Source organism: Mustela erminea, chromosome 19 (genome assembly GCF_009829155.1).
Source record: "Mustela erminea isolate mMusErm1 chromosome 19, mMusErm1.Pri, whole genome shotgun sequence".
NCBI classification, from domain to species: domain Eukaryota; kingdom Metazoa; phylum Chordata; class Mammalia; order Carnivora; family Mustelidae; genus Mustela; species Mustela erminea.
Window position 1 is genome coordinate 9,807,568 of NC_045632.1, and position 62,033 is coordinate 9,869,600.

The 62,033-nt window shown below is 42.6% G+C and overlaps 1 protein-coding gene across 1 annotated transcript; it reads left to right on the plus strand.

Moving 5' to 3' along the window:
* The first annotated feature begins 33,524 nt into the window (after window positions 1-33,524).
* Window positions 33,525-38,329, plus strand: LOC116579170 (putative protein ZNF720). The gene is made up of 4 exons (XM_032324167.1): window positions 33,525-33,882; window positions 34,039-34,131; window positions 37,343-37,469; window positions 38,164-38,329. The coding sequence occupies exons 2-4, from the start codon at window positions 34,117-34,119 to the stop codon at window positions 38,271-38,273; spliced, it is 252 nt and encodes an 83-aa protein (XP_032180058.1). The 5' UTR covers window positions 33,525-33,882; window positions 34,039-34,116; the 3' UTR covers window positions 38,274-38,329.
* The last annotated feature ends 23,704 nt before the right edge of the window (window positions 38,330-62,033 follow it).

Genomic DNA, 62,033 nt, shown 5'->3' on the forward strand with positions numbered 1-62,033 from the left:
CTCAGTAGAGAATTTAGAAAAGGTGTCCTTAAGAGTTCTGATTCATTCTTATCCTTCAAGTCTGTTGCTGATCCCTTAGTGTATTTTTCAATTCAGTAATTGTTCTCATTGGCTTCCAATTTCTGGTTCATGGATGTTACACTTTCTGTCTCTCTGGGTTTATATTTTGGTCATGCTTCATTTTCCCAATAACGTTTCATCACCTGTGTGTGTTCTCTTCTTCCTCCATGAGGATCTTTATGATGGTAATTTGAATTCCTCCCAGTGGAATTTTTTTTGGGGGGGGCGCTATATATGAGTCTTTATTAGCTTAGGGCTAGTTTTGGCGATTTATTTTGTTCCTCTAATTGGAGAATATTTTTCTGTTTCTTTTTATGCCTTGTGATCTTTGAATGGTATTTTGGAATTTAAGAAAATAGCCTGTGGGCCCAGAATGATGGACTTGTTTTCCCCAGGAGAATACTAATAACAGCAGTTCTGGGTTCTGTCACACATATCCTGGACATTTGTCAAGTCTGTGTTACAGTAATTTCCCAGTTTCAGGAAGGGGAGTTACTACTTTAGAATGAGTGATCCCCTCCTCTCCCTTTGCCTTCAGCTCTGTCATCTCTTCCTTATTTGAGCAAAAGCTCACCTTCTGTCTGAGTAGCCACCACACTGCCTCCAGAGGTGCTCTCATTCTCTGTGTCTTCCATGTCAGGCAGGTCAAAAGAAGGCAGATTATTGAACCTGCAGGTCACTCATTTCTTTCTGTGCTGAGGAAAGGAAGGCATTTTCTCATAGTGTTGCCATGGAGTGTTAGGGTGAACAACCTTGTGGGCAACTGTCCCAATCTTTCCTTGTCTCTTCAATATCTCTTCTTCATTTGTACTTGTGTGGGGGTGCTGTGTTCTCCTAACTCTTTTCTGGAGCATTCTATAAGGTAATTTGGTCCATTTTTTTCTCCACTGGGGTGCAGAATCCTGGTAGTTCTTAATTCTGTTTCTGTCCTAGGATGGGTATTATTTGGAAGAGAAGAGAGACTTGGAAGTGGAGGAAGCCCAGACAGACTCTGTTAGAGTCAGATTTAGTCATGAATAAAGGAAACGTGTGTTGTGTATGTTGTGTCCATGTGTATGTGTGTCTCAACACTAACATGACCACAAGCACAGAGGGTTTATGAGAGTGACTTCTTTGGGGATAACTCAGGATTGACCTGTGACTTAGTTCCTGCAGATGTTGTGCAAATTGTTCTGGGTCAGAATCACCAGGAGCACTTATAAATCTTGGATCGCTGTGCCCAGCCTTACATTACCATGTCAGTAGTTGTGGGGTGCAACCCCCCATCTTTCCTTTCTTACCCAGTCTCAGGTGGCTGTCTAGGGACTAGACCTTGAGAACCTATATCAGGGGACACATTCATAGTTGTGTTCTTCAGGGAAGGTAGTAGCCCGTGGGTAATGTAGTGAGATACTCAGGTGTGTCGTCTTGGTTCTCCAGGAGTGAATGTGGGCTCCCGTGTGTTGGGCCTATCCTGTATTGTACCTTGAATGCCTGATCTTTTGTGTCTAGTTCTGAGGATTCAACCAGAAAACCACTCAGCCTGTATATGTGTCACATGGGCTAGAACATTGACTTTGAAGTGTCCGTTCATGGAACCTGTTTTGTGTGAGGACAGCTGGGTGAACCATTGAGTATCAAAGAAGAAAGAGAATCCAAACACGGGCACCTTCTGTATTTCAAGCTGAATCCTCTGCTTGAATATGAATAGTGCACCTTGTTAAAAATAATAGCCCATGTGCATTTGAAACGTGGAAGTATCTGTGTGATCCCAATTTCCATTGGAATCCTGCATAATTGCTAACTCTTGTATCTGTGCCTTCTCCTTCAGTGAAGTGGCAGGAAGGCGAATTTGAGTGGTTTTATTCACCATAATCTGAATGTAGCCAACTGTTTGGCATTCCTTCTAGAGGTATCCCATGGACCTCAGCAGCTTCTGATGTAAAACAAGTGTGATCATTTTGGATATAAACTTATTCTGTTTGAGCACAGAGGGCTAGACATCTGTCCATGGACACGTGTGGACTCCTGCGTGCCTTCCAAACCTATGCTGGCAATTCTGTGATCAGCTGGGGCCAGAGGTGATACTGAGCATGTGGCAGGACCGAAGGCCATTCTCTGTTGCTGGGCAGGACCATAGGCTGGGCTCTGTGGCTGCCCAGATTCACTGAGGAGGCTCCCTGCTCATGCAGAGAAAGAGGTTATGCTCAATGCTTGTTCAGTGCTGCCGGCTTGGTTTTCTCCCCAGAAGCTTGTAAGAGATGCTCTGAGGTTGTCTAGGTCTCTGTTTAGGCTTCTAGTGGGGCAGGATTGGAGGCTAAGATCAGCCATGGGAAGTGACTTAGAACGTGCATAGCTACCCAGACAGAGAACAGAGAATGTTCTAATTCAAAGCATTGGCTGGACACCCAAGCCAGTCACAGCAGTTGACAAATCTTAGGCAGGTAATTTCATCTCCTCTCTGCACGTGGGCAGATTCCCGTGGATCTCTGATTCGTTGCCACTACAAGTTGGAACACTGTCTGGTCTGGCAGCTCTTTGATCTGAGCCCTGGTTGCTATAAGCCCTGCCCACCTTCTCCGTGTCTATAGGGTCCACAATGGTCCAGCACCACAGATGCCCCCAGGGATCCCCGTGAGGTGAGCTCTCACTGGACCACCCAGGGAGTGGTTTGCCTTTAGGGGGATGCTGGATGTCCACTCTGGGCTTTTTCTTCCTGGAGCCATCGTAGTTCCCTTCTGGTCCCTGCTAGTGGCGCACTGTGCTGGCCCGGGGAAGGCGCACTGGGATCCACGTGAAATTGCTCATGTTACCCTTCTATGGGTGTCCTTCTTGGTCTCTGGGGTCCCGGGGTGCATCAGCCTCACCCTTTTGTATTGAGAATCACGCACTGGTGTCTCATGTGAACTGTTGCTTGTTGAGCGAAGGTGGAACTACTTTGTCACTATCTGGATGAGGTCCTCCCTCTGTGAGGAACGGTTTTCTCTTTCCTGGGTTAAGAAGAGATGTTTCCCTGTATACATGTATTTGTGGGTATGTATTTTTTTATATGTGCGTATGAATTTGCACTTACAGATGTTTGGTATCCAAGAGGTAGAATGTTTAAATCATGAATTTTTTGATATTGAACCATAACGCTAACAGAGACAAATGCCTTTCATGTTAATGATTATTTTGTGAGATGTTTATGTTGCCTTGCTGCTTATTTGATTGCTTATCAGTATATGAGCTGTTTCTTTCTTTCTTTCTTCTTTATTTGATAGTCCATTTTTTTTTTTTTTTTAGTTATCGATAAGGGAAAAATGCCCTGAAATATATTGAAGCATCATTTAGTGTTACCTGGAATGTTTGCTTCATTCATGTTTAATATTACAATGGAGATGTTGGGATTTGGATTTACCATGTATTTTATTTTATTTAATTAATTTTTCAAAAAGATTATTTACTTATTTATTTGACAGAGCGATCACAAGTAGGCAGAGAGGTAGGCAGAGAGAGAGGTGTTGGGGAAGCAGGCCCCCTGCTGAGCAAAGAGCCCAATGTGGGGCTTGATCCTAGGGCCCCGGGATCATGCCTGAGCTGAAGGCAGAGCCTTCAACCCACTGACCCACCCAGGCGCCCCTGGATTTACAATGTATTTTAATGTTTTACTTTATACCTTACCTATTTTTTTTGTTTTACTATTACTATTTTGTGTTTTCCTGTGTTCGTATTAGGAAAATATGAACTTTCTTTCATTCCTTCTCTGTGACCATTATGCATTCAGTAACGTTGCTTTAGGTAGAAATGAAGGCATGCCTTGTTTTTTTTCTTAAGCATGCTTTTCGAATCTGGTCATGGTAGACATTATGTCATACCTGTGATTTCAGTCCGTCCGTATATGTGCACAATGTATTATCTATCACAATACATAATGACCTTATGTATTTAGGTACATTTGTTTTTTTATGAGTAAGTTTTTGTTTTTAAAGTAAAGTCACATGTGAATAAGAGAAGTAAACCACTCAGTGGAATTTCACAAACTGTTCACATCTCTCCAAGCCAGTAAGATCAGAACACAGAGTACTGTCCTCTAACATTTCCTTTGAGCTCCTCAGTAACCCTCCCTCAAACTCGGCACTCTTTTCACCTGTAAGGCAAGAGGTTGCTGTGCTCATTTTGTACTTTATATAAATGGAGTCAGGCAGTGGGGACTCTTGTATTTGGCTTTGTTTCTGTCTATTTGCGAGTTGATGTGTATTCCCTCATGTTACTGTGCATCATTCATTAGAATGGACGGGTCCCCAGAAGGCAGGTTGTCGAAATCAGTGAAGCATCTGCCTTCAGCTCAGATCATAATCCTAGGGTGCTGAGATCGAGTCCCGAATGGGTCTCCTTGCTCTTCGGGGAGACTGCTTCTCCCTCTGCCTGCTCTGCCTGCACACCCCTCACTTTGTGCTCTCTCTCTGACAAATAAACAAATAAAATATTTATATATAGATATATAGATAGATTTTGTTATTTAAATGTGTTAATTTAAAAATTAGATATATACATATATAAACAAATAAAATCTTTATATATATATTTATGTGTAAATATTTTATTGTATATATTTATATATAAAGATTTTATTTGTTTTCATGTATATGTGTGTATATATATATATGTATAATTTTAAAATTAATATATAATGTATTATTTGTCCAGGTACACAGGTCTGTAAATCATCAGGCTTACACATTTCACAGCACTCACCATGGCACATACCCTTCCCAGTGTCCATCATGTAGCCACCCTTCCATACCCTCCCTCCCCCCAGCAACCCTCTGTTTTGTGATATTATGAGTCTCTTATGGTTTGTCTCCCTCTTCATCCCATCTTGTTTCAGTTTTTTCTTCCCAACCCCCATGACCCCCCACCCAGCCTCTCATATTCCTTGTATCAGAGAGATCGTATGATAATTGTCCCTCTCTGGTTGACTGACTTAGCTCAGCATAATACCCTCTACTTCCATCCACATTGTTGCAAATGGCAAGATTTCATTGCTTTTGATGGCTGCATAGTATTCCATCATATACATATACCATATCTTGTTTATGCATTCATCTGATGATGGACATCTAGGTTCTTCCCATAGTTTGGCCATTGTGGACATTGCTGCTATAAACATTCAGGCACATGTACCCCTTCGGATCACTACATTTATATCATAAGGGGAAATACCCACTAGTGCAATTGTTGTGTCATAGGGTAGCTCTGTTTTCAACTTTTTGAGGAACCTCCATGCTGTTTTCCAGAGTGGCTGCACCGGCTTTCATTCCCAGCAACAATGTAGGAAGGTTTCCCTTTCTCGGCATCCTCACCAACACCTGTCATTTCCTGACTTGTTAATTTTAGCCATTCTGACTGGTGTGAGGTGGTGTCTTATTGTGGTTTTGATTTGTATTTCCCTAATGTTGAGTGATGTGGACCGCTTTTTCATGTAACAAATAAAATCTTAAGAAGGAGAAGGAGAAGAAGAATGCATTGCTCCAATTCCATTGTATGAATACCAAGTGATTGCATCATTCTACTATTAATGGAAGGAGGGAATGGTTCTCACTGAAGACTGTCGAGAATAGTACTGGTATGTAAAATCTATAATTTGTCTTTTACTAGAATGTGCTTGCATATCTGCTGGCTGTTCATGTGGGACCGGATTGTTGGTAATTAGGTTAGATATGTTCGGCTTTAATAGATGCTACCATGTTCTTCCTCAAACACTTGTGCCCATTTTAACATCCATCAGCAATGCATGGGGTTTCTGGCTTATCCACATTTTGATAGCTTATGTGATTTTGATTTTGGGTTCCTGGTTCATACATGATGATACTAAGTACAGGTTTTATTTGCTTGTTTGCTGGTGTTGTCTTTCTCTGTTATTATAGAGTTGGACATGAGCCATGGGATAATCTCTCCACAAGGAGTCTAGTGAGTTCTTGTGCTCATTTTTTTCTGTTACATTTTTTTATTCAATCATTGTCATGTTGTATGTTGTGAGAATGAGTCTTTTGTCCCCATGTCTCAGTCTACCTCTATTTCTATCTCTTGAGCTTGTGATGCAGAAACGTTTTGAGTTTTATTGTAATCTCATTCTTCATTTCACCCTTCATGGTTAGTGTATTTCTTTTTCCTCATCTTAGAAATTTTTTCTTATACCCTACCACAGAGACTGAATCTTTTGTGTTTCTCTGTAAACACATCATTTTGTGTAAAATTTAAGTCACAAATATATTATAAATTACTGTGCTCTGTGGTTTCCTTAGTGTCTGAGGTTTTATTTTTTTTCCCCCAACATGTTTAACAGATTGAAACGTATTCTGAAAAAGTTGAACTATGTTTTCTTTCCATTTCCTTACACAAATAATTTTTTTCTAAAGATTTTATTCTTTATTTGAGAGAGAGAATGAACACAAGTTCAGGGGAGGACCAGAGACAGAGAGACAAGCAGACACCCCACTGAGCAGGGAATCCCAGGCAAGGCTCTATCCCAGGACCCTGCATCAGGATCCAGTTTTTAGGCAGAAGCTTAACTGACTGAGCCACCCAGGCTTCCCTACACAAGTTGTGTCTTAATATGGATTCACACAGCCAAGACCTTAGAGCAGACTTCTCTGTTGACTTATCTCTATGTATTCTTCCTCTAGTAGTGTTAGCAGCCTCCCAGGACCATACACCCAATGTCAGTTGTGGTGTCATAGATCATGCATGGGCCTCTGTGCTCAGATGAATGATTATTCCTGTTTTCCCACAGCAGACATGCCTCCAGGAGTTGGGCAGTTGCCATAAGCTTTGTGGTGCAGGCTGTCCCTGCAATCGTGGCAACCTGATAGATGTTGTACCACTGTCACTCTTTACTTCACTGGAGGTGGGTTGAGTTCTACAGCTTTTATTGCCAAACAGGAGAGCATAGGCAACTCATTGGACATTGTCTGTAATGGAGTCTGACCCACACTGACAGCTGTTGGGTGAAAGATTTCTGTCATGACATTGGATGTACACTTCTTTGTTAGATAGACAGAGTGTCCAGGGATGTGTACCTGGTGGCACAGTGTGCATCTTGGGTGTCTTCCAGACCTTCACAAGTGGCCCTATGGCCGATGGTTGAAAGCATCTTAAAGTCAAACATTCCAGGTACATTGACTTTGTGATCTACACTGCATGTGACTGTATATTACTGCCAGGTGAGCAGCAAAAGATAATGAAGGAAAATGTATTGCTTGCTGTTGTGGATATCTGTCCCAAATCATACATTCATTTATGGGCCTTCTACAGTCTTGTCACTATTCCTTGAAGTCATGTGGTGATATCGTGATCTGAACAAACATTTCCTTGATTGATGTTTTAGTTATACTTGTCATTCCACTCATGTTTGTGTATTAAAGAGCTTGGGAATATAGTGAACGCATCTGGCTCTTGGGTAGAGGACAAATAAATTCATTGTACAGGAAAACAGATGTCTCCTTCCATGGCCAAGGATCAGGCAGATATGCTAGATGTTCCTTGAAGATACAGGAGTTTCCTATGTTCAGAGTGTCCAACACAAACCCAAAGCATGTGCAGCATCTCCCTGTATCAGTGGGGGGTGGGCAGTTGACAAGTGGAATTAGTGTGATGAATAAGTATATGGTGTTTGCTGTGTCATGAACCCTAAGACACTTGGACGTTGACCTGGGAACCTCTTGACTTCTGCTAGTATTGGAAAATTGTTACAGACCAACAGAGTGTAAAATGTGTGTCATCTTGGAATTTCTATATTTCTTAGAATTATCTATGAACTTTATTCAAAATAAAATAGACATTCATAGGTCTGTTTCTTGTTTGTTTGTTTTTTTTTAAGAATTTATTTATTTATTTGACAGAGAGAGATCACAAGTAGGCAGAGAGGCAGGCAGAGAGAGAGGAGGAAACAGGATCCTTGCTGAGCAGAGAGCCCGATGCTATGTGGGGCTCAATCCCAGGACCCTGAGGCCATGACCTGAGCTGAAGGCAGAACCTTTAACCCATTAAGCCACCCAGGCACCCTGTTTCTTGTTTGTTCACTTATGTTCTTGTTTTGATTGTACACATAAGTGAATATATATGGTATTTATCTTTGAGTTACTTGACATTGCATAATACTTCGTGGTTCAAACCACGTTGTCACACATGACAAGACACAATGAAAGAAGCAGAAACAGACCCATAAATACAATGAATAGCCTGATTGTTATCAGTGTGGAATGGAGAAGGATCATAGGCAACATGCGGAAATGGGAATGTGAAGTACAGTCTTCCAGTTATGGGATAATTAGTCATGGGGTGAAAAGAATACAGGGAACTCCTCCAATGGTATGTTGATAGCATTTTATGGTGCAAGATGGCAGCTGCTTGCAGTGAGCATAGTAGAACCCACAGAGTTGTCAAATCTCCATGTTGCACACCTGAACTAGTGGAACATGGTCAGGTATACGTTAGTAGAAAAGAAATCAAGATGGATACCAAGAAGCATATACCTATGTAGATTAAACTAGTGTCTTAAGAAGTTGCAGGTCAAGAAAACTAACCCTACTCTTCCAAAGAAGCTAATCCTAAGTATTCATGTACTATCCTATCCCTAGGATAAAGTCCTAGGAAAGCAAACTGATCTGTATCACAGTGGAGATAAAGGTTCCTTAATGTAGAAGGGAGGGGACAGGGAAAGCGAAAATTCTGTCCCGCAGTGTAAAGAAGTGAACTGGAAGACCAAGAAGAGCCTGTGGTCTTCATAGACTGAGCAGCCCAGGGGGTACATGGAAGAACAGTCATTTCTGTGAGAGCTTCTTAACTCCATTTCCTTGAGTGTGGTCGTTGTCATCTCTCACCATTGAGGAGTGTGTGATAATGGCCACAGATTTCAGGAAGGCTTTTCTGTGTAAGTGGATTCTTCAGGGAAGACCAGAAAGTGTTGTTGTGCTCATTTTAGGGAAGGTCCGTTTTCAAAAGGAAGCATAGGTTCAAAGAAGTGATCCTGTAGCCTGAAGCCATGGGTATTAGCAAAAATGCAGGGGAAACTTGAAATTGATAAAGGCCGTGGATGCAGTGGGGTCCAAGCTACGAAATCCAGGGTTGCAGCCCGAAGCAGATTGCACCTGCGTTTCTCGTTAAAGAGGGAGCTATTTCCATGGGAAGGGAAGGTCTCCATGCTCACCTCTATGTTCTTCCCGCCTTTTAGGAACTTTTGAAACTCTTCATCGTGATTCAGTCCTGGAATTCTGTGGGAAGCATGCATTGTTGATGTAAGACATCAGTGGCACATTTGTGAAAGTAGAAACTCAGACCTCACCCAAACACCCAAATCAGAATATGAATTTTAACAGGAACTTCAGTTCATTGTCATACACATTAACATTGGAGACGTGCACAACTAGCTCAGCCAGACTCTTCCATTATTCTGCTCCTGACATCATGTCTATAAAACATTAGTTTGACATCTGTGCCTTGTTGTATGCCATAAATCAGGATATATGCTCCTCATTTCCCAGATTATTTTGGGTATGGATTATCCCATGACATCCATGTAAATTTAGGATGGGTTTTGATCTTTGTGCAAAAATTACAATGGATTATTGGTAGAGAATGCATTTTCTGTAGATCCCTTAAAGATTTATTGTGTTTCAATTATTCCAGTGAAAGAACATAGTTAGGTTTCCTACTTTCATTCTTTGATTCCTGCACAGTATATTACACTTTTCATCATTTCTGGTTTGACCTCTACCATTATGTTAAATTGGAAGCATTTCTTGTGGGGAGGCGGTTTGCTGTAAATGTATGATGTGTCTGTTTTGGGAATTGTTCTTTGTTGTGTAGAAACAAAACTAATTATTATGTGTTGGTTTGTGTACCAGTTTTATAAAATGCATATGAGTTTTAACAGGATTAAAACAATAAGGATTGCCAGGAGAAGCAAGAGCAGTGGAGCAGGAGGATTCTAGACTCATGCATCTTGTCATGAGCACCACTAGGCAACTATCAGGTCATCCTAAATGCCCCAGACATTGGGCTGAAGAGTGACTGGACAAACTTCCTAAGTAAAAGGAGAGAAGAGGCCACATGGAAGATGGCAGATAGTGTGGAGACATGGTTTAGGGAGGAGAGGAGTATAGCATTGTGGAGGGCAGGGAGCCCCAGCTGTGCAGTAGGTGTCATGACAGAGGAACACTCAGGGGATGCCTAAGGAGGTTTCCCCAAAGCCATTGGCTTGGAAAGGGAGAAGGGATTAATTTCATGAGTCTTGGAACTAGCATATCTTAAATCCTAGAGTTTAATGGTCAGCAAGTTTGGATGGGATAGAACCAGGAGGGCACTGGGGTGCTCCTGAAGAGAAGGCTGGCAAATAACCAAGGACACAGAGTGGTGAAACAGCCATCTGTAGAACACCTGGGGCACAAGGTGGGGAGAGTATTCAGTAGTCTAGGAGCACATTCCTGAGAGGAAACATTCAGTGACATGTGGCTCCAAGAACATGGGAGTTGGATGGTACCATTTCCCCCTTCCGTCCTGTAGCATAAAGCAGAGCCCCACTCAGTGAGGACACTGGCTGTGTGCCTTGCGTACACCAGGCCCAACCCCCTGTGATCTGAGGGGACTTCCCTTCTCAGTGAGGCTTGCCTCAGGCTCAGCAAGTTCAGCCCTGCCCCTGTCTCCTCTCCTGAGCAGTGAGTTCTGCAGGGCCTCAGCTCTGGTGGAGATGACGTCAGGTCTCCTTTCATGACCAGACCAGAGCTCACCTAGTTCAAACTGGCCACATTCAGACCAGGGACCAAGCACTGCCCATAGAAGGCAAGGAGAGCCCCTGCAGACTCCTGGCCTGGCGGATACAGCAGGACCCTTCTTTCACTTCTCTAGTGTAGAGAGGATGGTACAGACTCTGACAGAATGCCACGATGAAAGAATTTATCCCCAACAAAACATACAGATAAGGCCAAGGCCAGAGATAAATGGGAAACAGAGAGTAGTAACATGCTTGCTGGCTCTGCCCTCAGTGTGATGCCTTCTTGTGATTCCCTCTCTGCCTCTATAGCTCCCTCCTCTATTCTTGTGATCACCCCCCCTCTCAAAATTTAAAAAAAAATCAAACATAGGTGAACAATTCAATAAGCAAGATTAGAAGCAGGCTTGATGTAAAGAGGAGGTTGGAAGATGCAGAAGAGTGACTTCATCATATAGGAGGCAAAATAAAGGAAAACACTGAATCTGAGCAAAGGGAGGGAGAAGAATCATGCAACATGGGATTTATTTAGGGAGCTCATTGCTTCCATCAAATGTAGTAAGATTCCCAGGTCTTGGGCTTTTCTGTGCTGGGAGAGTATTGATTCCAAATTCAACTTTCCTGATTCTTACTGGTTTAAGGAGATTTCCAATTTCTTTGGTTCAGGGTTAGTACATCAGTCTTAATAACTTGTCTGTTTTTAGGAATTCTCTCATTATTTTTCCTAAAATTACCCTATTTGTTGCAAAGTAATGGTTTACAGAGTTAAAGCACTGCCAGTTTTATTAATTTTGTTGATTGAAATGGGCATTACTTTCAGTGTTGAGTTAGTGTTAATCTGCTATTTTCTTTCTTTCAGATTTTTTAAATTTCTTCCTTTGCTCTACTAAGTTTCATCTAAATTTCTTCCTTTTTTAGTTCCTGTGGTGAAAATTAACTTGTTTATTCCAACATTTTTTCTTAACTCTGTGTTGTATGACATGAAAGAATTGGGAAATAGATAATCTAGTAGGGAAAAAACTGGTAGAAATAAACAATAAACAATGACCAAAACCAGTAAAAAAGCTAAAACGATGATTTTTGGGGATTTCTGTAATCATGTCATGTGGGAACAGAGATAGTTTTACTATTTCTTTTTCAGTTTAGATTCCCTTACTCTATTTTTGGTTGCATAATTGTTCTGACTAGAGTATCCAGGACTAGTATCCAGGACCACTCAAAGGCAGTGGTGGGGTCACTTCATTACCTGCTGATCACAGAGAAGCTTGCAGACTGTCCCTGTTGAATAGGTTTCAGCTTTTAACACATCTATGGCATTCATTGAGTTGAGGGGTTTCCTTCTCTCTCTATGTTGAGTGTTTTTAGCGTGACATGTTATCTGGTGTGCCCATATTTGAATTCTGTCTCCCTTAATATGATCATGTCATTTTTGATCTTCGTTCTGTTAATGTGGAGTCTTAAATGTATGGTTTTCTGTATGTTGGAGTGCCCTTAAATCCAGGACCATTTCGCACTTGATCAACTTGTAAAAAGGGAAAATGTGCTTTTGATTCAGTTTCCTCTATTTTATTGTGGACTTTGAGTGAATATTTGTCACAGGTAGAGTTTTGTAAACTTTATTGAATATTCCTCACAGGTAGAGTTTTGTAAACTTTGTTGATTGTAGTGTCTTTGTCTGGCTTGGATGAGCTGGTAATGCTGGTGCACAGACAGGGTGTTCCACTAGTTTCTGTGATCTTCACACCTTGGAAACCTTTGAGGAGACTTGAGGTATAGTTCCTTCAATAACTGTTTGAATATCCAGTGAATTCATCTGGCACACAATTTTTGTTTGTTGGAGTTTTTTCTTTTATTCCTTTTTTATTCTGCTTCATGGATGTAGATCAGTTGAGATTTATTCTACTTTTCTGAATGATGGAGTCTAAATTGGTTATACTTTTTTGAAATTTATACTTGTCTTTTAGTATCAGTTTGTGGACACTGATCATCCATTGTTCCTCTTATAATTACTTATATTCCTATGGTCAGTTTAACTGTGTCTGTTTTCACTTCTTTACCTCTCATTTTAGTTAGTCTTTTGCTATAATTTTTAATTTAGTTCATGGGTTCTCAATGTTGTTGATCTTTTCTACCAAAAAACTCTAACTGTGCTTGATATGTTCCTATTTTTACTGTACTCTGTTTGGTTAATTTCAGTTTTCTGTCTCAATATCCATTGTTCTCCTTATTTTCAGCTCATGTGATCCTTTTTCTGATTGATAGAGATACAGGAAAGTGATTTGTGCTACTCCCTGACCATAAGGCAGAATTATCTATTAGACCATGTGCTCAGTACATTGTGTGCCATGTTGTGTGTCCATGGACAAATGAAGTCCTGATGACTCCTTCTCAGCCCTCTTTCTGACATTGTCTGAGTGACTTGGTGCTTCTGCATTTGAAGTCATCAGTATATTCTTCTGAATGTAGTAAGTGCAATGGTTTTACTTTTATTTGGTATCTTTCAGCCCTACCTTCACATGAGACCCAGAGTTTCCTGCTAAAGCAGAGCATAGAATGTTATTTCCAGAATGGATCAATGCACAGATACAAACATAGTGCTGTTGAGATTTTAAACTTACACACAGACTGGGACATGATGGGAAGAGTGGAGGGCATCAAAGAAGTCCTAGACGATACACCCAAGCCAAGGCAATTGCCCATAATGGGAATCTCATTGCCCCAAATGGTGAAGGATATAAACCGCTGTGGAAAACCTTCCTTTTTAAGTCATTTCTGCAGAGAGTGTGTTTCTGTCAGCACAAGCTCCAATCAAATACTCAACCATAGCTATTTGTTGACAGACCATTTAGAACATCTGGAAAGTAACCTAGTCCAAGCTGAAAATAATGATTTGAGCCATTTGGAAGATAGGATTGGCCAGACCTTAAATCAGAGATATAGAAATGAAAAACAGGGGCGCCTGGGTGGCTCAGTGAGTAAAACCTCTGCCTTCGGCTCGGGTCATGGTCTTAGGGTCCTGGGATCGAGCCCCGCATTGGGCTCTCTGCTCAGTGGGGAGCCTGCTTCCCCGTCTCTCTCGGCCTGCCTCTCTGCCTACTTGTGATCTCTCTCTGTCTCTCTCTCTCTGTTAAATAAATAAAATATTAAAAAAAAAAAGAAATGAAAAACAAAGTGCTCAGTGGGATCCATTTGAGAGGGGCTTCACTGAGGAGTCAAACCTACAGAAAGACCGGTGGCTTTTCACTGGAGACAGAATTTCTCAGTGCACTGAATCTGAGAAAACATTGAACCAGGGCTCCAGTGTTCACCGATGTGTTAGGGCTAGGTTTGCAGAGAACCATTATGAATGTGATAAATGTGGGGAAGTCTTTCATCAGCTCTAACGTCAGTATACTCCTTTCAGGAGACAGTCTTCATAAATATAATGAATGTTGGAAAGTTCGTAACCAGTCCTCCAGTGTTGGTGATCATCAGAGAATTCATAAGGGAAAAAGCCCATTCACATCTAATAAACTGAGGACCATGTTTAGTCAGTCATCAAGCCTAAACATCAATGAGATAATCCCTGGGGAAAAGAAACCTACATTTTTAAGGAATTTGGTAAATCCTTTGACTGCCATTCAACACTATCTCAACATCAGCGAATGCATACTAGAGAAAAATTATACAAATGTGAATAAGGTGGTCAAATTTTTAAGGACTGTTCATCAAAAAATGGGCAATCGCAATTCTATTCCAGAGAGAAACAATGTCAAGAATGTGGCAAGGCTTTTAACAATCACTCAAGTCTTAAGAGACATTACAGAATTCATAATGGAGAGAACATTACCAATGTCATGAATGTGGCAAGAGCTTTAATCCTCATTCAACATCGCAGATCCATAGTGGAGAGAAACCTTACCGATGTCAAGAATGTGGTAAAGCCTATGCCTTCCCCTTCACAACTTACTCAACATCACAGAATTCATACTGGAGTGAAACCTTACCAATGTCAAGAATGTGGCAAGGCCTTTTGTGACAGGTCAACACTTACTCAACATCACAGAATTCATACTGGAGAGAAAACTTTCCAATGTCAGGAATGTGGCAAGGCCTTTAACTGGAGGTCAAGTCCTCCTGAGCATTACAGAATTCATTGTGTAGAAAAGTCTTACCAATAGAAGAATGTGACAAGCCCTTTAAGGACAGCTCAACTCTTTTTGGACATTATAGAACTCATACTGGAGAGGAACCTTACCAATGTCAAAAATGTGACAAGGCCTTTAACTGCCTTTCAGACCTTACTCGACATCATAGATTTCATACTGGAGAGAAACCTTACCAATGTCAGGAATGTGGCAGGGCCTTCAAGGTGAACTCACACCTCAGTCGACATAGTAGAACTCATACTAGAGCATAACCCTATAAATTCCAAAAATGTGGCAAGGCCTCTAACTTGTGCTCAAGGCGTAGTCAGCATCAGAGAATTCATAATGGAAAGACATGGTACCGATGTCAAGTCTGTGGAAAGTCCTTTAACCACAACTCAGGCCTTACTCAACACTACAGAATTCATACTGGAAAGAAACCTTATGAGTGTCAAGAATGTAGCAAGGCCTTCATACACACCTCAACCCTTGACATCACAGAATTCATACTGGAAAGAAACCTTACCAACATCAAGAATGTTGCTGGGCCTTTATAGGCACTTGGTCCTCACTAAAAATAATGATACCAGATAGTAGGCTTACCAGTGTATAGAATGTAAGAGCAGGGGCACCTGGGTGGCTCAGGCGGTTATGCGGCTCCCTTCAGCTGAGGTCATGATCCCAGGGTCCCGGGATTCAGCTCTGCATCGGGCTCCCAGCTCAGCAGGCAGCATGCTTCTCCCTCTCCCCCTGCCTGACCCTCCTCTCTACATGTGCTCTCTCTTCATCTCTCTGTCAAATAAATAAATAAAATTGTGAAGAACGAAAGAAAAGGAGAATGTGAGCAAAATTGGTTAAAGAGTGCTCACCGATTCATGCCTACAAGAGAATTCATATTAGACAATAACCTCACAAATATAACCAGTGTGGCAAGGCCTTTTTCCAGCATGCACGCCTTTCCAAACAGAGAATTCAAACTGGAAAGACACAAGACGAATAATGTGGCCAAACCTCTAGTAGGCACACAACCCTTCCTGCACATCACAGAATTCACCCTGCAGAGAAAACTACGGATGTAATGAATGTGAGAGAGTGCCTAAGGACTGCTCCCTCCTCACTCCATATGAGAGATTTTAAATAGGAGAGTAAGTGTACAAATACTAAGAATGTGTCTGACCTCTCAGTGGGACTCCCAACTGTCTTCACATCGTTGTTTTCATACAGGAGTGAAAGTGTGAAATGTAAAGAACATGGCCAAGCCTGTAACTGGAATTCAGTGCTTACTCAATATGTCAAAATGCATACTAGATTCAAACCCTTGGAACATCGTGAATGTGGAGAGGCCTTCATTTTAGTATACATTGGAGCACACACCAGAGAGCGCATTAAGGAAAGTCAGTTTAAAGTTAGCAATGTTTAGAAAACTATTGAATTGAACATCAGATGCCAATGAGTGTTACAGAAATCAAGCCAATGGAATACATTATTGACCCTACTCAGACATTATTACCCTGTATGAAAACAGTGATTATAAGGAGAAATCAGACTTGAACACTTAGAAAATGTATATGGTAGTCTGTTGAACAGATTTAGTGGATAGACTTTTTCATATATATATTTATGGATTTCAGTATTTTTTTAATTTTTACAATAACCCTATTTGAGATTTGTGACTAACAATATTAATGTATTTCCTCTGAAATCACTCTGGAAAATTTCTCTGTTCCTCGTGGGTGTGTAAGAACACCCATGTTGCTACATCAAAGATATTAGATGTCCTGCTCCATTAAGTTGGACTCATGCGCACCTAATTTTCCATGGAAGAGGACCGTATGATATACAACATAGGAAGTACATCTCGGTGGAGATGGTGCTTATGGTTATAACACTAATGTAAGATTCCATGAGACAGGTGTTCAGAGCACAAACTTCTGCATGTATTGAAACTAAAGAACTTCCTGAATATCAGAAATAGGAAGTTTTCCTAATTGTTCCTAAAGGAAAAATAGGTAGCCATGTAAACTACAAATGTATCTTCCTAAGTGAAATCGTTAGAGAGTATGACTTGATGTGGTTAAATGAGATTCTGACAGATGACTGAAAGAAGGTAGCTAACTCTCCCCTAAAATGCCATACCATTGAACATACACATTTCTGCAGAATGTACCTCAGTCCTGAAATTTTTGGAAATAGGTACTCCCACATCCTTCTGACAGCACTTGAATGCACATGTGTGTTCTGTATTTTGAATGTCAACAATAGAGTGGATTTGATATGCATTACTCAGTATATGTGTGAACTTAATATATTTTAATTAATAAAACCGTGTGTGTGTGTGTGTGTGTTAAAAATTTTGTTTATTTGACAGAGATCACAAGTAGAAAGAGGGACAGGCAAAGAGAGAGAAGAGGAAGCAGTCTCCGGGGGAGCAGAGAACTCAATGTGGGGCTGGATGCCAAGACCCTGGGATCATAACCAGAGCTGAAGGCAGAGTCACCCAGGTGCCCCAATAAAACACTGTTTTCTAACATATGGATATGGGTATGTCATGAATGATTTGTTATTCTTCGTCTAGTGTTCATCTATTTCATTGTGGGCTGTATGGAGCTGTTTGAATCCATCACCTGTTTGGTACTGGAGTAAAACAATATACCTAGGACACCATTTTCCCAGTGCTCTGAAGGTCTAAGGGATATGTGATTATTTTTCCCCAGTCTATGCTATTATTTTCTCCCCTTTGTGAATAGGATGATCTTACTGTATGTGTATTACCAAGCTTTGTGACATAGAGGTATTGTTGGTGTTTTAGCTCATGTACACCATGACACTGCTACTTGACATTGATTTTGTTGTAGCCAGTAGTGTTGTCAGGGCCTTGTACTGACAGGAGCCCTTCTCACTAATGCATTCCCCAGTCAGTACACTGTAGGGTGACAAGTTAGTGGAACGTCTCATATAACATCTGTACTCTATCCTAGTGAGCCACCATCACTCCTTTCTTCCAATGCCTTCCTTCCCATGTCCCATAGAGAAGACTCCCCCCCCACCCCAGAGCTTCCCTAAATCTGTTTTAGTCGGAATGGCATATTCTAGACATAGACTTGGGACTCTATAGCACTGTCCGATGGCCCCACATGAAAGTATGTGTCCCACATCCTGCATTGAGGGTTGTTTTCATGTGTCTGTGAGGTACACATGCACATATGGCCGTCCTATGTATGTCATAGATATCCCATAAGAAAGAGAAATCTATCCCTATTAGAGTGATGTGGTAGTCCAGGAAAGAGACAAAAGATATTTAAGATGAGGAATTAGCATGTAGAGGAGGACAACTGTGCTGAGTTTCCCAAGTGACTCCCTAGATGTGGGATGTGAACTTCTACTTCTGACCAACTTATCTCCAGATCTCCAGTTGTATTCGCCCTCATTTTTCTTCCTCGCTATGTCCTCTTTTGCCTGTGATGTGGAGAGTGTATTCAAAGATGTTTAATTGAGGAGTGCCTGGGTGGCTCAGGGGGTTAAAGCCTCTACTTTGGCTCAGGTCATGATCCCAGGGTCCTGGGATCGAGCCCCACATCGGGCTCTCTGCTCGGCGGGGAACCTGCTTCCTCCTCTCTCTCTCTGTCTGCCTCTCCGCCTACTTGTGATCTCTGTCTGTTAAATAAAATCTTAAAAAAAAAGATATTTAATTGAGATTAGACAGATGGAAAGCCGATGAGTATTAAGACATTTAGCACAGGGTGGTGGGATGTGAATCTAAGTAAAATTTGGGGGAAGGCACCATCCTTTGAGAGAAAGACAAGACCTATTAAAAGGAAATGTGAGGGGATGCCTGGATGGCTCAGTTGGTTGGACGACTGTCTACGGCTCAGGTCATGATCCCGGAGTTCCGGGATTGAGTCTCGAATCGGGCTCCCAACTCCACAGGGAGTCTGCTTCTCTCTCTGACCTTCTCCTCGCTCATGTTCTCTCTCACTGTCTCTCTCTCAAATAAATAAATAAAATCTTTAAAAAAAGAAAAAAAAAGGAAATGTGAGGAACTCTTTCCCGTCTGGGGAGGGACCTGGAGGTGGCTCCCTTTAGTCACTGCAAAGGCACAGGCAGCTCTTGCTGGTATCACCTGATGAACACATGTCATGGGGAGAAGAGATGGCTAATGTGGGTTTCACAGGAGTAGGGAAGTTTTGCTTTATCCTGATGATTTGATCGACCTCCTTTGTCTTCCTGAGGACTAATGCTGTTGGATGTCAGTGATTACTGTATTATCCTTGCCTAGATCCAAGACAAGGGATGGAGGAGGGTTTTGGATCATACAATCATGTGGGCAGCTTTAAGATGTCACATGGTAGAATAGATGTTTGAGATGAAGAAGGCTTCTGGACAGTGGAATACACCCAGTCAGCTGGGCATGTGCTATGGTTGCTCCCTCGATTTCCAGGTAGATAACCCCAGTCAAGGTCAGATCCAGTGTGGTTGGGAGATCCTTCAGAGAAGCTGCTTCAGTGCTGTGCCAGACCTTCCTCCCTTTCTTCAGTGCCATCATGAGAGTAGTACTAGGGGTGTCTGGGTGGCTCAGTTATTAAGTGTCTGCCTTAGGCTCAGGTCATGAGCCCTGCATCGGGCTCCCTGCTCAGTGGTGAGTTGATTTCTCTTCCTTCTCTGCCCATCACCACCCAGCAAAACAAGTACCTCTGTCATTCTCTCAAATAAAATATATTTCTTAGAGATTTTATTTATATATTTAGCAGAGAGAGAGAGATCACTAGTAGGCAGAGTGAGAAGGGAAAGGAGGCTCCCTGTTGAGCAGAGAGCCTGACGTGGGGCTCGATCCCTGAACCCTGAAATCATGAGCCAAAAGCAGAAGCCCAACCCTCTTAGACTCCCGGACACCCTAGCAGTTGATATCAGAAAGACTTGCCTAGGGGCACCTGAGTGGCTCAGTGGGTTAAAGCCTCTGCCTTTGGCTTAAGTCATGATCCCAGGGTCCTGAAATCAAGCCCAGCATGGGGCTTTCTGCTCAACAGAGAGCCTGCTTCCCCCTTTCTCTCTGCCTGCTGTGCCTGCTACTCTGCATACTTTTGCTCTCTTTCTCTGTGTGTCAAATAAATAAACAACATCTTAAAAATAAACAAAAAGACAAAAAGATTTGCCTACTTGGAACAGACACATGAAAAATATGTTCATCATCATTAACCGTCAGGGAGATTCAAATCAAAACCACATTGGGATACAACCTTACACCAGTTAGAATGGCCAAAATTAACAAGACAGGAAACACCAAGTGTTAGAGAGGATGTGGAGAAAGGGGAGCCCTCTTACACTGTTGGTGGGAATGCATGTTGGTGCAGCCATGTTGGAAAACAGTGTGGAGATTCCCTGAGAAATTAAAAATAGAGCTACCCTATGACCCTGCCTGCAATTGCACTCTTGTGTATCTACTCTAAAGATACAGATGTAGTGAAAAGAAGAGACATCTGGACCCCAGTGTTCATAGCAGCCATGGCCACAGTCACCAAAGTGCACAAAGAGCCATGATACCCTTCAACACACAAATGGATAAAAAGGATGTGGTCCACATATACAATGGAGTATTATGCCTCCATCAGAAAGGATGAATACTCAACTTTTGTATGAACATGGTCAGGACTGGAGGAGATTATGCTGAGTGAACTAAGTCAACCAGAGAGAGTCAATGATCTTACGATTTCACTTATTTGTGGAGGATAAGGAATAAGATGGAGGCCATTCAGTGATGTAGAGAAGAAGTGAGTTGGGGGAAATCAGAAAGGGAGATGAAGCATGAGAGACTGTGGTTTGTGAGAAACGAATTGAGGGTTATGGGGGAATGGGGGGTTGGGTGAGCCTGGTGTTGGGTATTAAGGAGGGCACTCATTGCATGGAGCACAGGGTATGGTGCATAAACAATGAATCTTGGAACACTGAAAAGATAAATTATGAAAAGAACATAAAAAAAAGAGTTGACTACCTGGAGGGACAAACCATTCTTTGTTAAATATTTAGTCTTTCCTTTCTCCTCTGAATATAAACCCCTCTTGGAAATTCTAAATCCTACCTCCTCCTCCTTAAGTCACCATGACACAGAAGCCTCACCTTCTCTTTGAGCCTCATGTCTTTCTTGTTCCCATAAATAAGAACTTCCTTGTTGGGGCACCTGGGTGGCTCAGTGGGTTAATGCCTCTGCCTTCGGCTCAGGTCATAGTCCCAGGGTCCTGGGATCGAGTTCCGCATCAGGCTCTCTGTTCCGCGGGGAGCCTGCTTCCTCCTCTCTCTCTGCCTGCCTCTCTGCCTACTTGTGATCTCTGTCAAATAAATAAATAAATAATCTTAAAAACAAAAAAAAGAACTTCCTTTTTTTCTCTTGTGAAACTGACTGATGACATTGAGAACAGCGCAGGAAAAACAAACTTTCCTCTCCTCACATTCATTCTGTTGTGTGAACTGACCTCCACGCTTCAGACCCAGAACAGAACCTGCAGACAGAGCTGGGGATCAAGGGCAGCGGTAGCTTCATTGCTTTGCCAGCCAGGAGGCCTCAACAGGTTGGGGCCTTCAAACCTGCAGCCCACCCAGAGGAAGGGGCCAAGGGTTTGTGGGGAGATGCTGCACAATGGCCGATTTCCAGAGGAATTTGTGCGGCCAGCCCTGTTCATCATGCCAACAAGGTGGAACCAGGTTCCTGAAACAAAGGGCTGAGGAAGTGAGTTGAGGAGGTCTGTGGGGAAGAGAAAGGTTACTTATTGGAAATGGGAGTCTCACTGAAGCATTAATTACTTTTTTCTTTGTTCAACCTGATGCTTTCCAAGTGATTTTCATTTCAGTCACCAAGACAACTGCTGTAAGAACACTGCCTACTTTACACTGAGAAAGCACTCAATGTTTTCTGGAATGACTAAAAGAAAGAAAAAGGATAACATCCAATTTTCCTGAGAATGCTGAGAATTAGAATTCTCATATCGCTGATAGGAGGGTAAAAAGAAGATGCAGTGTGGAAAACTGTGTGGCAGTGATGAGGGAGCAGGAGGCTGGCTGAGGACAAAGCAAAAGCTGGCACCTTGCACCCCCTCTCCGTCCGCTCCCCTCGGTAGTGTGTGTAACATTCCTCAGGCACACCTGGCTGCCTTAAAGGGAAAACAAAGAGTTAACTTGCAGAGATCACAATCCTGCAAGACAGGAGTCTCCCTTGCTCTACTGAGATGCCTAAATTATAACCATTACCGCTATTTCTGCTTCTGTACCTTCACTTGCTAACCCACGAGGAGATGGAAAAATACCAGCAGACTTTCTATAGGCACTCTGTAACCACACAACCCCCGCCCAGAATCGAACCTAGCAGAATGGCCGCTCCCAGACCCCCACCCAGCTCTGGGCCGAGAGATAACAGCCATCTGGTGCCAGAGAAACCCCCACCCAGAATTGGATGTGACAAAGTGACTGCTCCGGACCCCCCACCCAGCTTTGGGTACGGGAGATAATAACCATCGGGTACCCCGCGGCTTGACAGGGAGACCCCGGCCAATCCTGAGGTGACACATACCCTAGCGGTGCCAACCAAGCAGTTTGAAGAATGACAGCCCTTTGACCTAACCAATATTCTGTTCCCAGCCTTTTCCCGCTCTGTAGCATGCCAGTCATATTATAGAGTTCCTTTTTGATTTTCCTGTAGTATGTGGCGATTTGTTACAAGATACTATGATGTATGCTAAATCCCTGCCTCCCCAAAAATAGTGTATAAAAAGTGTTGTGATCCTGAGCTCGGGACCTCTTAGCGTCACCGGCAACGAGTGCGCGGAGGTCCGGGTTTGAACTCGTAATAAACCACCCTTGCTGTTTGGCTTTGACTCTGGACTCTGGTGGTCGTCTTTGAGGGGTCTCAGAACTTGGGAATAATACTACAAATGTCCTAGAGATTTACAACAAAGAAGCTATTGTATCAATAGCCCAATTTCCAGAGACAAAAAACTCAGTTCCTAGAGCCCTAATGTCGCCCTCCCCTCCATAAAAACTGAAGGAGGCTGAGGTAGAAGGAAATGTAAATAAAGTTAAATTTCTGCTAAACCTGAATCTCACTAACAAGGACACTTGATAGGAGAAATGTGAAACGTTATCTCTAAACCTCCAAGATAGTGTCAGCAATCATTCCCAAGCATATGACCCACGGATATACATTTAAAGGGTCTCATGAGAAGATTTTTTACTAGTAATAAATAACCTTTCTCCCTACAATAGCTAGCCCCCCAAGGTCCTGGAGACCTTGCTTCCAAAATTCCTTAGAGGCTAACATCATCCCCTTTGTCCTCACCTACCCAACTCCTGTGTATATAATCAGCCCCTCCTCAGGATAGTGGGGCAGCATTTCTGTGTGCTCATGGGTCCTGTCCCCATGCTTTAATAAACCACCTTTTTGCACCAGAGACGTCTTAAGAATTCTTTCTTAGCCGTCGGCTCTGGACCTCACCCCACCCAACCTCACCTAGGTTCTAGAACTTCATCTGCAAGTCTTTATGAACAGAAACACCTACTGAAGGGGAATATTTTGACATCAAAATATGTCTCCTTGGCCTAAGCATTATTTTCAGCTGGTTATTTTGAATCAAAGGCAGATAAAGGAAGAGTTCTGAAATCCTGCATTTACTTTCAAACAGACATTTGCATTTAAATGGGAAAGTTTGGTCTGTCTGGTGTCTCCCTATGTGTAGCAGAAACAGAGAGAAGGTGTCAGTCTCCTGAAATTCTGATGGTGGAGAAGGCAGGGCTTGAACTCTGCTCCCAGCCCCAGACTTGGTTCCCCTACTTGGCCTGGTCACTACCCCAGTTCCTTCCCAGCAGGGTCACCTGTGGAGTTTGTCATGGCAGGTGGGACAAATTGACCAGGAACGTGAGGATAAGAGGATGAAGAAAAGAACTCGAGAAGCAGAGAGATGGAGGCAGGAGGAGCACTGAGGAGGATGTCCCACAGTGCTAAGTTTATTCAAAGCATTAAGGCCATATATATAGTGATATTACAATAGGAGAAGCAATACATCTGTGTCTAGTTAAACAACCATGAGTTCCCATAATAAGTTTCACACTTAACTATAAGCAGACCTCATGATGCCAAATGGCTGATGCCAGTGCAATTGTTCTGTATTGATACAGCAAAACTGAAAGTAATTTATGGGCTGTACTAGGGCAGCAAGGACCAGCCATAAACTTATGACCCCAACTGAATTGTTCTCATTTGTTTAGCAAGCATGTGGGAAGTCACGTAGGCGAGTGCACAACACACAGCACAGGTTCTTTCTCAGTGCTACTCGACTTTTCCCGTCCTAAACCTTTTGTTAGGTTTTTCAGACTTTAAAGGAGGCACAAGTCAGGGCCTGGTTTGGTCCTTGTTTCAAGCCTTATTGTGGCCTCCCACACCTCCCCCTTCCTTTTTTAAATAAGTCAAGCATATGAATTTGTGCTTGCACATGTAATCGTTGCTATCCAGTATGAAACAGGGAAACACCCCAACCCACAAGTAGTACAGCTAATATTGTAAAGATTACGATAAGAATCCAAAAGGAATATTTCATCATATTTCCAGGATTAAACCCATGAAGACCATCCAAAATTTGAGATACTATAGTAGCAGGATTTTCTACATCTAATTGCGCATGCCCTATATTAGCAATTTCTTTTTGCAACTCAACAAGATCCAAGCTCACATTATTATGAAACCATACCCCTGTAGATGATGCTTAACAGTGTCCCAAGAATAATTCAGGGCCTTCAAGGGAGTAATGCAGATATGCTGAAACCCTCCATGACATACTAAAGACATTTGTGTTCTTAACATAGATGATTGTCCTCCCAGATACTCTACTGCTTCTTCCAGTCCTTCCAAGTGGCTTAATATCTTCTGGTCTATATGTGCCTGAGTAGCAAGGTCATGAGAGATATTTCTTGCTAGAGAATTAACACATGCGGCGGTTTGAACCTATTGTGAGAGAGCCAGTGTTGAAACGGTAGCAGTGGGAATTAGAGAGACTAGCACAGTTATCCCCTCAAGGAGTAGCCCTAAAAAACGTTTAACCCTTTTTACTTGGGCCTGTAACTCTAATGCTAACTGATATCCATAATTGGCATACCAGGAATCCTCTACTTCTACTGGAAGGAGCACATAAGGGGGCTGCATTACTAAAACAAACAAACAAAAAAAAAAAAAAACCAAAAACATAGTAGGAAGATTCCTACGAATTGGGGAAGAAATAGGTACACAATTAGTTAATACACATTCATTACATGCAACATGGTAAGTAAGATACCGCCCCTTGGATCCCTTAAACACAGAAGGTAAGACTGTGCCTGGGCCCACAATCAGAAGAAAAGGACCGGGAATGCAGGCTTTTATGGAAAAGTCCAGCTGAGTGGCTCAGGCAAAACCATTGTCCCCCACTTTGACTGTAACAGGACCCAAAGCGGCCACCAGTTTCCACAGTTCAGGGTAGATCATTTCTTCCATTGTGAAGAGTCCTCCTGGGATTGTCACATTGTGTAAATGTAGATGGGTTCTTTGAAGGTCTGAAGGATGTGCAAAATGTCCTTCATTTTGATTCCTCAGCGCCTTGGACCAATCAGTGATGGAAAGCCCTGGGATGCCAGGCGGGGATATAATTTGGGGTATCTCCTGTATGCATTCCTTCCAAATGGGTCCTGGAACAGAAAAACTGAGTTCTCTAGGACAGGGCAAATAACCTGGGGGTCGCATGCCTAATCCCAAAAAGGTAGAGGCTTCATCACCTACGATCTCATAAAGATTCCATTCCTCCCCCATTCGTTTGGCAATAGCTCCTGTTTGAGGTACCTCTTTAAGATAAGATACTATGTGCAGAACTTGTTTAACCATCATGCACCCATTCATTAGAATCTGCTCATGAGAAGAAGCTTGCAAACAAATAGGAACCTGTACTGAAATTCCAGACCAAGTCATATAGTGTTCCGCATGCTCTATTCCTTCAGAAGTAATGCCCCCAAAGTATTCTGGGACATTAGTATGAACCCGGGGGGTAGGATCAGCCCAAATAACTGGGCGCACTGATGGGGGATCAGGCAAATAAGCCCAATAATGCATAGCATATGCTCCAGAAACATTAATCAAAGCCAACAAGGCATAAAGAATAGGTATTATGGTATTGTTTGAAGGGGACTGCTTAGCGATCTCAAGAGCCTATTGGACAAGGTTTCTCATTTGTCCTTGGCGAAAGGGGGGCAGACATCTCCTCCTTCTTCGTTGATTCCTCCGACTCAGGGTCAGCGCTGCAATCTGTTGTCGCAGGGGCAAGGAGGCGGCACCATCTCTCTGGCATCCAGCGTGGGGTATCCTCATCCTGTGGAAAAATACAAACAAACCCTCACCCTTTACAGAGCACTGGATCTGGACCTTTCCATACTCAAGTCAAGGGATCCTTCCACTGGGCATATGGAAGTGGAGAGAAATCAGGATGCCAAAATCGCTCAGCTGCTGTCCGGCCTATATCATCCACATTCAAAAAATTTAAAACATACAGGGTTAAAGTTAAATGCATATGCATGAAATATTTTACTTTTCCCTGTAGTATCTCCCCCTCTTTTAATTTTTTAAGATAAGATTTAAGAGTACTATTTGCACATTGGACAATAGCTTGACCCTGAGAATTATATGGGATGCTGGTAGAATGTGCTATTTTAAAAATGGCACAAGAAGTCTGGAAAGCTTGGGATGTATAAGCAGTCCCATTATCTGTCTTAATTGCTTTTGGGGTGTCCAAAGTGGCAAATGCTGAAAGCAAATGATTTTGAACATCTGTAAAGGATTCCCCAGAGTGTGTTGTAGCGTGTAGAAACCCAGAGAAGGTATTAATAGAAACATGGAGATAGGGCACCTGGGTGGCTCAGTCAGTTGGGCAGCTGCCTTTGGCTCGGGTCATGATCCCAGGGTCCTGGGATCGAGTTCCGCATCGGGCTCTCTGCTCAGCGGGGAGCCTGCTTCTCCCTCTCCCTCTGCTTGCTGCTCTGCCTGCTTGTACTCACTATTTCTCTCTCAAATAAATAAATAAATAAATAATCTTTAAAAAAAAAAAAAAAGAAAAAGAAAGAAACATGGAGATATTTGAGTTTTCCAAAAGGGGGAAAAATAGTTATATCCATTTGCCGTAAATGGTTAGGCATCAAGCCTCGAGGATTTACAGCTTAAGTCAGTTGTGGATGATGAATAGGGCAAGTAGAACAATTTTTAACTATCTGACGAGCTTCTTCTCTGGTTAACCGAAATTGTTTACACAGAGCAGCTGCGTTTTAATGAAATCGAGCATGACTCTGAGTAGCTTGCTCAATGTTAGTCATCATTACAAGTTGTATATGGGTTAAGGCATCCGCAATAGCGTTGCCCTCAGCTAGGGGCCCAGGCAAATTAGTATGTGCTAGAATATGTGTAATATATATAGGATTAATTCTTTTATTTAGTAAATGTTGAATGTTTGTGAAAATATAGAGGAGTTCCTCATCATTAGTAAGAATGTAAGCGGTGGGTAACAGCGGAATGGCGCACGCCACATAATGGCTATCACTGTATAAATTACACGGTTCAGAGAACATTTCCAGGGCCAACAGTACTGCTTTCAACTCAGCCCTTTGCACCGATTTAGTAGCATAGAATGCTCGAAAGGACTCATGACCAGAGCAGGAAGATTTATAAATGTCAATATGCCCTCTTTTATCGGCATCCACAAAAACATTAATAGCAGAAGCAAGAGGAATTATCTGAACAGGATTGCTTACTGAAATAGGAATGGTGGAAAGGAAGTGCAACAACTTGTCCTCTGGTAAATGATATCTGAATTGTCCTGGATAATTAGAGAGAGCTATTTGCCAGTCAAGGTTAAATTTAAACAACATTTGTACACGGTCAACAGTTAGTATTGGTAAAATTAAGAAGTCACAGGTGCCTGGGTGGCTCAGTGGGTTAAGCCACTGCCTTCTGCTAGGGTCATGATCTCAGGGTCCTGGGATCGAGTCCTGCATCGGGCTCTCTGGAAGCAGAGAGCCTGCTTCCTCCTCTCTCTTTCTCTGCCTGCCTCTCTGCCTACTTGTGATCTTTCTCTGTGTCACGAGCAACACCCCTGTGGTCCCTCCAGGAGGTCGCAACGTGTAAAGAAGAGATAGAGAGATGGATATGATGTAACTCACTTGATCTTTATTGGGACGAGGTCCGTACCACTATCGTGGTCCGGTCACGGTCCACTGACGTTGTCACGGAGAAGGAGATGTCGCCTCACAATCTAGACAGAGAGGTCACCGCAGAAGTTGATACTGAGAACCAGCGAGTGGTTGGCAACGAAACTGTCGGGATGTCGGTAGCACCGGCGATGATGTCCTCCCGACAGGGAACTCACTTCACCTCAGTCCAACCCAATGCTTCTTTATATACTGTGCTAAGTCTCCTTCATAAACACATTACATCACTTATTTTTCTTATGCTTACACACCAAAAACACAACACACGTCATAAACATGTTTTGGTCTACGATATTTCACACAAGTTAAAATATTTACAACTTGTTACTCCGCGCTAATCTTATCACTACACGCATATGGTCTAGGCTTACTTGCTATGTGGTATTTGCTACGTGGTTAGTTTGTTATCACTACATGCATATGGTCTAGGCTTACTTACTATTTTGTTCCTGTTTTTCATTTAGTAGGGGTTTGCACTCACTACACACTATTTATTTATTTATTTATTTATTACACTTTATTTATTAAAGGTTCGTACTCACTACACTCTGTCAAATAAATAAATTCTTAAAAAAGAAGAAGAAGAAGAAGAAGAAGAAGAAGAAGAAGAAGAAGAAGAAGAAGAAGAAGTAGTAGTAGTAGTAGTAGTAGTCAGGCTCCTTACCTGTAATATGAATGATTCTCTGGCGGCCCCGAGTAATCAGTTGCATTATTAATTCTATCTGCCCAGTAATGATGTGTAGCTGGTGTAGTGCTAAGTGAATCCATTCCAAAGGCCCATGAATTTGCCATATTACTGCTAAAGGTAATTTGGATGGCATCAATAATATTAAATATATTGGCATAGTAGGATCATGCTGACAAAGCTGCGCCTGTGACAATTTATCATTAACTAATTGCAGCGCTGTTTTAGTGTCCTTGGTTAAAGTCCGGGGAGAGCAGGGAGAGCTATCTCCTTTTAGGAGATCAAATAAAGGCTTCAAATCGTCAGCCATTAAATGTAGAAAGGGCCTAATCCAGATAATATCTCCTAATAATTTTTGAAAATCATTTAAAGTACGCAAAGACTGAGTTCTTAAGGAAATTTTTTGAAGGCGAATTCTTTTATTCTCAATGATGTAACCCAAATATTCAAAAGGTTCCATCTTTTGCACCTTTTCAGGGGCAACTATTCAATTATATTGTTGTAATTGATTAATTAAAAAAGCAAAAGCATGGGGCGCCTGGGTGGCTCAGTGGGTTGAAGCCTCTTCCTTCAGCTGAGTTCGTGATCCCGGGGTCCTGGGATCCAGCCCCGCATCCGGCTCTCTGCTAGGCAGGGAGCCTGCTTCCTCCTCTCTCTCTGCCTGCCTTTCTGCCTACTTGTGATCTCTGTCTGTCAAGTAAATAAATAGAATCTTTAAAAAAAAAAAAAGCAAAAGCACGCTGTAAAATGTCCTCTGTTTCAGCTGCTAATAAAATATCATCCATATAATGTATGCAGTAGACCATTGGCTCAAATTGTGCTCAAACGGGGAAACTGCCTGAACAACAAACTCTTGGCATAATGTGGGGCTATTAGCCATTCCCTGAGGCGGAACCTGCCATTGATAACGTTTAGCAGGCTCTTTATGGTTAATACTAGGAATGGTAAAAGCGAATCACTTACAGTCCTGGGGGGCTAAAGGAATGGTGAAAAAGCAATCTTCTAAATCCAATATGATTAATTTATATTGAAGAGGGATAGCCAATGGTGTAGGTAGTCCAGGCTGAAGGGCCCCCATAGGCTTCAGAGTGGCATTTACTGCTCTTAAATCCTATAACAAGCTCCATTTTCCTGACTTCTTTTTTATTACAAATATAGGAGTATTCCAAGGGCTGTAGGATTCTTTTAAATGACCCAGAAGCAGCTGTTCCTGCAGTTTTTCTGCAGGTAAGGGCCACTGATCCACCCATACGGGGTGGATCAGTCATTAGATCTCCACTCGATGGGCAGCGCATGAGGGGATTTCAGTGGCCCTGAGAAAAACCCAAACCAACCTTGGAATGTTGTGATTGTATTTGGAAGGGATTGGGTTCTCCATGTAATGTTTTTCCCAAGCCTTTGCCTTGTATATATCCCATTTTTTAAGAGCCATTGCGACCGAAGGCTGTTTGGCCCTGGGAATAGGAGGTGTTGTTAAAGAGACACCCATATATGTTAGAACATCCCGGCCCCATAAATTAAGATCAATTTGCAACACAAACAGCTGGAATACCCCTTGATGCCCCTCAGTAGTAAACCGATTTAAAAAATCAGCGCTCAACTTAGGTGCATAAGCTTGTCCCACACCTCTAATGGGAGTATCTGAATCTATAAGGGGCCAGTTTTTAGGCCAATGTTGGGAAGCAATTACTGAAACATCCGCTCCAGTATCCACCAACCCTAGAAAGGCTCGCCTTGAATAAGTAAAGTCAAATAAGGTTTATCTGTAGAAATTAACTGAGCCCAACAAACATCAATAGAACCAAAACCCCCAGTTCCTCTCTTGCCCTTTATTGCTGGATGATTAGTTTCCATTCGTGGCATAATAATTAATTGTGCAATGGGGACCTGAGGTTGCAATGCGAGTACTCCTTCTCTCAAGGTGGTCATAATTTTAATTTCTGCCGTATAATCTTCATCTATCACTCTGGGGTGGACAGATAGTCCCTTCATTGTCCAGCTGGACCTTCCTAGTAATAAGCCCCAGGTCCCTTTGGGTAGTGGTCCCCAAATCCCAGTTGTAATAGCCTTGGGAGGCTCTCCAGCCTCCATATAAACAGGTGTATAGGGGGCCAAATCTAATCCTGCACTGGAGGGGGTACCTCGGTATAGTATGTCGATACCTAGGAGGTCAGAGGTATTGGCCTTGATATGGGTGACTGAGGAATCATTGCTGTTATTGTTTATTGGGGCTGCAGCGAGCCCCGCTTCCAGTTTCCCTGAATGGGGTTCCCAAATCTGTCTTTTGGGGAATGACATTCATTCGCCCAGTGAAATCCCTGTTGACAAAGAGGACATAAAGAGTTAGGCATAGACTTCTTCCCATTGTTAGATGGGAGATGGGTCCCGGGAGGAGCTGGACGGCCTCCAAACTGTGGGCACTGAGCTTTAAAATGTCCGGGCTGGCCACATTGAAAACAAAGACGTTTTTGTGACTGTCCTTTTGACATCATTTATTTCTGCATCTCTATAGGTGAGATACCCTTTAGTGCTGCTGCTAAGGTTACCCCTTGAATATAAGATGACCCAATCTCGGCACACAGGCGAATATAATCCTCTAAGGTACCTGATTTTTTCCATGGGCCGATAGCAGCCTGACAAGCAGAATTAGAATTCTCAAATGCCAATTGCTCAACAATAACTGTTCCAGCCTCTCGGTCAACCACAATTCTGCCCATCGCTTTTAATAACCGGGCCACAAAATCTTGATATGGCTCGTCTGGTCCCTGTTGTATTTTTGATAATTCCTCAGTTCTTACCCCAGAGAAGGGGAGCTGCTTCCATGCTTTCAAGGCACACTGCGAAATCTGCTGATAAGCAATCTCAGGATACTCAATTTGTGCTTGTATTTCGGCATAAGCCCCATTTCCTGTTAACATCTCATATGGAATGGGAATGTTGGTTCTTCAATTGTACATTGCCAATTTGTTAGCTCTTTCAAAGAATTCTGTTTTCCATAACAAATAGTCTCCCCACCTGAGCAATGATCTTCCAATCTCCTGGGCATAAGGCCTCTAAACCCACACTGTCCAACAAAGATAAAGTATGTGTTGCAGTGGGTCCATATTGTAGAAGTGGCTGTTTTTATTTCTTTCAGCATTTTAAAATTTACACTATTATATGCACACCGGCCATTAGCCATTTGAGTCACTGGATAGGCAGAAAAGGCAGAGGTGTCCTCTCCAGCTTGCTGGGCCTGATAGAGTGTCCGCTGAAGGGGTGTAATCTTTAGAGGCTTAGCTTCTTCAGGAAGCTGTTTGGGATAAACTGCCGAATGAGGACTCACTGGGAACATGTTCTTAGGCATAGGTGCCCCTTCTTCATAAGGCACACCGGATTGGGGATGCTGCATTAATGGGAATTCAGCAAGTGAGTCTTTAGAGGCCCTGAGGGGGTCATTCATCCCTGATGTTTGAGTTTGCTTTTGCCTCATGAATAATGTCTGGACTCTGGCAGATTTTATAGGTTTTCCAAAATAAGAATGCTCAGGCTGACGACTAGACTGGCCCGAGTCTAGAGGAGCAGAGGCAAGAAATATCTCTTTATCATCATCCACAGGCACTCCAACTTCAGGGGCATCCAAAGGGTCTGATTGTGAACCAGTGAGACCAGAGATTAATTCAGGACAGGGAGGAGGAATATCCGTGCCCAAATGCTCATATATATCCTCTTGCTCTTCTACTGCCAAATTCAGAAGGAATCCCGAGAGGCTATAGATATTAAATCTATAGAGTGCTGCGGATCTAAAGCCTCCTGAATATCCTCCCAAATTTTCATTGTTCCTTCAGGACAAGCACATGACCCCCTAATTTTTAATTGATTTTTAATCTCTTCCCCCCACTCTCTGCCAGGCTTGCAGATTTACTGTTCCTTCTTTGGGGAACCAAGAGCAGAGATCAAAAACCACAGCAAAAAAACTGGTGTAAAGCCTTCTTAGAGACTTTTGACCCTTTCTGTTTTAAAAAGGGCTGCAATGCAGTAACAAAAAGATCCTGTTCTAAGGATTGAGAATGCCCCATGTTATTTTACTCCTGCTGTCACCCGTCGACCCGGGGTTCCTCTTACCTGAATATCAGTAACTACTTACCTGTATGTGCACTCCCTTGATATGTTCTCAGGTCCCTGTTTGGGCACCACTTGTCGTGGCCGGCATAACAAATCGACCAGGAACATGAGGGTAAGAGGATGAAGAAAAGAACTCGAGAAGCAGAGAGATGGGGGCAGGAGGAGCACTGAGGAGGATGTCCCACAGTGCTAAGTTTATTCAAAGCATTAAGTCCATATATATAGTGATATTACAATAGGAGAAGCAATATATCTGTGTCTAGTGAAACAACCACGAGTTTCCATAGTAAGTTTCACACTTAACTATAAGCAGACCTCCTGACGCCAAACGGCTGATGCCAGTACAATTATTCTGTATTCATACAACAAACCTGAAAGTAATTTATGGACTGTACTAGTGCAGCAAGGACCAGCCATGAACTTATGACCCCAACCGAATTGTTCTCATTTGTTTAGCAAGCGTGTGGGAAGTCACGTAGGCAAGCGTGCAACACACAGCACAGGCTCTTTCTCAGTGCTACTCGACTTTTCCCGTCCTAAACCTTTTGTTAGGTTTTTCGGACTTTAAAGGAGGCACAAGTCACAGCCTGGTTTGGTCTCAAGCCTCATTGGGGCCTCCCACAGGAGTTTCAGGAAGGATCTTCTCTGTGGGCCTCCCCCTCAGATTCTGTCAATTGGTTTGGGCGAAAACAACACTGTTGTGTTAATTAAGGGCTCCAGGAGATTCTCAGCGAGGCCAGGGGGGAGTCCGAGGGCTTTTGGTGGTTTTCTGAGAGTGGATTTGCGGCTTTGGTCTTGGAGAGGTGACAGGGTCTCTGCTCCGCGAGTCTGGGAGGATCGGGTCCATGCAGCCCGCGGTTCTGATGCTGACCCTGAAATTGTGAGGGGCGGTGGCACGGGACCACTCCCTCCCCACAAAGCAGGTGAGGAAAATGCAGGGATGGGGGTCCTCCTGGGAGCTCACAGTTTCTGAGCTGCTCCGGACACAAAGGACTGGGAAGTTGGGCCTTTTCTGCATCTCTGAGTCCTGCCCGTGGGCAAGCGCTGTGAGGACAAGGAGCTCTGTTGCTGGATTTCAGGGCGTTTTCTCCTGATGCAGCTGTGATTTCCCCCCAGATCCCTCGTGAGGACGAAATGAGGTGGAGGCGAAGGCAGAAATGGCCGGTTGTCAGGTGAGCCTGGTGTCCCCGCGGAGCCGTGTCCTCTGTTTCTCTGCAGACCCTCGCGTTTAGAAGCTGCAGATGCGGATACCTCGAGTCCGGGTGCTTCTCATTTCTGCGTTCACCTGTTTTTAAGATCTGGTCAGAAGTGATACTCACAGTTAGGTTTTTAGAATGCTTTTCCATGCCCCAGAGCCTTCTGTCCTGTGTCCCCCCAACCTGGCTTCGATAGTGCATCAGCTGTTGTCACTTAGAATTAAAGTCCCGCGAGGAGTGACAATATTCCGTTGGTGGCAGATCCGGAGGGGAAGGAGTCAAGTCTGAGATTCCTGTGGCTGATGAGGTCTGGTCCTGGTATATTAGGGAGGGAAATCAATTCTCATTCGGGCTTATCTGGATTCTCGATCAGCTGTGTGCAGCTGGGGAGTAAGGAAATGCAGATACAAGCTCGGTGGGTATGAGTCCAGAAAAACTTGGAAACTTCTCATTCTAAGGGGATATGTGTGTCTTCATCTTTAGTAGGTGAAAGAGATATTCTACTTAAAGTCTACTAGAGGAGGGTGCCTGGGGGTCTTCATTGATGAAGCTTGGACTGTTGGTTGAGCTCAGGTCAGGATCTCAGGTTCCTGGACTGGTATTCCCGCTTCTGGCTCTGTGCCCAGAGGGGAGTCTGCTTGACATTCTCTTTTTCCCTCTCCTGCCGGTCTCCATCTCCTCTAAAGTATAAATCAATCTTGGAGACTGAGGGTGGTTCAGTTGGTTAAGAGTCTGCTTTCTGCCTCCAGCTCAGGTCGTGATCCCGGGGACCTGAGATCCAGGCCCGCATCGGGCTCTCAGGTGGGCTGGGATCCTGCTTCTTCCTCTCCCTGTGCTTTTCTGCCTGTTTGTCGTCTCTCTCTTCTCTGTTTGAAATAAATACATTATTTTTTTCCGAATTTTATTTACTGTGGCACCTGGGTGGCTCAGTGGGTTAAGCCTCTGCCTCCAGCTTAGGTCATCATCTCAGGGTCCTGGGGTCCAGCCCCACATCGGGCTCCCAGGTGGGCAGCTGCTTCTCCCTCTTCCTCTCCTATTCTACCTGCATGTGCTCTCTCACTTGCTCTCTGAAAAAAATACAATCTTTGTAAAGAATTTTTTTTTGTAAGAAAAAGAGTGAGAGCACAAGTAGGGTGTGCTATGGGCAGAGGGAGAAGGCGCCCTGCTGAGCAAGGACACCCTCCCACCCCCACCAATGTAGGAGGTGGTCCCAGGACCTTGTGTCTTGGCCTGGGCAGAAGGCTGATGCCCACTGACTGAGCCACTCAGTTGCCCCATAAATAGAATCTTTAAAGATGAAAATAAAAATAAATCTTAAAAATTAAAAGAAAAGAAAGGCATAAACTATGTATTGCTAGCACAAGGACGCTGTGCCATCTCAGTGTAGTGTCTGTCAGTGTGGCTTGGGGGGCTAGATGTGGGATGGGTCCATGATTGGCTGGAAGCCTGTCCTGCCACGCTGCTGGAATTCCCTTGAGGCAGGACAAAGGCAGTGGAATTTTACTGAAGACGGAAGAGACGAGCCTGCTGGAGGACACAGGAGAGCTTGTCTGCAAGGGGTGGGGAGGCGGTTCTTAAAGGGGGAAGGAAGGTGAGGAATTCTGGGGAACCAGGAACTTGTTCCTTTCTGCTCACTGTGCCTGGTTGTCAGAAACCCATTGGTTCCTTAGGGTCTTGGTAATTTTGAGGTGTATCCCCTGATGGCCCTGTCTGGACTCAGCCAAGGGGGACACTGGGATCCTTCTCCACTCCTTTGCTCAAGCCTGCTTGTCTAAAAGCAGTCTCTACAGAAGGAAAGTGTTTGAATTGTGAATGTATACCCACGGTATTTGCGCAATTAGATTTACATTCTGAATTCCTGCTTTCAGTCCAATGGAAACTCCAGTGTGATGTGCCCTTTGATGTGCATTAGGTGCTGATAACATTTCTTTGCATTCAGCTGATGTGAACTTTTATTGGCTTGGTGCTGTCTGCCAGATCCTCCCCTGAAATGTTCCTATTTGCCCTCCTGTCATTTGTAAGGGGGTACTGAGGAATATGTAGGAACTGTTGAATTTCAGGTGTCAACTTCTTTCTTCTGCATTTTTCTTGCTCGTAGTTTCATTCTTTTTTCTTTCCTTCCTTCCTTCCTCTCTTCCTTCCTTCTTTCCTTTTTTTAAATGTTTTGTCAGCTGAGAGAGAGAGAGCATGAGAGTGAGGAAAGGAAAAGAGGGAGAAGCAGATTCCCTGCTGAGTGGGGAGCTCAACTCAGGGCTCCATCCCAGGAGTCTGGGATCATGACCTGAGCTCAAGGCAGACCCTTAATCCACTGAACTATCTGGTTCCCCTTACTTGTAGTTTCTGAAGAGGAGAACAAAGCCAAAGAGGTGTGGATAAAATTAAATGTCCTTCAACTTCCAGTCTGTTGATAAATACCTGAGAAAGGCAGAGTAGGACATTCCTCAGGGAACTCACAACTGCCTCAAAGTTAATGTTTTGTTGGATGCAAAAAGCAGCCTTAGCCTAACAGTAGACCTCCAGGATCCTGGAATTCCTCTTTAACAGATGAAAATTACTTTGCAAACTTCTTGAACTTTATCCCCCAAATGTAGCTTGGCCACCCTCCTTCAAGCTTGTGGCCCCTGATAGATATCTGGAGGGTCTCCTGACTAAAGTGTTAACTAAACAGTGAGTGGCCTCATCAAAACACCAGCTGAGGGTCCTGGAAACTTGCTTCCAGATTCCTTAGAGCCTCCTGCTGTCCCTCACCCCATCCCCACCTGAAAGCATAGAACCAGTCACTGCTCACATTCCTCTCTCCTTGTGTTAGGACCACAGTGTTTGTACCATGGGTATCTCAACAATCCTTTCTTCATCATTTACTCCAGAACCCTAATATTTCACATCAGAAACATGTCTAGAGTTTCTTGACCTTTGGCTTCTCTCCCACATCTCAACACTTTGCACTGGACAAGGAGGGCTGTCACCTCTGTGTAGTGGATAGAGTTGACTTCTGGGAGTGAAAGGAGTCAAAGTTCTCAACGAGGCAGCCCTCTGTCCCATAGGTTTTTCTTTAACTCCACACCCATCCCAGGGAGAAGAAAAGGTCAGATCTGGTTTTAGCTGGTGACATTAACTCCCACTTTCATCTTAGTAAACATCGTGAACTGTGTCAATGGCCACTTGGTGACTGTGATGTTTATTACAGGGACTGCTGACCTTCAACGATGTGGCCTTAGAATTCTCTGATGATGAGTGGGGACGCCTGACCCACAGTCAGCGGCAACTGTACCTGGATGTGATGTTGGAGAACTACAGACACCTCCTCTTCTTGGGTGAGGAAGACTCTTTCCAAGATTTCCCAAACCCCATTCAGGGTTTTATTCCTTCCTGTGAAGACTGTCTTTTCAGAGATTTCTCTTGGAATGACTAGAATTCAGATCCAGGCAGAAAAGGAAATAAGTAGGGCTTTGTAGATGGAGTGAAAAATCTTCATGGTCTTTCCTTCTCAGCCTTAGCTTCTTCCTCAAGCAAACATCATTGCTTGTGTAAATGAGTGGTAGTTCTCAACCTTTAGTGACATAAATGGTGCTGCTCACATCTTAAACTGAACTTTCTCCTTATTATCATGTCTTCTACTAGGAAGTGTAGGTCAGGATGTGAACATTGGAAATTCCCCCGTGTGTTCTTTTTTGAAGACTTTATTTACTTATTTGACAGAGAAAGATGACAAGTAGGCAGAGAGGCAGGCAGAGAGAGGTGGGAAACAGGCTCCCCACCAACCAGAAAGCCTGATGTGGGGCTTGATCCCAGGACCCTGAGATCATGATCTAAGCCAAAGCCTGAGGCCTATCCCCCTGAGCCACCGAGGTGACCCACCTCCTGTGTTTGCTAAAGGGACTGTTGGGGAACCCTTTTGGGAAACCATTTTCTAGGATTGTACAATATCATCTCTTCTCTCCTGAATGCAGGACTCATGGAAAGTTAGAATAGTCAGCAAGAGTCATTTTCCTTTTTCCTCATAAACAGGTCTCCCTCTGTCAAAGCCAGATCTGATTATATATTTGGAGCAAGAGAAGCAGCTCTGGGATGTGAAGAGAAAGGAGACCGGAGGCTTCCATCCAGGTAGGTGGGAATGAATGAGGCAGATGACAGAGGGGAGGTCCAAGTCTGAAGGAGGAAGGTAGACCTTAAGCAGTGGTTTGATTAGCTCTCCTTGAATGAAAATAAGTTGGAGACCTGCCTAGTTTTATGTCTCTCTCTCCAACATCCTGAAGCTCTTGCATTCTCTGGGGATTCTCCTTCAGGTGTAGTGATGGTCCATCACATTCGTAGGAGAGCCAGGAGACTCTCCTTCAAAGGGGAGGGCCACCTAATCTGAGAGCTTTCTATTGTTGTGAGGGCCTTGGAGAAGGCATCCTATTTCTGAGGACCTGTATGCTATAGCCTTTGTCAGTTCTGGTTTTCATTATGGGACAAGTAGGTCAGGGTGGTTGTATGCACACTGGAGTTTGTTGGAGAAGTTCCTGGAACACTGGAGATAGATTTTTTTAAATTTTATTTATTTGACAGAGAGAGAGAGAGATCACAAGCAGGCAGAGAGGCAGAGAGAGAGGGAAGCAGGCTCCCCACCGAGCAGAGAGCCTGATGTGGGGCTCGATCCCAAGACCCTGGGATCATGACCCGAGCTGAAGGCAGAGGCTTAACCCACTGAGCCACCCAGGTGCCCCAGGAGATAGATTTTTAATATTCTCTGGCTTATGCTTTCTATGTTACAGAGGCGTTAATCTTAGTCTTAAAAAAATTGAGTTTTGGTAACCTCATCAGTTAACAAAGCACTGCCCTAAAATAAGAAAATGTACTGTTTTATTTCCCTTCAAATAGTCTTTTTTCTTTTTCTTTTTCTTTTTCTTTCTTTCTTTTTTTTTTTTTTTTTTTTTTACGTAGAGAAATTTCTGCTCTGTGAGTTCCATTCCTCAGTGGTGAAATACTATAATGTCTCTATTTGTTTACTAGAATTCCGACATAACAAATGCTACCGGGGAACTAGCACATTTTCAACTTGAACTTGTAAGCCTTTAATAAATTGTCATTTATTACCTTATTTTTTAATAATTGCATCATTGTATGATTCTTCTATGAAGTTCTGGTAACTTTGTCATGTGTGTTTTCACTTTCTAGTTAGTTTTTTTTTTTTTTTAAGATTTTATTTACTTGACAGAGATAACAAGTAGACAGAGAGGCAGGCAGAGCGAGAGGAAGGGAAGCAGGCTCCCTGTTGAGCAGAGAGCCTAATGGAAGGCTCCATCCCAGAACTCTGGGATCATGAATTGAGCCGAAGGCAGAGGCTTTAACCCATTGAGCCACCCAGGTGACCCTCTAATTAGTTTTATATGAGATTTATTTTTGAATACTTTTACATCAAATGTCCTGATACGACATGGGCATGTGCTTTATAAGAAGTGAGTTAGACAATTAATAATATCCCCATATAGTTTGTTTACAATTTTTATTTGTTCAAGACAGAGAGAGGGAGAAAATGAGTACAGAGGAGAAGGGCAAAAGGAGAGGGAGATGCCAAGTCCCTGCTGAGCAGGGAGCCCAGTGTGGGTCTGGATCCCAGAACCCTGAGATGACATGAACAGAAGGAAGATACTTAACTGAGTCCCCAGGTATCCTAAACCTCCATGTTTGAAAAATCCTTGTGGTCAGTAATGCAATGTTGCTTCATGGGAAATTAATCATGAGCTTTTCTTCTACCTTCCTCAGAATGTATCAGAATTTTTCCCCCAATACTAATTTCATATACAGAGTCTCTCTGCATATTTTCAACATCTATGATGTTTATTTATTCAGAAATGAAGATGTTGTTTGTTTCTTCTGTCATAACAGACTGGACTGTAGGGTTACATTCTGTGGAGGAGAACAAATATATTAATAACAATACACGTCTTTCAAGCTTTTTAAGTGTTAATAAAATTTTCATTTACAGCTCTTTATGATTAATTTTAATGAGAATTCTTTACGATATTAGAATCCATGAAGACATGCCAATCAATTGCCTGTTTTTCATGGGTATGTGGACACAGTTCAAAATTATGGCTATATAGAAGTTTACCTTTTCTGTCATATTGCAGTGTTTTATTTAGAATTTCATGGATTGATTTTTCTCTTATTCTGGCTTGGTAATTTCCTAAGAATGTGCTTCTTTGTCTCTCTCATTCCACGACATTAGTTAGGTGTAGGTTGGGTGTTACCTGTGCAGATTGTTAGAGGAAGAATTTCTAGCTCAGTATATTTGCTACTGCCCTTCGGAACAATTTGTTACTTAAACTATAACCCCTGGAGTATTTTACTAGTTGCCAAGCACATTTAGATATGGCCTTAAGAAATACATATACTGGCAACAGGTCTTTGGGGAGAAGGACGATATATGACCGTGAAGCTGGGCAGCTGGGGATGCCCCGCTTGCTCAGGGGGGAATGAAATACTGCCTGCTACCCTTTTCCATTATCGCTCCTTTCTCTTCCCAGAAGTGCCCATTGTTAGTTAGATGAGTCCTTTGAATGTGCTTGGTTAACTATAAACTTGGTACTCCTCCTTGCTTGTCCGCAAGACATGTGACTAATGTTTGACTTTCATTGGTCCTTCTGTTGGCTATTGTTTCTATCTAATAAAAGTGAGACTGTGGAGTTGCTCTGTTGTCCCCTGCTCCCAGTCTCTTGTAGCTGACTTGTTTGTGCCTAATTCTTCTCTCGTCGCCGACTGGAAGTGGCAATATTTCAGCATATTTCAAGACCATGTGAGGATAACTCCAAAAAGAGTGGTCTTTATGCTTTTTGCCGATAAATTACCGTGTGTTTTTGTCTGGTGTTTGTATGTCGCACATATATACTGTGTCACCCCTACTTTTGGCTCCTTGATGCATGGTCAGTGAATGTTTTACCATGTCTAGGTGAGTTGTCATACACATAGAATTAATTTCATCATGTATTTGTGGGTGAATTTTTATTCTGTGCATGAGAGAAGGATTTCTTGAATTCAGAGTAATTTCCAAACATTTTATACTTCTGGATACTTCTGTTTTGGTATGAAATACAAAGGATATAATTTAATTAATTGTAGGATTAATACTCATGATATGTCTTGGTACATTTGTCATTCAGTTATGTGTCTTCTGTGAGTATTTTCATTGTGGTTACCTTAGAGATTCATTAAAACAACTTAGCTGTAAGCGCATCTTTTAATTTTGTTTTTATTTTTTTAAGATTTTATTTATTTATTTGACACACAGAGAGATCAGAAGTAGGCAGAGAGGTAGGCAGGGTCAGAGGGGGAAGCAGCCTTCTTGCTGAGCAGAGATTTCCGGGTGCGTCTCAATCCCAGGACCATAAGATCCTAAACTAAACCGAAGCAGAGGCTCAACTGACTGAGCCACCCAGGTGCCCCTAAAACAAACCTTTTAAAACTCAGTGTCAATTATATAGAAAACTCTTCTTCCTGTCTCCACTCCTGCACACCCTCCCGACTTCATTAACGACATCACAAATTCTTTTATGTTGAATCCTTTATTACCCACATTTGTGATTTTTATTCTTTTCTTTTTCTTCAAAACAAAACTGTAGCAGAAATAAATCTGACTGGTATCTCATTGCAACACACAGCACGTTTGTGTAATTGTCTACATATTTATGTTCAGCGGAGAGCTCTAGAAAGACTTCCTTTAATGGTCCTTGTAAGACAGACCTATTGGTAAGCTTAGAGGGGTTTTTACTTGGGAATGTCTTCGTTTCTGCCTCTGTGGAAAAGAATTTTGCTCGGTAAAGTATTGTTGGCTATTTTTCAGTCTTTGAGTACCTGAGTACATTCTGTCAGACCCCATTGCTGTTGAGACTCGTGAGAATCCTAGTGATTTTTAGGAGCTCTTGCACAAGATGAAGTGGATTTTCCATTGTGTTTCTTTTTAGATTTATTTATTTGTTTGTTTATTCATTTATTTATTTGACAGAGAGAGGTCACAAGTAGGTGAAGAGGCAGGTAGAGAGGGGGAAGCAGGCTCCCTGCTGAGCAGAGAGCTGGATGGGGGGCTGAGATTATGACTTGAGCCGAAGGCAGGGGCTTAACCCACTGAGCCATGCAGGTGCCCCTGTCATTGTGTTTCAAAGGTCTGTCTTCATCTGTGGTGTTGGGTGGGTTAATTACAACACATCGTGAGTCGTCCCATTCTTTGTATGTGGTCTGCTGTATATACCATAGTTTTATAAGGAAGTAATTTGAAGAAATAAAATACGAAGGCAATCATAAGGAAAAGACATTTATTGTAGTGCACTGGATTTATCAAGCAAACTTCTCTGTGTCTAAGTGGACCGTTATTGGTGAAAAGCACATTAAATCACTGGTTAACTGTATTTGTTAGCAGACCTGAAAGGATTCAGGGGCAGATGGATCTCTAGAGAGGGACAGTTATTTTCAGTGTGATTCGTTTTTCTTTTGACTCTATCTTGTACATGTAGATGGGTGTCCAAAGAAAGAGTAGCAGAAGTTTCATCAGATAAACTAGCCTTTTATCTTTTGTTTATACTGCATTGATACCAGCATACTGCTGACCTCACAGAATGGTTTTGAGTGTATTTCTCTATTTCAAAATTATTGCTAAGATTTTTTTAAAGATTTATTTATTTATTTGACAGACAGAAATCACAAAGAGGTAGAGAGGCAGGCAGAAAGAGAGGAGGAAGCAGGCTCCCTGCTGAGCAGAGAGCCCGATGTGGGCCTCAATCCCAGGACCCTGGGATCATGACCTGAGCTGAAGGCAGAGGCTTTAACCCACTGAGCCACCCAGGCATCCGTATTGCTAAGATTTTGATAAGGATTGTTGGGAATGATTTTGGTAAATGTTAGTTTCTTTCTCTTGTCCTGAACCATGGCTTACCATCTAATGCCCAGGGGTTCTACCTAACAATTGCTAATTGAACAAAGTCACTACACATAGAATAATAAGCCATAGCTACACAATTCTCAAGGACTATCGATCAAATTTTACCCTGTATGTTTCACCTGTTGGTCTGTGAGCATAGAGAACACAAGCAGAGTTTTAGTTTTGATCTGCACAGAATGCAATGTGTCATATTAAGCTAAAGACAGATTTTGCAGTCCCAGAACTAACTAGGAAGAAGCTCATGTACATACATATGTGTGTGTACCTGTATCTTCAGAAGGAAAAGGAATCTTGGTTCAAACCAGGTCATTTCCAAGTTTTATTTCCTAGCAAGGAAAGAGATTCTAGATTCATAATAGAAACAGTTTTTTTTTTTCTCTGTATTGTATTGAATTTATGCTTCCTACATCTGGTGTATCTTAGTTTGAGAATCTCCCCATGTGAATAGTCTCTTTTTTGTTTTTTTTTTAAAGATTTTTTTAAATTTATTTGACAGACTGAGATCTCAAGGAGGCAGAGAGGCAGGCAGAGAGGAAGGGAAACAGGCTCCCTGCTGAGCAGAGAGCCTGATGTGGGGCTCGATCCCAGGACTCTGAGATCATGACCTGAATCGGAGGCAGAGGCTTTAACCCACTGAGGAACCCAGGCACCCCGAATCATCTCTTACATAACTGGGTTTTACTCCTGTAGGATCTACTCTGTTTTCCTTATTCCTCTGTCAACCTGTTGCTTACCTACCTTGATAGAGATTTTAACAAGAATTTCCATGGAATGACATGGTATTCAAAATTTAATTTAAATGTGAGAGTAATTCTCCAGGGAGCATTATAAATTCCACATAGTTAAATTGAGACTTCAGCCCTTCCTTTGGGATTGGAGAAGTAAGAGTTACTTAGTTATAATTCTTTTCTCTTCTAGGAAGTGACGTCATCCATGTTGGTCACTTCAGTGTCAGCATTTGATTAGGTAAAAATGTGGAGAGTTCATGAATCTTGTTTCTGTTTTTGTTTTTTAACACTTCCTTAAAGGAAACAAAGATGGGATAGGACTGGGTGCTGAGTAGTTGTTCTAACTTAAACAGAACACAGCATTCTGTTAGGAGTGATGGAGCAGCCCAGCAGAAGAGATGAGACAGATCTAAGCTGAAACATTGGCTTGGATTCTTCATCTGGGGAGAGGACCCCTGTCCAAGGCTACACTACTGACTCTGAATCTAGAAAGAAAACTTCCTTTCTTCCCAAATGTTGTCCTCTTCTTCTGTCTCATCTCTATTTCAGGAGTGGAGGCATCACAGCTGACTTTCCTCCTGTGTTCTGGAAACCTCGTTGTCACTGCACTCCCCCTCCCACCTAAGCCAGGCAGGCCCTTGCCTAGCCTAAGGAGTAGCTTGGAGTTTTCTAATGCCACTGTAAATGGTTGATAACGGGACCATGTGAGGCTGTATGTCTGTTTTAAATACAGTGTTCTCACCACTGCACTGGAAGAAAAGCAAAAAACCATCACTAGGCCACAGAATTAGTTTAGGCACTTGGCACTGGAAATTGGGAGGACAAATAAAACATGATGTTGTGACAGTTTGAGAGGAAGGTAAGTGCTATGGAAATGAAATATGGCGAACTCTTGAAATGTGAGCAGAGATCTGGTAGAGAGGTCTCTTTGGTCACTGCAAGGCCTTAGGAAGCTACTCGTGATGAGCTAATGGGACAGAGAAGCACTCCTGGGAAATGTGGCTGTCTGGGACGTCCGATGCTTTTCTCATGATGTAATGTATTCCCTGCTGGTCTTGAGGAGCAGTTGCTATTGGATGCCATTGATAATTGTACTCTCTGAGGCCCAGATGCATGGAGTGTGTGTAGAGGGGGTATTAGTTGATTTAAACATGGTGGGCATAGCTTAAAGATGTCACATGACAGAGTAGATGTTGAAGACGAAGAAGGCTGCTGGACACTACCGGTGAGAACCAGCCAGGTGTGTGTTGCGGTTTCACAAATCATTGGTATCCCAGGAATATAACCCAACATAGTTCTCATCCAGGAGTAGCATTCGAGTTAGGGTAGCATGGTACACTCATATTGAACATGGGATCAGTTGAAGGATAATAGATTTTTCAGTAGCTGTTCTCCTATGGTCAGCAATACCATGAAAGCCTGTTGTGTACATGCAGAAAAGTAGGTGGCTATTTGCATATTTACATATCCAGTGTGTTGGTACGTAGCTCAGGTCTTCTGAAACAGCCCAGATAACCTCGAGTATAATCTGAATTTTACATGTCTTCTTTCTGGGATTGTCCACCCCCGGCCATAGTGCTTATACTTGAATTTTCTTGGTCCCAGGATAACTGCCCAGCACTGGGGACCAATCCATGTTTCTTGTAGCAAAGGAGATGGTGTAAACCTGACAGGACATAGGGGATTTGATTTGAACCATTTCTGTTCCCATTCAGGGAAACCATCCTCCCCAAGGCACCACTCTCTCTACGCCACTGACCAGAACTGTCACAAGGGCCAGTCTACGTTGAAACACAAAATTGTAGCAGAGGTGGATGTGGAAGATGTTTGTGAGTGTCTCTTGTTTGAATTCTTTCACAGTGTCTGGCACAAAGGTGATGACACTTTGCCCTGAAACTGACTAGCTCTTTCAAAGAAACCCTAAAATTGAGAGTGCCCTTAATCTGAGTGCATGGGATTTTCTGCTGCATGCATTGGCATGATGATGAAGACCTGCTTAAGCCTACAATTCTTTCTGATCGTCCAATAAAAATAGTCAAATACAGATACATCATGAGAATACTATATTCAGCACTATATAATCCATAACATGTATTAATGTCTTTCATGCATTTCTTAACTTAATACTTAAAAAAGTATTTACAGGGGCACCTGGGTGGCTCAGTGGGTTGAGCCGCTGCCTTCAGCTCAGGTCATGATCTCAGGGTCCTGGGGTCGAGCCCCGCATTTGGCTCTCTGCTCAGCAGGGAGCCTGCTTCCCTCTCTCTCTCTCTGTCTGCCTCTCCATCTACTTGTGATCTCTGTCAAATAAATACATAAAATCTTTAAAAAAAAAAAGTATTTACATAAGTTCCAGATTAGTTTAAAATAAGATATATTCATTTATGTTACAGAAAGCTCAGGTGAGAGGCAGGGGCAGGGCAGAGGGAGAGGGAGAGAGAATCTCAAAGGGACTCCCTAGTGAGCTTGAGGCCTGACACAGGGCTGAATCTCAGGACCTTGAAACTGAGATCATGACCTGATCTGAAATGAAGAGTTGCAAGTTTAACCCACTAAGCACCCAGGAGCCCCACTTTTTTTTTTAAAGCATTATTTATGTTAGAGCACACTAGTGAGTAGAGTGAAGGCACAGAGAGAGAATCCTGAAGCAGACTCGCTGCTGAGTGGAGAACTGATCACGTGATCTAACCCAATCCTGACCTCATGAACGGAGCTGTAATGAAGAGTGGGCACTTAACCAACTGAGCGACCCCAGAACCCCTGTTCCCATTCACCTAAATTTGGATTGCTTTCATTGAGGAACATGATCAAAAGTGTATCCGGGGTGATCTCAGCAAGCTGAAGGACGGGGGAGAAAAAAGAGATGGAAGAAGAGAAAGCCAAGATAGATTCTGTTATAGATAAATCTGATAGAGTCAGATTTATTAATGAGTGAAGGGAATGTGTGTGTGTGTATGTTGTGTGTATGTGTGTGTGTCCCAACACGAACATGACCATAAGCATGGAGGGGTTCTGAGAGTGACCTCTGTGGGGATAACTCAGGATATAGTTGTAACTTAGTTCCTGCAAAGGTTGCCAAGTTTTGTCTGGGTCAGAATCACTGGGAACACTTGGAAATTTGGATCACTGTGCCCAGCCTTACATTACCATGTCAGTAGCTCTGGGGGCAGCCCCCCACCTTTCCTTTCTTACCCAGTCTCAGGTGGCTTTCTAGGGACTAGACCTTGAGAACCTATATCTGGGGACACGTTCATAGTTGGGTTCTTCAGGAAAGGTAGCCCTTGAGTAATGTAGTGAGATACTCAGGTGTGTCGTCTTGATTCTCCAGGTGTGAACCTGGACTCCTGTGTGTTGAGCCTTTCCTGTATTGCACCTTGGATGCCTGACCTTTGTTTCTAGAATGGAGGAGTCAACCAGGAAACCACTCAGGCTCCATATGTGTGGTATGGGCTGGAATGTTGACTTTTAAGTGTCCATTCAGGGAAGCTGTTCTGGGTGCAGACAGCTGGATGAACCATATTATTGTGCATCAAGGAGGAAAGAGAATCTAAACCCGGGTCATCTTCTAGAAGGGCCTCCTCCTCCTCTGTCCCGTGTGCCTCATGTTCCTACGTAGGTCAGCCAGATTCAAACCCTGACTCTGCCTTCCTTTATCTACATCATTTTTTTCAAAATCAATAAATGTTAAAATAAATCATGTCTTCCAGTTCAAGGAGAATAGTATTAGCCCTAACCCATAGAATCCAGAGCATTGAATACATTAAGAGCAGATTCAGTAACCGTGGGACATACGTTGTATGCAGTATACAGAGGATCATGTCAGATGCTAGTGAATATTTTGGATTTTTTTTAATGATTAAAAAGTAGCCTGTAAGTCGTGTTTCATACGGAATTGTCTCTGAATGGCAATAGTGCACCTTGTAAAAAGAAAAAATACCCTGTGTGCATTTGAAATAGGGAAGTATCTGTCTGATGCCAATTTTCATTGGAATCCTGTGGAATCCTGTTCACTCTTGTATCTGTGCCTTCTCCTTTTCTGAAATGGCAGGAAGGCAAGTATGAGTGGTTTTATTCTCTATCATCTGTATATAGCCAACTGTTTGGCATTCCTTCTAGAGGTATCCCATGGACCTCTGAAAATTCTGGTGTAAACCATGCACAATCATTTTGAATATAAACTTACTCTCTTTCTGCACAGAGGGCTAGACATCTGTCCATGGACATGCGTGGACTCCTGAGTGCCTCCAAAACCTCCAACTCCGTGATCAGCCAGGGCCAGAAGTGATACTGAACATGTGGCAGGACCGAAGGCCATTTTCTGTTGCTGGACAGGAGCCTATAAGAGAGGCTCTCAGGTTGTCTAGGGTCTCTCTTCAGGCTTCTAGTGGCCCAGGAACGGAGGCTAGCATCAACCATGGGAAGTGACTTAGAACGTGCATAGCTATCCAGAGAACAGAGAATGTTCTTGTTCAAAGCATTGGCTGGACACTCAAGTCAGTCACAGGTGCTGACAATTCCCCTTAGCCAGGTAGGTTTATCTAAACAGGGGAATAGGCAATCAGTGGACATTGTCTGTAATAGACTCCCACCCACACTGACAGGTTTTGGGTGAAAGATTTTTACCCTGACTTTGGATGAATGCTACTTTGTTAGGTTCACAGAGTGGCCAGGGATGTGTCTTTGGTGGTACGGTATACGTCTTCCAGGTCTTTGCAGTTGGCCCTAGAGCGGATGCCTGGAAGATCTCAAAGTCAAACCTTCCAGGTACATTGATTTTGGCATCTACCCTGCATGTGACTGTATAGCAATGCCAGGTGAGCAGCAAAAGATCATGAAGGAAAATGTACCTGTACTGTGGTGGATATCTGAGCCAAATCATACATGTGCCTTATACAGCAATGTCACTCTTCCTTGAAGTCATGTAGTGATCTCGTGATCTGCATGAGCGTTTCCTTGATGGACATTTTAGTTATAATGGTCATTCCACTCATATTTGCGTATAAGAAAGCTTGGTAGTGTAGTGATAGCATCTTGATCTTGGGTCGAGGACAGGTGAGTTTATTGTACTGGAAAACAGATGGTCTATTTTCATGGCCAAGGATTGGGCATATAAGCTAGATGTTCCTTGAAGATACGGGGGTTTCCTATGCTCAGAGTGTCCAAAACAAGCCCACCGCATGAGCAGCGTGTCCCTGTATGTGTTGGGGGTGGGTGGCTGGCCAGTGGAATTAGTGTGATGAAGATGTTTATGATGTTTGCTGTGTCATGAGCCATAAGGCACTTGGACTTTGACCTGGGAACCTCTTGGCTTCTGCCCATATTGGAACACTGTTATAGACCAATGGGTTACAGGGCAGAATGCATGTCATCTTGGAATTTTTATATTTATTGAGATTATCCATGGACTTTATTCAAAACAAAATAGACATTCATAGGTCTGTTTCTTGTTTGTTCATTTAAGTTGTTGTTTTGGTTGTACACATAAGTGAATACATACAGTATTTGTATGTCACTTAGTTCACATCGCATAACACCTTCTGGGTCAAACCACATTATCAGAAATGACAAGACAGAATGAAAAGAGCTGAAAGAGACACAAATACAATGAATAGCCTGAATGTTACCAGTGTGGAATGGAGAAGGATGATGGGCAACATGAGGAAGTGGGAATGGGAAGTACAGGCTTCTGTGGGGTGAAAAGAATACAGGGAACTCCTCCAATGGTTTTCCCATAGCATTTTATGGTGCCAGATATTAGCTACTATTGGTGAGTATAGTAGCACCTATAGAGTTGTTGAATCCGCATGTTGTACATGTAATGTAATGGAACATTGTAAAGTATATATTAATAGAAAGGAAATCAAGATAGATATCAAGAAGCATATACATATGTAGATTAAATTAGTGTCTCAATAATTTGCAGGTAAAGAAAACTAACCCTACTCTTCCAAAGAAGCTAATCCTAAGTACTCACAGTAGGATAAAGTCCTAGGAACGCAAACTAATCTGTATCACAGTGGAGATAAACATTCCTCAGTGTAGAAGGGAAGGGACAGGGAAAGAGAAGCATGTGCCCAGCAGAGCAAAGAAGGGAACTGGAAGACCAAGAAGACCCTGTGGTCCTCACAGGCAGCCCAGGAAGAGCAGCCCAGGGCGTACATGGAAGGACAGTTATTCCTGGGAGAGCTTCTTAACTCCATTTCCTTGAGTGTGGTCTCCCTCCTCTCACCACTGAGGAACATCAGGAAGGCTTTTCTTTGGAGGTGTATTCCTCGGGGAAGACCAGAAAGTGCAACGAGTTTGTAGAACTGCTCATTTTAGGCAAAGTCAGTTTTCAGAAGGAAGCCTAGTTTCAAAGAAGTGATCCTATAGCCTGAATCCATGGGTATTAGTAGAAATGCAGGGGAAACTTGAAATTGATAAAGGCCACGGATGCAGTGAGGTTCAAGCTACAAAATCTAGCATTGCAGCCGGAAGCAGATTGTACCTGCATTTCTTGTGAAGGAGGGAGCTGTTTCCATGAGTATGGTGGCATGGAGAATTGAAGAAAAAAAAATAAGAAGTGCAGAGAGGAGTGGTTGGGTTAAGTTTGTTATGCAGGAGTAGGGTTGGTTTCAATGAAGAGTGAAGGGAAGCGAAGGACTCCATACTCACCTGTATGCTCTGCCCCCTTTTTAGGAACCTTTGAAACTATCGTGATTCAGTCCTGGAATTTCGAGCGGAGCATGCATTGTCGATCAGGTGGCACATTTGTGAAAAGTAGAAACTCAGATGCTACCCAAACATCCAAATGGGAGAATGAATTTTAACAGGATCTTCAGTCCATTGTCATACACATTAACGTTGGAGACGTGCACATCTAGCTCAGCCAGACTCTTTATTCTACTCCTGACGTCATGTCTGTAGGACATTAGTTTGATAACTGTGCCTTGTTGTATGTCTTAAATCAGAATATATGCTCTTTATTTCCCAGATTATTTTGGGTGTGGGTTATAATAAAAGGATGGATTTTGATCTTTGTGCAAAAATGGTATTGGAGTTTTGGCAGAGATTACATTTTCTGTAGATCCCTTCAGGATTTATTGTGTCAATTATTCCATTTACAGAATATAGCTAGGTTTCCTACTTATTCATCTTTTTTTTTTTTTTTTAAAGATTTCCTACTTATTCATCTTTTGATTCCTGCACAGTCTATCGCACTTTCCATCGTTTGTGGTTTGACCTCTACCATTATGTTAAATTGGAAGCATTTATTGGGAGGGGGGTGCGGGCGTTTGCTGTAAATGTATGATGTCTCTGTTTGGGGAATTGTTCTTTGTTGTGTAGAAAAAACTAATTTTTATGTGTTGGTTTTTGTACCAGCTTTATAAAATCCATATGTGTTTTAACAGGATTAAAACAATAAGGATTTCGAGGAGAAGAAATGGCAGTGGCGTAGGAGGGTCCTAGACTCAGGTGTCCTGTTATGAGCACCATTATGTAACTATCAGGTCTTCCTAAATGCCTCAGACATTGGGCTGAAGAGTGATAGGAGAAACTCCCCAAGTAAGAGGAGAGAAGAGGCCACATGGAAGATGGCAGATAGTGTGGAGACATAGTTTAGGGAGGAAAGGAGTATAGCATTGTGGCCAGAAGGGAACCCCGGTTGTGCAGTAGGTGTCATGACAGAGGACCTAAGGAGGTTTCCCAAAGCCATTGGCTTGGAGAGGGAGAAGGGCTGAATTTCTTGAGTTCTTGGAACCAGCACATCTTAAAGTCTGGAGGTTTAATGGGCAGCAGCTTTGGATGGGAGAGAACCAGGAGGGCACTGGGGTGCTCCTGGAGAGAAGGCTGGCAAACAACCTGGGGGCATCGACCATGGAAACAGTCATCTGGAGAACACCTGGGGTTCACAGTGGGGAGAGTATTCAGTAGTCTAGGAGCACATTCCTGAGAGGAAACATTCAGTGACATGTGACTTCCAAAACATGGGAGCCCTCTCCTGTAGCATAAAGCAGAGCCCCACTCAGTGAGGACATTGGCTGTCTGCCTTGCTTGCACCAGTCCCCAGCCCCTGTGATCTGAGGGGACTGCTCTTCTCAGTGAGGCTTTCCTCAGGCTCAGCAAGGTCAGCCCCTGCCCACATCACATCTCCTGAGCTGCAGGGCTGCAGTCCTGGTGGAGTTGATGTGAGGTCTCCTTTCACAATCAGAGCAGAGCTGACCTAGTTCAAACTGGCCACATTCAGGCCAGGGACAAAACACTGCCTGTAGCAGGCAAAGAGAGCCCTTGCAGACCACTGGTCTGAAGGATACAATAGGACACATCACTGACTTTTCTAATGGACAGTGGAAAGTAGAGACTTAGAGAAATGCCGAGATGAAAGAATTTATCCCAAAGAAAACCAGCAGATAAGACCAAGGGCAGACATACAATGAAAACAGTAGTAAGGAGCTTGATGGAGAATTTAAGGTTGGGAAACCATAAGGATACTGAAGGTCTGAGAAAACAATAGTGAGAACTTTACCACAGAGATAAGAGTTAAAAAATAATTGGGTGCTTGGTGGTTCACTTGGGTAAGTTCCAACTCTTGATTTCTGCTCAGATCTCAGGTTCCTGTGATGTAGGCTCAAGTCACACTGTGTATTCAGTGTGATGCCTACATGTGATTTCCTCTTTCTGTAGCTCCCACCCGAAATCTTGTGATTTCCCCCCCTCAAATATTGTTGCCTCTTAAAATTTTATTCCTACAATCAGTTAAACTTTGTCCTCTTTCACTTCCTCACTTGTCACTCAGTCTTTTTTCTGTTACTCTTCATTTACTTCATGGGCTGTCAGTGTTGTTGGTCTTTTCTGCCAAACAACTCTTCCTGGCTTGATATGTTCCTATTTTTATTGTACTCTCTTTGATTCAGTTCAGTTTTCTGTTTTCCATATCTTCCATTCTTCTGCTAACTTAGAGCTCATATGATCCTTTCTGTGATTGTTAGAGATACAGGAAAGTGATTTCTGCTACACTGGGACCATATCACAGAATTATCTGTTAGGATATATGGTCAGTATGTTGTGTACCATGTTGCATATCCATGGGGATATGAGGTCCTGATGACTCTTTCTCAGCCATCTTTCTGTCATTGTCTGAGTGACTTGGTGCTTCTGCATTTGAAGTCATCAATATATTCTTCTGAATGTAGTAAGTGCAATGGTTTTACTCTTATTTGGTATCTTTCAGCTCTTTCTTCACATGAGACCCCGATTTTCCTGCTACAGCAGAGCATAGAAGGTTCTTTCCAGAACGGGTCAACACACAGATACAAAGATAGTGCTGTTGAGATTTTACACTCATGTACAGACTGGGACAGTGATGGGGATGGTGACGGGCATCAAAGAAATCCTGGACGATACACCCAAACCAAGGCAATTGCCCTTAATGAGAATCTCACTGCCCCAAATGGTGAAGGATATAAACCGCTGTGGAAAACCTCGCTTTTTAAATCAACTGTTTCTGCAGAGCAGTGGGTCTCTGTCAGCACAAGCTCCAATCAAATATTCAACCATAGCTATTTGTTGACAGACCATTTGGAACATCTGGAAAGTAACCGAGTTCATGCTGAAAATTATGATTTGAGCCATTTGGAAGATAGGATTGGCCTGACCTTAAATCAGAGATTTAGAAATGAAGAACAAAGTCCTCAGTGGGATCCATTTGAGAGGGACTTCACTGAGGAGTCGACCCAACAGTATGACCAGAGGCTTTTCACTGGAGACAGAATTACTCAATGCACTGAATCTGAGAAAACATTGGACCAGGGCTCCAGAGTTCACAGATGTGTCAGGGCTAGGTTTGCTGAGCACCATCATGAATGTGATAAATGTGGGGAAGGCTTTCATCCAAGCTCTAACCTCAGCATACTCCCTTCAGGAGACAGTCCTCACAAGGATAATGAATGTGGGACAGCTTGTAACCAGTACTCCAGTGTTGCTGATCATCAGAGAATTCATGAGGGAAAAGGCCCATTCAGATAATAATAAACCAGGGACCATGTTTAGTCAGTCATCAAGCCTAAACATCAATGAGATAATCCCTATGGGAAGAGAAACTTATATTTTTAAGGAATGTGATAAATCCTTTGACTGCCACTCAACACTATCTCAACATCAGCAAATGCATACCGGAGAAAAAGTATATAAATGTGAAGAAGGCAATCAAAGCTTTAAGGACTGTTCATCAATAAATGGACATTCGCAGATCTATTCTGGAGAGAAACACTGCAAATGTCAAGAATGTGGCAAGGCTTTTAACAATCACTCAAGTCTTAATAGACAGCACCAAATTCATATTGCAGGGAAAAATTGCAACTGTAATGAATGTGCCAAAGCATTTACATCATGCTCAAAACTTAATTCAACATCACAGAATTCATAGTGGAAATAAACCTTACCAGTGTCAACAATGTGGCAAGAGCTTTAACCACAGCTCAACCCTTACTCAACATCACAGAATTCATACTGGAGAGAAACCTTACCAATGTCAGGAATGTGGCAAAAGCTTTAACCAGAGGTCATCTCTTGCTGAACATCACAGAATTCATACTGGAGAGAAACCTTACCAATGTCAAAAATGTGGCAAGGCTTATAACTGCCTTTCACACCTTTCTCAACATCATAGAATCCATACTGGAAGGAAACCTTACCAATGTCAAGAATGTGGCAAGGCTTTTACTTGGAGGTCAAGTTTTTCTCGGCATCACAAGATTCATAGTGTAGAGAAACCCTACCAATGTCAAGAATGTGGCAAGGCCTTTAAGTGGAGGTCATATCTTTATCAACATCAAAACATTCATAATGAAGAAAAACTTTACCAATGTCAAGAATGTGGCAAGGCCTTTAACAACAGCTCAACCCTTATACGACATCACAGAATTCATACTGGAGAGAAACCTTACCAATGTCAAAAATGTGGCAAGGCCTTTAGCAGGAGGTCAGGTCTAACTTACCATTACAGTTTTCATTGTGGAGAATAATGTTACCATGTGAAGAATGTGGCTAGCCCTTTAGGGACAGCTCAGCTCTTATTGAACATTACAGAACTCATACTGGAGAGGAACCTTACCAATGTCACGAATGTGGCAAGGCCTTCAAGGTGAACTCTGCACCTCAGTCGACATAGTAGAACTCATACAAGAGCATAACCCTATGAATTCCAGAAATGTGGCACGGCCTCTTAACTGGCACTCAAGGCTTAGTCTGCATCAGAGATTTTGTGATGGAAAGACATCTTACCAATATCAAGACTGTGGAGGCCTTTAACCACAGCTCAGGTCTTACTCAGCAGTACAAAATTCATACTGGAGAGAAACATTACCAATGTCAAGAATGTAGCAAGGCCTTTATACACAGCTCAACTCTTACTCGACATCACAGAATTCATACTGGACAGAAACCAGGCAAATGTCATGAATGCCAAGGCCTTTAACTGGAGGTCAAGTGTTAACTGAGAATCAGAGAATTCATCCTGGAGAGAAACATTACCAACATCAAGAATGTTGTTAGGCCTATTCAGGCACTTGGTCCTCACTAAAAATAATATTCATACTAGATAGAAGGTTTACCAGTGTGTAGAATGTAAGAACAGGGGCACCTGGGTGGCTCAGGAGGTTATGGGGCTTCCTTTGGCTCAGGTCATGATCCCAGGCTCCCGGGATTGAGCTCTGCATCGGGCTCCCTGCTCAGCGGGCAGCATGCTTCTCCCTCTCCCCCTGCATGACATCCTCTCTACTTGTGCTCTCTCTCCATCTCTCTGTCAAATAAATAATATAGTGAAGAATGAAAGAAAAAGAGAATGTGAGCAAAATTGGTTAAAGAGTGCTCACCGATTCAGGCCTACAAGAGAATTCATATTGGACAATAACCTCACAAATATAACCAGTGTGGCTAGACCTTTTTCCAGCATGCACACCTTCCAAACAGAATTCATAACTGGAAAGACAGCGGATGAATAATGTTCCCAAACCTCTAGCAGGCACACAACCCTTACTGCACATCACCCTGCAGAGAAAATTACGGATGTAATAAATATGAGAGAGTGCCAAAGGACTGCTCCCTCCTCACTCCATATAAGAGATTTTAAATAGGAGAGTTAGTGTACAAATACTAAGACTGGATCTGACCTCTCAGTGGGACTCCCAACTTTCTAAACATCGTTGTTTTCATACAGGAGTGAAAGTGTGAAATGTAAAGAACGTGGCCAAGACTGTAACTGGAATTCAGTTCTTACTCAATATGTCAAAATGCTCACTAGATTCAAATCCTTGGAACATCGTGAATGTGGAGAGGCCTTCATTTTAGTATACACTGGAACACACACCAGAGAGTGCATTAAGGAAAGTCCATTGAAAGTTAGCAATGTTTAGAAAACTATTGAACATCAGATGCCAATGAGTGTTACAGAAATCAAGCCAATAGAATACATTATTGACCCTACTCAGACATTACTCTGCATGAAAATAATTATAAGGAGAAATCAGACCTGAACACTGAGAAAATGTATATGGTAGTCTGTTGAAAAGATTTAGTGGGTGGACTTGTATATGTGTGTATGTGTGTGTGTATATATATATACACACCAGACCTGAACACTTAGAAAATGTATATGGTAGTCTGTTGAACAGATTTAGTGGGTGGACTTGTGTGTGTGTGTGTGTGTATATATGGATTTCAGTATTTTTTAAATTTTTACAATAACCCTTTTTGAGATTTGTGACTAACTATATTAATGTATTTCTTCTGAAATCACTCCGGAAAATTTCTCTGTTCCTCGTGGGTGTGTAAGAACACCCATGTTGCTACATCAAAGATATTAGATGTCCTGCTCCATTAAGTGGGACTCATGGCGTACCTAATTTTCCATGCAAGAGGACCATATGATATACAACATATGAGGTACATCTCTGTGGAGATGGTGTTTAGAATTATAACACTGATACGACAGTCCACGGTATAGGTGTTCAGAGCACACACTTCCTGGATGTACTGAAACTAAAGAACTTCCTGAACATTAGAAATAGGAGCTTTTCCTAATTGTTCTTCAAGGAAAAAGAGGTAGCTGTGCAGTAAACTATGAATGTATCTTCCTAAGTGCAATCGTTACTGAGTATGACTGGATATGGTTAAATGAGGAGATCCTGAGAGATGACTGAAGGAGGGTAGCTAACGCTTTCTTCCAATGCCATACCATTGAACATACACATTTCTGAGGAGTGTACCTCTGTCGTGAAATTTTTGGAAATAGGTACTCCGTGTCTTTCTTGCAACACTCGAATGCTTTTGCACATGTGTATTCTGTATTTCAGATGTCAACAATAGAGTGGATTTTCAAAGCATAACTTAGTGTATGTGTGAACATAATACATTTTCATTGATAAAATACTGGTTTTCAACATACGGATATGGGTGTGTCATGAATGATGTGTTGTCCTTTGTCTAGTGTTCATCTATCTCATTGAGAGTTGTAGGGAGCTGATTGAATCAATCACCTGTTTGATTCTGGAGTAGAACAGTAAACCTAGGAATCCATTTTCCCAGTGGTCTGAAGGTTGAAGGGTTGTGTGATTATGTTTTCCCGTAGTCTATGATGTGATTTTCTCCTCTTTGTGAATACGATGATACTATAGTGCGTGTATTACTGAGGTGTGTAACAGAGAGATACTGTTCATGTTTGAGCTCATGTACTCCATGATACCGCTACTTGGCATTGATTTTGTGTAGCCAGCAGTTTTACAGGGACCTCCCACTTCTGGAAGGGACCCAGAAGTGGCTCCTTTTAGTCACTGCAAAGGCACAAGGAGCTCTTGCTGGTGTCATCTGATGAATACATGTAATGGGGAAAAGAAATGGAAAACTAGTGCATGCCACAGTCAGCATGCTGCAGGGTGACAGGTTAGTGGAACATCTCATATGACATCTGCATTCTGTCCTTGTAAGCCACCATCTCTCCTTTCTCCCAGTGCTTTCCTTCCCATGTCTCATAAAGAAGACTCCCCCTCCCACAGCACTTCTCTAAATCTATTTTTGTCGGAGTGGCATATTCTGGACTTAGACTTGGGACTCTGTAGCACTGCACCATGGCCCTAAATGAAGGTATGTGCCCCACACCCTACATTGAGTGTTGTTTTGATGTGTCTATGAGGTGCACATGTGCATATGACCATCCTATGTGTGTAATAGATATCCCATAAGAAGGAGACCTCTATCCCAATAGAAGTGATGAGGTAGCCCAGGGAAGAGACGGAAAATATTTAAGTGAAGAATTAGCATGTAGAGGAGGACAACTATCCCTAGTTGACTGTGACTCCCTAGATGTAGAAAAATAACTTTTACTTGTTTTATGACCTTCTTATCTTCAGAGCTCCAGTTGTATTTGCGGTCATGTTTCTTTCCACCTATGTAGGCACTAAAACCATTTTTTTTTTTTTGCCTATATTATTGAGATAGTGTCCTCAGAAAATGCTTAATTGATATTAGACAGAAAGCAAATGGGTATTAATGCAGACATGTAGCACGACGATGTGGGATATGAGTCTAAGTAAACTGTGAGGAAGGCACCATCCTTCACCAGAAAGGCAGGACCTATTAAAAGGAAATGTGAGGAACTATTTCCCATGTTGGGAGGGACCCAGAAGTGGCTCCTTTTAGTCACTGCAAAGGCACAAGGAGCTCTTGCTGGTGTCATCTGATGAATACATGTAATAGGGAAAAGAAATGGAAAATGTGGGTTTCTCAATAGTAGGGAAGTCCAGGTTTATCCTGATGATTTGATCGATGACCTGTGTCTTCCTGAGGACTAATGCTGTTGGATATCAGTGATGACTGTAAGTTCCCCTGGCTAGATCCATGACAAGGGATGGAAGAGGGTGTTGGATGATGGAATTATGTGGGCAGCCTTAAGATGTCACATGGATAGATGTTTGGAATGAAGAAGACTTACGGCAGTGGCATAGGCCAGATCAGCAAGGCATGAGCTGTGGTTGCTTCCAAGCCATTTCCCAGGTAGAAAATCCCAGTCAAGGTCAGACCCGGTGTGGTTGGATGATCCTTCAGGGAAGCTGTTTCCCCACTGTGCAGGACCTTCCTCCCTTTTCTCAGAGCATGATCGGTGTAGTTCTAGGGGCGCCTGGGTGGCTCAGTCATTGTCTGCCTGAGGCTCAGTTCTGAGCCCTGCATTGGGAAAATTCTAAAGGAATTTTTACATGTTAAAGTAGACTTGCAGGATCCAGGGGGGGTCAGGCTGGGATTGCCTTTTGCCTTTAGCGAAGTGTTAACATCAAGGCAGCCGAATTCCTAGAGGAATGTCTCTCTGTTTGAAGGACTTGTCATTGGGCTGTAAACAGTAAAGGCATTTAATAATTTCTCTTCTGCCTGTTTCCCATATCACAGTGGAGGGCTGGGATCCACATCTTTTGGGGTCCCAAACAGACCAGGTTCTGCCATTCCCACTGACAAAATTCAAAGGCAGAGAAACCAGTGGCGGTGAAAGGAAAAAGGGATTTGCTTCGGGGAGGTGGACAGTGGGAAGACAGCAGAGTAGCCTCTCAAAAACTGTCCAAAGTACTGAAAATACTCCCAGGAATTTCTAAGAATGTTTCTAAGGAAAATGTAGGGCAAAGGTGGATGGATGAGTAGTGCAGGTAGGCAGTGGAAATCAAAAGTGATGGCGTCTGTGAGTCAATCGTTGGTGGGGACTTGCTGGCTCAGGGCCATCCTTAACTGCTTAAGGGGGTGGTTTCAGTTTCCCTCAGGATGATTTTGATTTGCTCTCAGGATCTGCCATGTGAGCTGAGACTCGAGCTGGAAAGAAGAACCCAACCAGAAATTTTGAGGTCAAAATGGAGGCACCCAAAGTTCTCTTTCAGTGGAGTGTGTACAGCCCCAGTGCCCCACTGGAAAGGGTTTTCCCCATAAAAGAGTTTTAGGTTTGGGGTTTGGGGTTTGTTTTTTTGTTTTGTTTTGTTTTTTTGTTTTGGTTTTGTGTTTATTTCATTTTGTTTTGTTTTTCCTATCCCTGTATCCTCAAGTTTCATTTAAATTTGATTCCAGGGGCACCTGGGTGGCTCAGTGGGTTAAAGCCTCTGCCTTCGGCTTGGGTCATGATCCCAGGGTCCTGGGATTGAGCTCCGCATCAGGCTCTCTGCTCAGTGGGGAGCCTGCTTCCTCCTGTCTCTGCCTGCCTCTCTGCCTACTTGTGATCTCTGTCTGTCAAATAAAATCTTTTTAAAAAATAAATTAAAAATAAAAATAGAAAGTACTTTACAATTTTACATTCTGAGCAGAAATACGTTAGGCCTCCAGTTTCTCCACAGCCTTCATAACAATGCTTTCACTCTTGTATTGTAGCCATTGGAGTGGGTGTAATATTGCATTTTGGTTCTGATTTGCATTTTCCTAATGCCTGGTGATGGTGAGCATATTCTCATTTGCTAATGAGCCATTCACATATCTCTGATGACATGTCTATTAAGTCTTTTTCCTATTTCTTTCTTAATTGGGTTGGTTTCTTCATAAGTTACAAAAGTTCTTTGCATATTACACACCCAGAAGTGTCTTCATTTTGCCCTAATTTTGTAAGGACAGTTTTGCTGGATATAGTATTCCTCTTTGATTTTGCCTTCATTTGTTAACTATTAGTTATGAAAAGCCAGGCATTTGTTCTATTGTTGTTACCCTCAATGTGATGAGTCTTTTCTCTAACTGCTTTACGATTTCTTTCTGTCTTTTGCTTTCAAAGCTTTATGATGTGTCTCTTACAACTTCTGGGTTTTGAATTGAATTAGAAATTATCTCCTTGGGGCAGCCAGGTTGCTCAGTAGGTTGAGCCTCTGCCTTCAGCTCAGGTCATGATCTCTCAGCCCTGGGATTGAGTCCCATGTCGGGCTTTCTGCTCAGTGGGTAGCCTGCTTCCCGCGCCCCCCCCCCCCCTTCTGCCTGCCTCTCTGCCTACTTGTGATCTCTCTGTCAAATAAATAAATAAAATCTTAAAAAAGAAAAAAAAAAAGAAATCTTATTTCCATATTATGGACACATTTTTATCATGTTTATGACATTTTTAAAAGATTTTTATTTATTTATTTGACAGACAGATCACAAGTAGGCAGAGAGGCAGGCAGAGAGAGAGAGGGAAGCAGGCTCCCCACTGAGCAGAGAGTCAGATGTGAGGCTTGATCCCAGGAACCTGGGATCATGATCTGAGCCAAAGGCAGAGGCCTCAACCCACTGAGCCACCCAGGTGCCCTATGACATTTTTATTAAAAATTTTTTTAATTTAAATTCAATTTAGTTAACATATAGTACGTTATTAGTTTCAAGGGTAGAATTTAGTGATTCCTCAGTTGCATATAACACTCAGTGCTCAGTTGTGCCCTGCTTAATGGCCATCACCCTGTTACCCTATTCCCCCATATGCCTCCTCTCCAGCAATCCTGTTTCCTAGGGTTATGGTTTGACTCTCTGTTTTTAGTGTATTTTATTTTTTCCTTCCCTTCCCCTTTGTTAATCTGTTTTTTTTTTCTTAAATTCCACATGAGTGAAACCATATGGTATTTGTCTTTCTCTGACTTATTTTGCCTAGTATAGTACCCTCTTGTTTCATCATTGCAAATGTCAAGATTCCATTCTTTTTGATGGCTGAGTAATATTCCATTATATATTTAATATCTTCTTTATCCATTTATCTTTCAATGGACATCTGGGCTCTTTTAATATTTTGGCTATTATGAACATTGCTGCTATAAAGATTGGCATGCATGTGTCCCTTTGAATCACTATTTTTGTATCCTTTGGATAAATACCTAGTAGTGTAATTGCTGAGTTTTAGGATAGTTATATTTTTGGCTTTTGGGGGGCTTTTTTTTTTTTTACATTTACATCTCTGATCCATTTGTACTTTATTCTGATATATAGTTTGAGATAGTGAGTGAATTTGATTTTTCTCCAAATAACTACTCTGTCATTCCAGCACAATTTTTACATAGTTCATTACTGATGAAGAAACAGTACAGTATCTTGACTTTACCTTTTTTTGTTTTTGTTTTTGTTTTTTTTTTAAGATTTTAGGGGCATCTAGGTGGCTCAGTCGGTTAAGCATCTGCCCTAGGCTGCGGTCATGATCCCAGAGTCCGAGGATCAAGCCCCATGACTGGCTCCCTGCTCATCAGGGAGTCTGCTTCTTTCTCCCTGCCTCTCACCCTACTTGCGCTCTC

Bases quoted from the DNA above. Each gene is read 5' to 3' on its own strand.
- LOC116579170 (XM_032324167.1), top strand. The intron at 37,470-38,163 runs GTGAGGAAGACT...CCTCATAAACAG, and splicing joins CAGACACCTCCTCTTCTTGG to GTCTCCCTCTGTCAAAGCCA.